Source organism: Mastigoproctus giganteus, chromosome 3 (assembly GCF_048544385.1).
Source record: "Mastigoproctus giganteus isolate SK-2022 chromosome 3, ASM4854438v1, whole genome shotgun sequence".
Lineage (NCBI taxonomy): Eukaryota > Metazoa > Arthropoda > Arachnida > Uropygi > Thelyphonidae > Mastigoproctus > Mastigoproctus giganteus.
Window position 1 is genome coordinate 196853566 of NC_143577.1, and position 72089 is coordinate 196925654.

Sequence of the window (72089 nt, forward strand, 5' to 3'; positions counted from 1 at the left end):
AAATAATTTGCATTTCTCTCCATAATGCAATAAATTGGGGAGCTGAAAAATGGTCTTGCAATGCAGAACAACTGGAAGAATTTTGTTCTTTAAAATCACGTGGAGAAATTTCCATTCATCCACACGATTTTAAGATTTCGTTTAGCATGCACATTTAGTATTTCGGAATTTTAGGAAGTCACGATTTCGATGCCCACACACCTCGAATGTATTTTTGTATAGTGAGATGCTAGTTCCGTAGCCGAGTGGTCAAACGCGAAGTCCCATAAGTAAACGTAACTTGAGTGACTTTGACTGCTAAATACGGTGCAGATTCTTGTATTTTCTCTATTTTGTGAACTCCTCTGACCGTGTGGATCGCCTTGAAGTATAAACAGTAAATTTATTTTTTTTATTTAAACATCTAATCCAATGTTATCGCTTTCTCATCTCCTGGAAAATCTCGTCTGCTTTGATAGCTTCGCAGATGGCAATACCTCAAACTTGAAGGGCAAATGAATAGTTTGATAGATGAACAATGCTAGCTGTAGGTTTATACTCCTGTTTGTCACGATTTGCAAAGAGAGTGTGGGTTGTTTGATTTCCTCAGAATACAAGGTGATGCGCATGTCAAGGTCTTTTGTGCAGATCCGCTTGAGAATGTATTAACAGCATGTCGCATTTAATTGTTTGCTTATTGTAAACAGTTATGAAATAGAAATGAATAGGACTGGGTATAAGATACAGAAATCGGTTCCTTAAGGTCAACTAGAGGGTAGCGATTCCGAAACATCACTCCTTGGTAGGAGCCGCCCTGGGACCAGGGGCGGCTCCTTGGTAGGCATTGCGGAACTGCAGTACCCCCCAGCTTTTTAAATCTAAATATACAGTCAACGGAGTTATATGGAAATTTTGTGAAGAACAATGCAACGCAATGAATATTTTTATTAACAGGTTTCGCATATAGTAAGTATACTCATCCTCTATTTCCAATAATCATTTCATTAATAAACGAATAAAAACGCGAGATCATTTTCAATTTTGAAGTTTAACCGTAGGTGGAACTGCGCCCTACGCAGTTCACATTTAGGCCCCAGTGGTTGAGTCAATGCTTAGTTAGCAGGTGATAAAACGAGTCAAAGGAACTGCGGAGCGAGCAGTGCCACTTTGAACAGTGCACCAAACTTGAATGAAAAAGTTAAATCTATTTTCAACAGATAAAAACCAAAGAATGGATTTTATTTTTAAATAAAATTTCGAGATTACCCACGTCTGTTAATGGTAAGTGTCCAGTTAATATTTTGTTAACTCGATATAAAGAAGTAAGACAGTTTCTATAATTTGATCTACCCAAACAAGATTTCAGCAAAGGTACTAAACATTATTGAACAAACTTACAAAAAAAAAAAAAAAAAAAAAAAAAAAAATCTTTGCTTGAGAATAAATCAGGCATTTTGTTTCTATTTTCTCTGCTATGGTCTCGTTTTTTCGTCAGCTTGTTTCGCCCTCTAAATGGTGCTACATTCTCTCTTTTTAAAAATTTTCATTTGCATTGCATAGATAACAATTTTATTTTATTTTATTTTATTTTATTTTTTTGACTTTTCCACTCTTCATCATCAAAATATATAGTGTCAATATAATTTACCTCCTTTGAAATAGCAGAAGCCCGGATTAATGAAATCCGGGCTTCTGCCATGCCAAACTGTGCACACTCTGGAAAGAATACTTCATTAAACCAATCCCAAAAAATAACTACTAACTCACCAAATTACTTCAGACCAATCTCAACACGCTGCATCCTTCTCAAAATATTTGGAAAATCAGTACTTAAATAAACGACGATTGTTTTAGCCATAGACCCGGCACCTGCACAGTCATTCCAAAGAGATCAACAGTCGCAAACCAACTAAAAACAACCTTCAGGATTCAAAAAGTCTTAGACGACAAAACTAAAATGGATGTAATTTTTCTCGATATAAAATATGCTTGCTACATAATCTCCATCTCGAATGCTCAAAGCAATACTCATACAGCGTCATCTGTTTGTTTCCTACTAGCAATATGCCAAGAAATATATTATTAACCAAGGGTGCGTTTTATCTGCTACTCGCTGTGAATCAAAATTTCTTGTCGAACGAAGACGATCTTAAGCTGTCCATCTATTCAGACAGACAAGACAGCATCGTTTCAAGAAAAATTCAGCCACAAATAACTAATGTCATCATATTTTAATAGTTTTGGCTTCAAACTAAATGACTCGATAACAACACAAATCTCATTCACCAATAAATAAGAGCATTTGGGATAAAAATATTTCTGTACATTCCGTCATCTGGGTATCAGAACCACAGTCATATTTCAATAATTACTTCGTCATCCTTGAATACTGAATTCTACCCTGGATAAACAAAGCAGCAAGAAATCCCTTCACTGTTTCCAGAGGTATCTTTTACACACTACTTCAGGTTACACCTTAGAAGTTTACTACTGCTACAAGAAATATCCCGACGCTTGCAAAAGGTGTATCCAATTTTTTCTTTATTATTTTTATTTTATTCAATGTCAGGTTTTACCAGTTTCCCTGCCTACTGAGGAAACTGGATACAACCGACATCAACGCAGTGGTGTCACACAATAAAAGGCGACAACCGAGCTCTTCTTTTCTTTTGGGCCTTTTCCATCATCAGTCCCGATGCGTACAAGATTTGATCAAGATTACATCCAGACAATATCCTCAATTTCTTCAACAACATGGAAATTAATAATGTGATGCTATGTGAAGATAAAACCTTGAGAATTTTCGAAGATTTAGCAGTATATACTCGAGTGCAGCTGTAAATGAACTGGAATCTTCGTTCCACACTCATCTGTCATGATGTTATTATCTTATTATAAGGCCGCAGTAGCCGAGGGCTTTAAGTGACTGTAGTTCGAGCCCACATGATTACTAAATACGGTGTATTCGCTCTATTTGTGAACTCCTCTGACCGTGTGGTCGTCACAGAGTAGAAAAATTATTTATATATAGACCCTTGAATTTTAAAATACTCCGTTTGCTCAATAATTATTCATGAGTTTGTTTACGTATTCCCCAGCACCACCCTGTACCAAGAATTTGAAAATTTCAAATTCATTAAAATAAAAATAGATATTTTTTTTATTTTTTATTTTATTTTATTTATTTATTTGTTTTTTTGTTTAGCAACCGGAGTATAAGTTGGTAAAAGGCAAGCCCGATCCACTTCTCTAGGACTCGTCCCCCTACAATCACGTTCAATAGTTTTACTCTATACTTTTTTTACTTTTCGTGCAAAAGGGAAGGAATTTGTTCATGATTACTCACGATTCTGAAAATCAAAATATACTACACACCAATTTACAATTAGAGTTAAAAGCCAAATATAATAAATGCCAAATGTAATAATAAATAAAATAAAAAAAAAAATACAGTTACCCTGTTGGAATTAATAGCCTGTTTACAATAATCGCGAAATGCTATGGTATAAAGGAAACTAAAATCCAGCACGTCTTATAACTTAATTAAAACCATTATTTTAGAACCCGAGAATACAGTCAACTTTGTAAAATACAGTTTCTACAATACAGTACTTTTTGTATTTTATAATCTCTTTTCTTTCCTAGAATCGGGGAAAACTAGGATTGATTATTACTTTATCCTTACTATTACGGATATTTACTTTTTTTTTTTTTTTTTTTTACATTGTTGCTTACTTTTTTTGAACTCAAAACTTTGTTCGTCTTTTTCATCAGACGAAATCAGAATAAACTTCAATTAAAGACACATGCTGAGGGTTTGACAGCCATCAATATGACATAACCAATTTATCTATAATTTCTTACTTTTATTTACACCAATACAACTGGATGCACTTCTTTTAATTAAGAAAAACATAAAATCAAAAGATGTGCATCCAGTTGATATAGATGAACAGTGCACTGTTGAGTCAGTTTGGTGTGACATAAGCACTGCGAAAGCAAAAATAAGAGGAGGAATGTGTTATAGGCCTAATGACTCGAATGAGTACAATGAACAATTGTACAGAGAAATAGAGTGGGCTAGTAAATCAGAATGTCTTATAATGGGGGATTTTAACTTCCCAGATATTGACTGGAATTTGTGGGTTGGTCACTCACACACTAGTCAGACTTTTGTGGATTTATTGGATGATTGTTTTCTGCAGCAGCATGTTCGAGAGGCAACCAGAGAGAGAGAGAGAGAGAGAGAGAGAGAGTAATACTCTTGATCTGGTTATTAGCAGTGATCATTGTGATAAGGGAACCACTGGGTGGCAGTGATCACAGTGTACTGACGTGGGATTTACTTAAAGATTTAATTACCATCAGGGGTAAAGGAAAGGGTTTTTGCTTCCGTAAGGGTGAGTACAGTGGTCTCCGACAGTGGGATCAACTGACGACGTTACCAACAGTAAATTCTAAGTGGGAAGCATTCAAGGAATTAATCGTGGATACTACTAAAAGTTTCATACCTATTAAGAAATATTGTTCAAGGTTTAGGCCAAAATGGTTATCTAATGAACTAATGAGACTCGTAACAGAGAAGAAAAATGCATGGGATACATATAAATTATCAAGCGACTCAGAAGCCTATGGCAGATATAAGCTAGTCTGTAATCAGGTCACAAAGGAGATTAGGCAGGCGAAGGCAGATTACGAGAAATCCTTGGCAAAAGATGCTAAGAAAAACAGCAAGGATTTCTTTACTTATATAAACTCTAAAATGAAGGGGTTGAATGTGATTGGTCCACTTGACATCGATGGTTCGACTGTTGATGGAGTCACTGGTCAGATAGCAAACAAACTGAATGAGTATTTTGCATCTACATTCACACATGAGGAATTACTAAGGTTTGAAAATGGCAGAAGGTTATCAAATTGTAGCAGGATACTTAATGATTTTGTAATAACTGAGAGCAAAGTGGAGGAGAAATTGTTGAAGTTAAACATAAGAAAGGGACCTGGGGTGGATGGGATCTATCCAGTTATATTAAAGGAGACGGTAAAGCAACTAAGCAAACCCTTAGCCATAATTATGAGAGCATCCTTGGACTCAGGGGAGGTCTCCACGACTGAAGATATGCAAATGTATCCCCAATTCACAAAGGGGGATCGAAGGCTGACACGAGTAATTACAGACCAGTTAGTTTAACTTCTGTTCCGGGTAAAATAATGGAGTCACTGGTTAAAGATGCATTGCAGGATCATCTAAACAAGACTGCAGCAATAATTCAGACACAGCATGGGTTTGTTAAGGGAAAGTCTTGTCTGACAAATTTGATAGGATATTATGATGTGGTTACAAAGGAACTGGATGCAAAAAATAATTCTGATATCATATATTTGGATTTCAGGAAAGCTTTTGACACTGTTGCGCATGGAAGACTACGGTACAAATTGGAGCAGAATGGTATTAAGGATATGTTGCTACAATGGATAAAAGGATGGTTAAGTGGGAGAAGACAGAGGGTAGTAATCAATGGGTGCTGCTCTTCGTGGACTAATGTTATTAGTGGAGTCCCACAGGGTTCGGTGTTGGGTCCACTGTTGTTTTGTATATTTATCAATGATATTGATGAAGGTATATCAGGCTTAATGTCGAAGTTTGCAGATGATACAAAGGTTCCCAGGGTTGTTAATGACAGTAATGGCAGTGTGCTACTGCAACAGGATCTAGAAAATTTGGGCAGATGGGCTAAAAAGTGACAACTGAAGTTTAACCTTGACAAATGCAAAGTACTGCATATGGGTAGAAGTAACCCCAGAGAAACGTACCAACTGTGTGGTACTACACTTAAGGTGGTAGAAAATGAAAAAGACCTGGGAGTAATTGTGCAGTCAGATATGAAGTTTTCTGAGCAATGCAGACAAGCTGCCAGGTCATGGGGTTTTGTCAATGATATATAGGAATTTTGCTAGCAGGGAGAAGGAGGTGATTGTCCCTCTGTATAAGACAATTGTCAGGCCACGCCTTGAGTACTGCGTACAGGTCTGGAGGCCTCATTTTAGGAAGGATGTAGATTTACTTGAGCGTGTACAGAGAAGGGCAACAAGATTGGTGAGGGGAATGAAGGGATCCTCTTACCAAGAGAGGCTTAAGTTCTGCAAATTTCAGTGGCTGGAGACTAGACACTTGCCCGGTGATCTGATTGTGGTGTATAAGGCCTTGAATGGGTTGAGCACGCTGAATTCTGATGGGATCCTTCCACTTGTTCAGATTACGAACCTAAGGGGGCATAAATTCAAATTAAGAAAAGACAGATGTAGAATAGATGTGCGGAAATTTGCCTTTAGCCAGTGGGTGGTTAATTGCTGGAACAAACTTCCATCTGTCGTTGTGGAAGTTGATAGTTTGAATAAATTTAAGGAGGAACTGGACAGGCATTTGGAGGGAATGGTGTGATTTTTTTTTTTTTTTTTTTTTTTTTTTTTTTGGCTGATGCCACTACTAACACTACATTGTTTCTCATCTTTTAAAATTCACGAATTTGTTCGTCTTCAGATGAAAATAGTTCATGGAATTCGTTGGACTTATGTTTTGGGTTTATCTTTTTTTGAGTTCTCAAAAGTGAATTTTCGGGATTGTCAGTTTCTTAGCGTAATGGGTGCTTCCACTGTTCAGAGAAAACTCAATTTGTAGTATAGCACTAAATTGACAGCAGGGAAGATCGGTTACATAATCAAAGTCTCCCATGTACACATCAGCATTGATTATAGCGATGACACATAGTGATCTGTCTCTGTAGGTCTCGTTTTTGTCACTTCCTACATGGACTACTGAGCAGCGAAATAAAAGGTCACAATATAAACTTTTAAAAGTAAGAGCAGAAATAATTTAAAGTACTTAACTGTTCTTAAGGCAAGTCGTCCAAAATCTCTCAGCTAATCGCCAGTCAAGAAATTAACAAAAAACCGTTATCATGGTAAGAGTGATGTTTGTGAAAAGCATTATTTGTATAACGAGGTTTGTGAATTTTCTTTCTCACTTCAGAAGGAACCTGGATACTATTATCATCATTATTAGCCATATGGTGCAAGGAAACCTGAGGCTTTTGCTGCACCAGGCAAAAAAAAAAAAAAAAAAAAAAAATCTGAGTTACCCTGAAAGAGAGAAGGGAATCACCAAGAAAGAGAAGAATGACGATATCCAACTCAGGACCCTGGGTGTGCCAAGCCCATACTCACCCCTGGATACGAAAAGAAAAGAATCCTCATAACACTTCTAACTCAGCAGAGGTTTTTAAACAAGACTGAATTACTTCTAGCATAGAATTAAAATAATAAATAAAAGCATCGCACGGCTACCAAACAATTTTTCATTAATTCTCTCTTCAATTTATCCGGTCCAAAGTTCCGGGATTCGTGTAATTATAGACAGCGTATTTATTCAAATAATTAAGTCGTTACCACCAAAGGTGGGCCAAGAGGTCACTGAAACTAGAGGTCATGAAACTAGCGATCAACGATCGCTAGTTTCAGTCAGTGTCGATCCACCGGTGATATTCTGGCTTATGTTACCCATCTGGGAACAAATTCAATGGAAAAGTTTGATGAAACTCATGCAGTTGCTTTTGACATTTCAAAGACTTTTGATCGTGTTTGGCATAAAGGTATTATATAAGCTTTTATCTTATGGTTTGCCAACTGTTCTTTGTAACTGGATATCGTTTTCTTTCTGACCGCTCACTACGGATGATGGTAGATGGCTCTGTCTTCTAACTTCTCCAAAAAATAGCCTAGCTCACCAAATGACTTCAGACGAATCTTCCAGCAGTAGTAACCGCAGGAAGTATGATTGTGACGTCATACTAAGGAAGTATGATTGTCCACTAATGTTGGTTTTCCCTAAGGTTCAGTTCTTAGGCCTGACGTAGTCGAGTGGTCAGGAGCGAGAGTGCATAGCACGCGTTCCTTGAGTGGACCGGGGTTCAAGCCCGTGACTATTAAATACGATAAATATTTGTATTGATGATTTATTGTAAACGCTACTAATTTGGTTGTCGTGCCGGAGTATAAACAGAAAATTTATTTCTTTCTCCCATTATTTTCCTCTTGTATATTAATGACCTTCTTGATCGGAAATGCTATCCATAGTTTTGCTGATGATAGTACATGGCACCCCACCTTCCAAGTTTGAGAAACCTTGTCCTGCACAAAAAAGCCTCAACTTTTCGAATATCCACTGCCAATTCTTGAAATACTGGTCTCCAGATAATTCTCCAATGGGAAAAAGATAACTTAGTTGATTTCAATCCTTCTAAAACTAAGTCCTGTCTTATATCTCGCAGAAATCATTCTTCTGGTCATCTTCGAAGACATTCTATTTTCTAGGCAAGATCATATATTTCTATTGAGGATTGCCCTGACTTATAATCTCTCTTGGCATAAGCACATTACAAATATTGCTTCCCCTTTCCCTCTTGGCGCTACTTTTCTTCTAAATAGCTGTTTACTCTTACAAATCGGAAATCAGTCCTACTGTGGAATATTGTTTCGAGATCTGGGGGGTAGCCCCCAAAACCTCTCTCAGCCTTCTAGATTCCATTCAAAAGAGGGCAGTTAGGTTAATTAATGACTCATCTATAACAGTGTCTCTCCACTCTCTCTCATAGACTTTCTGTTTCTGCTGCATGCCTTTTCTATAGATACTTCCATGGGCACTGTTCTTCAGAATTGGCTTTTTATAGTTCCCACTCTCCCCTCCAAAGCAGTTCAAACAAGTGCCACAACTGGTCAACATCCTTTTACTGTCCAACAGGAGAGGATTAAGGTCGGTTGAGACCCCGGGCGCAGAAGAAAATATTGTGCCCCTTAAAAAAAAGAGAGACAGGGAAAATAAAAATAAAGTACATGTTAACCATTTTTTAAATAAATAAAAAATATTATGTACTATTAATGTTTTATTTCCAATAAAATTTGAATATAATATATGTATAATATAATTAATAATAGCATAATAATAATCACAAAGTTTTGAACTAATATGTTCAACTAATTTGTTGGGGTTCTGCGTGGACCCTTCAGAAGTCGGGGCCCAGGGCGCGCGCCCCCCGTGCGCCCGCCGTTAAATCCGCCTCTGCTGTCCAACTTCAAACTCACAGAACCAACTTTTCTCCTTCCTCATTTATTTATTCAATTTCCGTTTTCTGAAACAACCTTCATATGTATTTCCTGAAAATTATGATCTACAGAAATTCAAGTTTAATGTCAACACGCATCTTCTTTCATCTTCTCAACCTTCAGCCCATGCACGGTACTAAGTATTACAGGTTCTAATACCTCTCGTATTTGGGGCTTTCATATATAAAAAAAAAAAAAAAAAAAAAACAATGTTCTGATGTTATTTTCTCCATTATCATTTATTGTGTGTTGATAACGTGGAGCATAGTTGTACTGGAAGGTGTAAGATAATTCTGTATTACCACAATATAGTGGACTTAGTCTACTATCATGAGAATTACCTCTAGAGGCTAGGCCATGCCACATTTTTCCAGCTTCATTTAATATTTGAAAAAACGGATTGATGGTCACAAGGAATCCTGGGAAATTCAGGGGCCTCCTCAAATTTTTTTTCACGTATCCCTCGCCGATCGCGGGGGTTAGAAACCGTAAGCCTCGCCATCGGCCAATCCACGAATGGAAAATACTTTAAAATAATTGAACAAGATTATGCTCCCAGCTAATTGGAAAATACAGAAACGCAATTTTCAAACAAAAATAGAAAAAATTAGTAATGTAAATTGTATGCACGTGTTTAACTAATTAATAATCCAAAGACCGTATAATATATATTATGAATGAGTTGTTGGAATTGATAAAATGTAAGCAGAAACCAGGATCAAAAAACTACATGATTGATAGCCAATTATCTATTTAATTCATTTATAAGGTAATAAAACAGTTACGGGTTTTTCACTGCCCACACCATGCAAATAAACTTGTAAGTGCACATTTGCTCGATAAGGCAAATGAACTAGCACACTGTGACCAAAACGATGAAGTCACCAAAAAGCCCAGATATATTGTATAAAAACTGAAATACAAATGTAAATATATATTTTACCACAAGCAATTTCTTTGTAAATTTAGGAATAAGTTCCAAGTTCAAAAAAAATTGTGCGATTAACAGGGTTGACCATATGTCAATTTACCTAGATATATAAAAAATTAATATTATTTAATACAAATATTAAGATTATACTTACACGATGTTATTTACAGCATTTAAAGCAAACTATTTTCGTCAATTTAGATTCAATAAAGTGCATCCCTTCTCAGTAAACTGACATATTGCTAAAGTGACCAGATCCTTACTATCCCAATGCGAAACATCGATTTTACAACCCCACATATATTTTGTATAAAAACAATATACATATTTTTATTTATAAAAAATATTCACATACGAAATTTAAATTAAATACATATACTTATTTGAACTAAACTTATAAAATAAAATATCCCAACTGTTACAAAAAATAAATAAATAAAAATAAATAAAGAACAATGAGGAAGATAATCGCTCAACTTTGTACCGATATTAGCAGCGAGTAATCATTATACGGTGCTTTTAATGCTTCCTGCCTTAATTGCAGTATCTGAAACTCTCTCCTCCGATCCTCTGGACTAGTATTCCCTCGAGACATCCAACTTCCAGGTAATTTATGTTTCGACATAAAGTGGATTCACGGAAACTGAACGGAGGCGAATCGTTTTCAACAGCAAGTTGACAGGCTGTGTGTTTTTCATGGGGTGGAGAAGCCGTGACCTGCTGTTATGGTGAGGAATACTTGGAAAGTTTTATCTTCCCGACAAGAGAGGTTTCCAAGACGCTTGTTTATTGACGCAACTGCGTAAACCTGTTCCAAACGCTAGGAGAATGGATAAATTAAACGTTGCAACTCTACCTGCCGCATTATTAAGTCACTCACTCTACAGGAAACTGGGTTTTCAGGTACGTTGTTTCGTTTTCGACCCTTTATTTCTTTAGGTATCTTTTAAGGTAACATTCGTTTCTAAAACAAAGTTAACCGCGTCGACTTTTATCTATACTTCCTCTTCATTGGCTTAATAATTACGAAAATTTGGACTTGTACAAGACTGTTATTTAAAAATTTATTTAAAATTTACTTCCTAATGTAAGTGATGGCAAGACAATAAATTAGTAAAGTTTGCTATTATGTTTCAATACTAAGTGTTTACTTCTCCTGGTAACTTAAGAGTCAAAAAGCTTTTTTGATTTTTGGTCTGAATTGATAGTTAACCTATTCTGCAAGTTTAAATTTTATTTAAAAGAATTTCCCTTAAAAAAAGTTATTCTTAACATGCTGAACGATGTGGTAATTAATACCGGAATTGTCAGCGGTAATTCTTGAATTACGGTCTTTTTGTTAGCACTCATTATTCCATATAAAGCTTTTGCTAACGATGGAAAGTATTTCTTTGTGCAAAATGCCAGGAGAGCAACGAAGTTAATTCAAAACTCGACATACTGTTAAGCGTAACTGAGTCTCTGAGGAAAAGAACTGATGCTCTGCAGCAAATTCAATCTGGGGGTTTTCAGAGACTCAAGTATCTGATAATAAATATTTCGGAATGCGGAAGAAATGAGTCAACCGGTGCAAAAAGCAGTCTTAAATGGGGACTCAGCTACAAGGGAAGCATATATTCTCTAAGAAATATATATGGCACCAGAGTATATCAACCTGGTGGAGGTTATACATGTAGGACTAATTATTTGATGCTTAAAGAAATGCTGCAAGGAAACAAACTTATAAAGCATCAGCAAAAAAAAAAAATTCTTCTCACATTACCTGCCCATCCTCTAATAATTTGTCTAATTCTTAAATTTATTCAAATTACCCCGCTTTCACAACTGATTTGTTCCAACAATCAAAGCTGAAAGCAAACTTTCACACATCTATGCTGCAACCATCCTTCCTCGGTTTGAATTCGTGCCCCCTCAAGTGTGTAGCCTGAGCAGGAGGAAGTATTCCATTAAAATCAAGCTTGCTTACTCAATCCATTAAAAGCTTTAAACATCTCAATCATCTCAGGGGTACCTAGTTTCCAGACACTGCAGTTTGAAAACTGAAGCCTTTCTTGGTAAGGGCACCCTTTTGTTCCTCTCACTAATCTCGCTGCTCTTTTCTGAATCTTACAACTGATCCTCATCCTTCCTCAAATGAAGCTGCCAGACTGTATGAAGTACTCAAGATGTAGTCTTACCATTTTATTGTACAATGGAATAACCATCTCCTTAACCCCGTTATATATCATTGATAAAACCCAATGAGATGTCCTGGTAGACTCTCTGCGCTGCTCAGAGAACTTCATATCTGACTGTACAATTATCTCCACGTGTTTTTCATTCTACACTACTCTGAGTGCGGTAACGCGCAACTGGTGTGTTATTCTGGGATTACTGCTACCCATATGCAGCAATTTTTATTTGTCAATATTAAATTTCCATTCCCACTTCTCAGCCCATCTGTATAATTTTTCTAGGTGTTTCTGCAGTAACATAATGGTTAACTCTCATTAACCAACCTGCCAACCTTCGTATCATCCGAAAACAGACATTAAGCCTAATACGCCCTCATCAGCATAGTTAATAAATATTATAAACAGTAAGGGGCCCGGCACTGAATACTGACTTCACTACTAACATTAGCCCAAGAAGCAGAACAGTGGCCACTGATTACCACTCTGTCTTCTTCCATTCAGCCATCCCTTTTAGATAGCAGTAACTCGCCCTTAATGCCACACTGCTCCAGTCTTATACTGTACATTCAACAGCATATCAAACTTTCCTGAAATTTAAGTATATGATATCAAAATTATTTTTGAATTAATTCCTTTGTTACTGCATCATAGTATCCAAACGAGTGACGATGATTTTATACTACCGACTACTGAAAGTTCAATAAATTCATATACTGTATATTGCTTTTTGGTCGCTACGAATGAAAGTTCGTTGGTTTTCAGCTGTTTTAAAGGTGTTTGAGAAGAGCTTTGACTGAGTTAATGACCAAGTATTACGTCTAAAACCGAATACTCTATTGTTTCCCTAGGGCCTAGGTACTGATATCAGTTGGCCGTCCGGTTTCAATTCGGGATCTGGCTAATTCAAACCGTAAAACTATTAAATTAACCAGACAGTTTAAATCTTTCTGGCTGCAAACAAATAAGACACGCAAGACAATCCTCCTAACTTCATATAATTTCCATAAGGACAACTAAAATTCTAACTTTGTATAGTTAATTTAAAAAAATAATGGTTATATCTTTATCGATTTATGTACTTTTTATTGATCGCATAAAATAATATTCAGAAGAAATACAAAATAAAAGCTAATATCAAAAATTTCGGGTTACTTAAAGTGATCAGACATCCTGGATTTAAGTCTTTTGCCCCGCATTGCAAACTGTCCAGGACTGAACATGTAGCCTGTACTTATACCAAAGATCTAATTTTTTTTAATTTTATTCTGCATCCTTGCGACATCTTTTGTCTCATAGATGGGACAAGTGCAATTTTTCTAATTCTTGTGAAGAATTTTAAGAAATAGCAAATAATGAGAAATTATTAATTCTTTTTTTACAAACCTATATAATATAGGTATTTCTGTGAAATAAAACAAATATGTGTAAAAATAAATAAATAAATAAATATATATATATATAAGAAGAAATGTACAAAGCATAATTTCTTATGGATTTAGGTAACACCATAATTTTCCCATAAATTTGAACTACGTATGTAGTGCAAAAGGCATTGTTTTAATTGTATCTCATACTGTGGGTGCCTTCGCAACGAGATAGCTGGTATTGCACTACTTCAAATAAATAACGCTTCTCTAGTAGAGAAGACTACAGTAATACCCCGACTTACGCGAACTCGGAGTTACGCGGTTCTTGATTTTTTTCGTTTGGCAACGCTGCCGCCCACTATCTTCAAGGTCGTTTTTCATATGTTATCGATATACGGTGCGACGGCGGAGAATGAGAGCGAAAGATGAACAAAATTCAACTTTGCTGCTTTTATGTTTTTTATATCAGTGAAGGGGAAACACATTTCACCATAATAACGTAAAAACCAACACAATTCCAGCTATCGGTATAATCGCAAATGCAATTAGATCGAGTTTACTACCAGTTTATAACAGATTTCACTAGCAGAAACGCAACTGGATTTTTATTGTTTTATGGTAGTAACCCCTAGAAATGTGAGGTGTTAATAGTGTATCTCTGCCTTTATGGTGTTGTTTATTCAGTTGCTACATGCGCGCAGCTTTGTTTATGCGTATCAAGCGTGCCTCCTCGTTTTGTAATTGTGCTTTATTCCCTAAAAATGAGTAAAATACTTAATTAAAAGGTGTGAAAAGGAAGCGTCCTGGTGAAGACACTGCAGATTCAGAGAGAAAAAGAAAAGCAATTATCGATAAACAGAGGCGGACTGGGTCAAAAATTCTTACCCGGGAAAATTTATAGTGGCGTCATACTATGGTTTATGGCCAAAATCACACTGGCCCACAGGGGATTCCCCGGTAAGGCTTATGGCCAGTCCACTTCTGTCGATAGAGAAAAAATATGAAATTGTGAAACGCTTTGAGCGAAATGAAAGACCATGTGATATTGCACGTGCTACAGGCCTAAATGAAGCAAAGGCGAAAAGCACATGACAATTGCAAACTTGACAGGTTGAAAATTGAAAAGGGCTCAATTGTAAAGGGCTTAAAAATTTTAGAAAACATAGACTCCAACGAAGGACGCGTTATAGCTACAAAGCAAGGAATAAAAAAATTATTAGCTTGCTACGAAGAAATTCTGTGTGAAAAAAAGAACGCGCTGTGTCGTCAGACGAATTTGTTAGATTTTATGAAGCCATCGACATCGAAATAACTTTTTTACGTAAGTCATTTGTTTTTTTTAATACATATTTTGTATTAATATGTATAAAGAACTGCAATTTTATTAATATTTTTCTTCTAAACTAGTGTTTTTGTTAGTCCTTGGTCCCAATTAAGCAAAATTTATATGTATTTATATGCAAAGTTGTACCCCGACTTACGCGAATTCGACTTACGCGATTTTCGTCGGACCCACCTATCGCGTAACTTCGGGGTATTACTGTACTGTTATTTATTTTCAGTGGATACCACCACCCAGACGATCGTTTCGAAGCTAGTTGGCTTTGTCATCTACTTCAAATGTTGGCTTACGTCATCAGTGACTTCGTCACTGATGACGTAAGCCAACATTTGAAGTAAGCTCTTTTATTTCTTTCACCAATTCCAAAATTTCCTATAGTTCCTCTTTCTGCGCTGTTTTGCCTTTTTCCAACCTTAGCATTGAAGTCCCCCATAATAATAGTGTAGTGGGTTTTCTGCTCATCTAGAAGACTCAATTTCGGTGTACATTTCTTCAACCTCTTCATCATCATGGCTAGATGTTGGTGCATAAATCATTATAACCTTTAGCTTGTACCTCTTAGAAATCTTGAGTATTAGTCTTGACACCCTTGGTGATGTATTTTTGAATTCCAAAATGTTGTTTTTAAAATCTTTATGGACCAGAAACCAAACTCCACCTTCACTCCTTTCACTGTTTCCGTTGGTGTACAGCAGATTTCCACTTGATAAACTTATAAGTGATTCATTTCTTCTTCTTGTTTCAGCCAAACCGATGATATTCCAATTCACATTTTCTAATTCCTTTTCCAGCTCTAATATCCTGTCTTCACCGATGAGTGATCTTACGTTATAACAGGCCAAGTTCAGTTTCCGTGCATGGCAGCCTGGTCGTACCCAGAGTACCCTGGTCGTACTTCTCACTTACCAGATATCAATGTTTCTCTTTCCGCAGATTCTGTTTCTCCCCCCCCCCCCACCAAATTAAAGTTGAGGAAATAAACAGCAAGGAAGAGTTCTCCTTGCCTGGATTGCTGATGTGGGCCCTTTTCAGTTCAGACTAGTTCATCACATCTGCTGCACTCCTAAAAAAACCGGCTATGCCCCTTAATCATCTAAGAACTGATGGAGACCGTTATCAATTGACTTCAGCCTCTTGAAAGTGTTGTTAAGCGCCGCTAATAACTTCTGGGAATTGCCTTCTTCTAGGTATCTCCCCCGTGAAAACTGACTCTTCTAGATAAATCCCTTAATTAGTTTATTCTTACTGACTAAATGTTTAGTTTATGCTCACTGACTAACTTTTCTCTTTTTTTTTTTTTTTTTTGTTGCAGTATTTAAACAACTGCAGACATGCTTTTCAAGCTATTGGTGCTCATTGGGAGTCTATCTACTTGCTTCAATCAGGTAGCCCTCGCTGACGAAGCCTGCACATGCTATCATACTGAGGAAGCATGTGGCTGCGCATGCGCCAAAGAGATGGACTGGGAGGACTTCAAAGGTCTTTCGGAAAAGTTTTCTTCGTGCCATGCTTTTTCTTTCTATCTGAATGGAGGCTCCTACAAAAAAATTCCTAGCGACTTCTTCGCCAAGGTCGGTAAAGTATCAGAATTTACCCTCGACTTCACCGATGTCACGTTTGAGGATTTTCTTGACTTATCCTCTCCATTTAAGGACGTCAGTTTTGATGACACTGCTTTAATTAATTTGAGAAACATCAAGGTTGATAAAGACTGGAACTGGTCCTCCCTAAAGGCACTGAAGACAGACTCGGGCAGTTTGCAAATCCGAATTTACGATAGTTACATCCCACGCTTAACCTCTGATTTCTCCGACATCGCTGATGGTCATGTGTCCATTGCACGCATATCCGGAAGTAAAGTCAAGGAAGTAGAAGATGGAGCGTTTGCTAGCTTTAAGGATGCCTCACGTATCCTATTTGTAGAGAATGAAGTCGAGGAACTGAAGAGAGCAGCTTTTCCTCGCCCGGCTACAGGTCTTGAAGAATTAGCTTTGTCGTAAGTAATCAGACAAAATTATTACTAATAATTTTTTTATATCCTGTTAGGAGCATTTATATTATCTTTTTTAAAGGTGTGCGTATTTCTAATTTATTCTAATCCTGGCATAACCTCACCAGCTGCAAGTTACTTTTGATGTTTCTGTTATATTGTTTTGGCTTTCCCAACTGTGGAGACACGATGAGTCCAGAAGCGTAACCCTGGAACATCTATGTAAACGTTTAAACCCTATATGCGTAAATAGGATGGAGTTTTCTACAGGTGATGTAACACGTCTTTCAGCAAATCCAGTATTCCTTAGAATTCGGTTTTCTTGAAATATTCAATTCACGCGCTAATGTTGTAGTCCGTTGAGCTAGGATTGTCCTCTCAGGGCCGGCCTTAGGCCGATTCAGACGACTGAATCCAGTTGGTCCACCTAATGGTGGTGTAGCAAAGACCTTGGAATTTATATAAAGCAAAGCAAGCAAGATTATGATTTGACAAAAGCCATGACTGTGAACAGACTTGTGTGTGATTAACAATTACTATCTATTGCAAAATAGTCCTTTGTCAGGCCTCCGTAGCCGAGTGGGCAGGAGCGGGAGTGCAGTAAATAAATAAATTTTCTGTTTATACTCCGGGACGACCAAACGGTCAGAGGAGTTCACAAGATAGACAGAATACTAGAAACAGCACCGTATTCAGTAGTCACGCTCTTTGAGTAGACCGGGGTTCAAGCCCCTGACTACTGAATACGGTCGATCTGCCAACCCGCACTGGACCAGCGTGGCAGATTATGGTCCATTTCCCTCAGCATGAATTGTTGAGGAGGCGTCATCCTGCAGTGGGTTGATAATGGCTGCACTTAACTTTTAACTTAACATACACAATGTATAAAAAATATGACACAAACTGCACACATTTTCAATAATAAAAAAAAATGTCCATAGGAGGCCCAGAGAACTACCGTAAATAGGAGACCTGCACTTCCAAGAGCCGATTCTGCGTACTCTTGTTTCCATAGTGCTATCAAAGATATACATTTGTTCTTCCGCCTCTTGGCCAATCAGACAAGTCATTTACGGACTCAAACCTTTCAAATCCACATCACAGCCTGGGTGCAATTATTTTATTCTTATAAACAACCCTTGTAAAGCACTGCCCTTCTTGTTAAGCCATTAAAAATTCTTTGTTAAAAAAAATATATATATATATTTCTTCTTTATTAATGAGCTTAGACGTTTACCAATTTTTAAACGGCGGCCTTCTGTAACTTCGGTAATTTGTATTATTAAATATTAAAAAAACAAAAGCATTAATCGAAGAGAAGCACATCAAATTTACATTTTATAGATTCGATGTAGTTTTAAGCATCAATACGCCTCATTAAAATCAGGACTAATTTCCTTTCAAATTACCTAGGTTACAGAAGGCCGCCGTAGCCGAGTGGTCAGGCGTGGTGTGCATACGTACCTTGAGTGACCGGGTTTCAAGCCCGTGACTGCTAAATACGGTGCTGTTTCTTGTATTCTCTCCATCTTGTGAACTCCTCTGACCGTGTGGTCGTCCAGGAGTATAAACAGAAAATTTATTTATTTAAATTGTTGAGAGGTGATGGATTACAATTCCCCCAAGCCAGGAATTGTAATCAGTCGCCTCTTAATTTATAATCAGCTTAATTTATAATCTTAATCAGCTATGATACTTCCTTGTTGTAGAGTTTTAGGCGCATCAGCAACTTAGGCTACATTTCCCCCAGTATAATATGTGTGTAAATTGCGTGTGTTCTGTGGTCGACTGGCTGTTTGAGTTTCCGGGAGGAAAAAAAAAAATACTATCCTCTCCTGAGACCGACTAACTTTGCCAAGTTGTGGAAAAGGCCCATAAAAATTCCTCGCGTCACTGACGGGACTCGAACTCATGTCTTTTCCACCCCGTGTGGGGAAGATGATTATTCTACCAACTGTGCTACCCACGAGAGCAAGAAAGTTAGGATTACCAGCAAATCCCAATGCTAGTTCAGTGGAAAATAAAAGAAATCTTCAAGAAAAAACAGATATCGCATAGAAGTAGCGAGATATGGGGGCGATAACAGATTCTGAAAAGTACAAGAGAGAAATTGCAACTTTACTCAAATTTAAAGCACGGCACCAGCTCATCAGCTCGCAGAATAGAATGTCTAGGAGAGTAATCTGGCATGGACGGAAGGCTTTTCCTACAGGGGATCGATATGTCATTTAGCCAACAGAACAGTCCCCATATAATGCCAGTCCTACTTAATGGAATCCTAAGAAACAACTCATTAATGGATTACAAAAGTTAGTCTTCCTATTAGGATCTTATGGTCCCCCCCCCAGCAATAAAAAAAAGTGTTTCAGAGTAGAACTGCTATTGTTGTAGTAGGGTGGTTTTAGAATCATCAGCGAATAAGGCCATATTGCTCCGTGTATATTGTCCGTAAATCGCGTGTTCTGAGATCAATTTTCTGTTTTCTGGGCGAAAAACCCGAGTTTCCGTTAGAAAAACCCGAGTTTCCGTTAGAAAAACCATACTACCTTCTCCTGAGACTGACTAATTCGGTCACGTTGTGAAAAAAGTCCATAAATTCCTCCTGCCATCGATGGGACTCGAACTTGGGTCCTTTCCACTCTGTGTGGGGAGGATGACAATCCTACCAACTGTGCTGCACTCGAGGGCTATAACTACTATTATAAATCTTTTCAAACTGGTATCATCCTGTCACTATGGCGAAGCTACTATGCGAAACCCATACCTAAAATTAGTTACCACAAAGTAGCCAAAGATTTTCATTCCATCTCCATTGGCTGCTCCATTATGAAAATCTTATACACTGGGGAATATCTGAACATTGTTTTCACCATCGTCCTCCACGTCCATATAATTCTACAACAGAGATCCACTACTTTAAATCTAGATACTCTCTTTTGGATCCCAATTAGATATTACTTTCACTGACATCAAAACCACCATTTGATAATGTATCGATTCCAGCTCTTATAAAAAATTACTTCAAAGTATCTGATTCCTTAATCCACATACTGGAAACTTACTTCAACTGCAACAACTGGTATTCTCCTATGCAATCTACCAGACAACTATTCGTGTCAGAAAAGGTGTACCTGAAGTTTTGGGCAGTATTATCATCCACCCCCTTGGCTGTGATTTTCGAACCCTTCCTAGCAACATATCCTGATTTCAGCTCATAAGCTAATGATTGAAGCTCTTTGTGACTTCGAAGGATCATCAGCAATAATAAACCAACGAGTGATAACACAAGAATCTAACTAAGATACTTAACAAAGGAAGTCGCCCCGCTCAGATCTAGATCTTATTTGGGATGAAGATCCCCTCCACTTTCCAGGAAAAATTCATGTACATCAAGAAGGAAACATACATTACCTGCTAATTCTGGGACATACACCAAGGATTAACGAGTTATTAGTACTTGATGACAACTCAGTATATGGAGGGATATCTTAAGCTTATATACTGTATGCTCCTGACGTTTGTTCTTAGCACCAATATCCTATCAGAACAAATACCTAGCCATCGAATAACATATCCTACGATGCTGAAACGCAGGATTAGGTTGGGTGTGTGTTAAGCGCCAAAGCTACTGTCTGTGAGGTGTTAATATATTGTCTGTAATTGCGTGTGTTCTTTGGGCGGTTTGCTATTTTCCGGACGACTTTCCAGAAGAAAACCATGCGAACTTCGCCTGAGACCGACTAACTCAGCTACGCTTGAAGAAAGCCCATAAAACTTCCTCGCGTGCGACATTGACGGAATTGCAATGCGGCCTTTTCCACCCTACGTGGGAGGAAGGTGATTATAACCACTTGCTACCCGCGAGGGCAGGATCCTGCTCTACAGCTCCGATTGAAGAGGTTTTAAAGAATTCTCTGGCCTCCGATAGGATGCGAACCCAGATATCATTTGTCAAGACAAAATTACTAAACCTGCTGAAATTTATGGCGAGTTGATAAACGTTTATGCTGAGAACATATGATGTGTCAAGTGTTTAAGTGGTGGGAAGAGTGCGGTGATTCGAACATCAAACGTTGAGAAGCATCTAAAGAAAATGCAACGGACCTCAGTTACATTGCAAACTTCAAAACTATTACGAAATCAAACAATTTTCCACTTTGCTGGTAAAAGACCTGAAAATTACCAGTGACCCTGCTTAAAAGTAACAATCATGTTTCTGTAATATGCTACTCTATTACAATTAATGAAAGATTTGGAAAATAACTTGAGTAAATTATAGTTACTCTTAATGATCCTCGTATTTATATCAATGCTTATTATAATACTACAGGAAGGAAACCATTCTCGCCAAATATAAGACACGCATTCAGCTGACTTACAGTACTTTTGCCTTTCTTTTAGAAAAAACAAATTAACCAGTCTACCACCCGATATGTTTACTGATATGCCAGCCCTCAAACACGTCTTTCTCGAAGGAAACCCTATAACAACATTGGATGAAGCTACTTTTCAGCCTCTCAAACAGATCGAAGGCGGCGTGTGGGGTGTTGAAGGTATGTGTTTTTTAAATAAATGAATCAGTAATTATTTTATAATGTCTTCTGAAATATCCTAGTTTACTTTTGAATTAATGTTAAAAAAATTTGATTTAATTTGCAAGAATTAAAGATTCTCTGAATACATATAGTAAATTTAGTTTAAAATGGACCATAAACACAGAAGTTATTGGTTGAGATCGACAAACAAACATGATAATCTCACCAATAACTTTGTGTTTATGATCCAATTCAAATTGGAAAGCAGGTTAAGAATTGTTTTAAAAAAAATATATATCACTAGGCAAAGCGTAGCTGTTATTAAAGTGACTGAAAGCATTCAGGCAAACCGTGCATAAACACATGGTAAGCCAGCAAAATATTACGGGCAACTGAAACCTCTGAAAGCAAAATTTAACTTCACTAGGTAATTTACATTAAAATATTAAACACGTGAAAGCGACCTAAGCAGTTAAAATAAAACATACTATGAATTATGCATAAAAAAACATAAATATATATTTATTTATTATTATTATTTTTTTTGCAGTAATTTCAGTTCCAAACAATATTTTACTGGCTTACTGGGAAGCGCCTTTACTAGGAATATTTCTAGGAACAAAGAAAAGTATAAAAAAAAAAAAAAAAAAATCACTGCCAGAGGACCAGGATAATCACATATATAAATAACTGTAGAAGATAAAGGAAGGCCTCTGCTTAATAGACTGGGGCATGAAAGAGGTCAAGACCATGTACGCGACTAGTTTTCTGTGAATACGTCAATCGCTGAACTTCTACAGCTTCATGCAGCTTGTTTGTTTTAAGACGCATTAGCAGCTTTGGCCATTAGTGCACCCTCACGTTTCTTTGATCTTTGCCATCATTTTCCTCTGGTTACACAGAGGTTATACAGAAAACCAGATTTCTGTTTAATTAATTCTGATTTACACAGAAAACCGGAGGAAAATGGTTACACAATTTCTTACTGGTGTGTGTGCACACACCATTAAGAAACTGTGGCACGAGGAGCACGCCGAGGTGGATGAATAAAGAACTATTTCATAGAGCTAACGAAGATAGTATGGGACACTTACGGAGCGTAGTGTCCTTGGTCAGCGTCACAAGTGTCTAAAATTCCTTTCCCTCTTTCTTTGCTTCTTTGGTCTGTGACAGACCAAGGAAGCAAAGAAAGAGGGACTTAAATGAAAATAATTTATTTTTTAAATATATTTTATGTTTACACTCCTGGATGACCACAGAAGGTCACAGGATTTCGCAAGATAGAAAGAATACAAGAACAGCACCGTATGCGACAGCCGGCGCTGTTCCTTGGTCTGCGACAGACCAAAGAAGAAAAGAAAATGAATTTTTGAGGCATGTAAATAGAAAAAAAGAAAAGAGAAAATCGATTGAACTCTTACATGATGTGAGAAATTAATTCATAACAGAGCTGACGAACTGAATGGTTACTTTTCATTGATCATTACGTTAATGAATCAAGAAGTGAAAGTGGGAAGCATTCAAAGAACTAATCGTGGAAGCTACTAGGCTTTTTGTACCAACTAAGAAATACTGTTCAATGTTTAAGCCTAAATGGATGTCAGATGGACTAATGAGACTCGTGGCAGAGAAGATAAATGCATGGGATGCATTAAATTATCAGGTGACACAGAAGTCTATGGCAGATATAAGCTAGTCACAAAGGAGGTTAGGCAAGTGAAGGCAGATTACGAGAAATCATTGCCAAAGATGCTAAGAAAAACAGCAAAGACTTCTTCACTTATATAAATTCTAGAAGGAAGGGGATGAATCAGATTGGTCCATTTCATATCGATGGTTTGACTGTTGATGATCCTATTCAGATAGCTGATAATCTGAATGGGGATTTTGCATCTACATTCACACATAAGGAGCTATTAAGGAAAGAAAATGCCAGTTTATCAAACTGTAACAGGGTGCTTAATGATTTTGTAATAACTGAAAGCAAAGTGGAGGAGAAATTGAAGTTAAACATAAGAAAGATCCCATCCACCCCCATGAGTTAAACATAAGAAAGGTGCCTTTCTTATGTTTAACTTCAAGGGGTGGATTGGATCTATCCGGTTATATTAAAGGAGGCGGCAAAGGAAGTAAGCAAACCCTTAGCCATAACTATGAGAGCATCCTTGGACTCAGGGGAGATGTGCAAATGTATCCCTAATTCACAAAGGGGAACCAACCGTGGTACGAGTAATTACAGACCAGTTAGTTTAACTTCTGTTCAGGGGAAAATAATGGAGTCACTGGTTAAAGATGCATTGCAGGATCATCTAGACAAGACCGCAGTAATAATTCAGACGCAGAATGGGTTTGTTAAGGGGCTTGTCTGACAAATGTGATTGGATACTGTAATGGGGTAAGTTGCTACAATGGATAAAGTATATTTATCAGTGATACTGATGAAGATATATCAGGCTTAATGTCGAAGTTTTCAGATGATACAAAGGTTGGCAGGGTTGTTAATAACAGTAATGGCAGTGTGTTACTGCAACAGGATCTAGAAAATTTGCGCAGATAAGCTGAGAAGTGGGAACTGAAGTTTAACATTGACAAATGAAAAGTACTGCATATGGGTAGAAGTAACCCCAGAGAAAAGTACCAACTGTGTGGTGCTACACTTAGGGTGGTAGAAACGAAAAAGATCTGGGAGTAATTGTGCAGTCAGATATGAAGTTTTCTGAGCAATGCAGACAGGATGCCAGAGCAGGTCATGGAGTTTTGCCAATGATATACAGGAATTTTGCTAGTAGGGTGATTATCCCTTTGTATAAGGCAATGGTTAGGCCACGCCTTGAGTACTGCTTACAGGTCTGGAGGCCTCATTTTAGGAAGGATGAGGAGTTCAGAGCGTGTACTGAGTAGGGCAACAAGATTGGTGAGGGGAACGAAGGGGGTCTTCTTATCAAGAAAGGCTTAAGTTCTGAAAATTGTAGCGGCTGGAGACTAGGCACCTGCGAGCGAGGTGATCTGATTGAAGTGTATAAGGACTTGAATGGGTTGAGTACACTGAATTCTGATGGGATTTTTCAGCTTGCTCAGATTACGAACCTGAAGGGGCATAAATTCATATTGAGGAAAGACAGTTGTAAAATAGGTGTGCGGAAATTTGCCTTTTAGCCAGCGGTGGTTAATTGCTGGAACAAACTTCCTTCTATCGTTGTGGAAGTTGATAGCTTAAGTAAATTGAAGGAGGAACTGGACAAAAGTTTAGAAAGAATGGATGTGTGAAAGTGTTTTTTTTTTTTGGCTGATGCTTCATAAGCTCATACGCTTGCTCTCTCGCATCACACGCCTCCATTACTACTACGAATGGATAAAGGAAGCCAAGTCAACATTAGAGATCAACAAAGACAGGGAGGGAAATTAATGACTAGTGTCAAGAAGCGTTCCTTTAAGGACGACCTGGGCAGGCTCCATGGATGGTCAAATAAGTTGTAGCCATGTTTTAATGCTGCTTTAATGTTTTAAGATCTTACGCTTAGGAAATAAACAACCCCACAATAACTTATGCACTTGGAGGGGTCGAATTAAAAATGGCAGAGGAAGAAAGGCATTTTGCGATTATCATAAAGGCGAATGTGACATTCTCTATTTCAGGGACAGATCGAAAGGTGGTCTCAGTGTGTTGTCGATGATTTATGGAGCACATGCTTGTAGGTAGGTAGGTGCGTGTGTGTCACACGAGAAAAAAAAAAAAAAATAATAAAACGATGAACATCGTGAAAGATCCCAAGAGAGTAACATGTCTGGTGAAATCCGCGAAAAGGTGCTCATTACCATGTGCTATTGTGAATATTTGGGATACAGAACTTAGTAACCAGACCTTAGAAAGAGAACATGACTAAACTTTAGTAGGCTCCAAGTAGAGATAATAAAATTTATGTATTAATGACACTTGAACCATGGCCAAAAATCTTAGTTGCGCCTCTGTTTTTCTGCCACCATTGAGAAACGTTGAGACTAATCACAAGCATGCCAACTCATGAAAATTAATTCCTCTTTTGTATTGTTATTATCTGGAACTATTTTTTGCATAATTTCACAGTGTGAACTCGTTGTAGAAATTAACAAATACGCACAATTTATGTAAATCAAATTCTTCCTGAATATGCGTCAGAAAAGATTAATATTAAAGTTAATTAGAAGTAAATTAATGGCAAGGTCGCAGCCGAGTGATCAGCAAACAAGTACTGTTACTATCCAAATTCGCGTGGTACCACAAAAACAGTAATGTCTGTCCGGAAAATAACATCGAATATCTGTTTATATTATCCTTTGGTAATTATTTTAAATTAAGTGCCGTTTAATTTTCGCTTTTTCAAGCAGGGATCACTACTGTAAGGAACTCAATTTTTTTCCAACAGGTGTGATAAATAGCGATATATCATTCAACTATGGAAACCAATTAAACCAGGGTTTCAAACAATCAAATGTATTTAGCTGACCATTCTTAAAGAATTTAGGGCAAAATCCTCATGCATCCCCAGGGGCTCAACATCTGGTGAGTATGGGCTTGGCACACCCAGGGTCCTGAGCTGGATATAATCATTCTTCTCTTTCTTGGTGATTTCCTTCTACTTTTGTCTCTCTCTCTCTCTCTCTCTCTCTCTCTCTCTCTCTCTCTCTCTCTCAGGGTAACTCGGGAATTTTTTTTTTGGCTAGTGCAGCATAAGCCTCAGTCTTCCTTGCACCGTATAGCTAATAATAATGCTAAGACAGCTTTAAAACATTGTACATGCAGAACATAGCCTCGGTCTGATGCAGTCTTAATCCAAATGAGATTCATGTCGATTGCGGTTCGAGACTAATCTATAGAGTATAATACTTCTGAAATTCATGTCCGAAGTTTATCATTACAAGGATAATCCGTCACGTGGACTTCCCTTTCCTGCTAAAAATCAGGTTTACGCATTTGTTCACATGCTCTTCACTATCATTGTGTTTTAACATTCTTTTTTTCTGATTTATCGTTGTAGAATTGCCACTTCATTGCGATTGCAAACTGCTGTGGATGAAAGATCCCTCCAAGACACCGGAATGGTTAAACGATGCGAAATGTGCGACACCCGCCCATCTGAACGGTAAGAATGTGGTAAAGGAAGTCGAAAAGAAAGATCTTAAGTGCTAAAAAAAGGCACGGAAAGGGAAAAAAAAAAAAAAAAAAAAAAATGCTGAAACTGTTCCTCCGTAAGACTGCAATTATTTTTCTGTATCTCTAAATAAATGTTAATAGCTACCAATGATATGTGGCGCCAATAAAGTTCATTTCAATTGCACTAATTAAAATTTCTACACAGTAATAGAAATCTAACCTCGATAATACGATTTTAAATGCGTGCCTAACGAAAAAGGGGCACAATTTTATATTGTATTCTGAAAAAAAAAAAAACATTTTCAATATGGGATATATCTGCTACTGTATGAAAGGGAGTTCACTTTTGTAAATAATTCTTCATTTATATCTTAATTCATGATGGTGTTATCCCTCTAAGGGCAAACCCATCCTTCCCTCCGCATCCCCCCCCCTCGATAAACCAAAAGAGAAATTATAATGGCTGTAAAAAAAAAAAAAAAAAAAAAACCGGAACGAGAAGGAAAAAATAAAAAGATCAGAACAAACTCCCAGAGTATTTGGTTCATTTGAACTGCTTCTTGAATTTGTTAAAAATAATTGCCATCACTTTGCTTAATTTTAGTAAGCAGTATTTTATGTAGTAATGTGTTCTAACAGAAGTTAATGTTGTATATATGGCTCAGTGCTCATGTTTTGTTTATCTTCAAGTTTTAATAAGAATTTTTATTCATTTTTTTTATCTCAGCAGCGGTGGTACCTGGTCTGACAGACCACTCAAACTACTGCGCATTAATCGCTGATTCAAGATTATTGGCTATAACTTTGTCTGCTTCCTAACAAACTCTTATTTGAGTGGGTTTGAAGTGACATATTATTGTTCTAAGAAATAAAAAAAAAATCCAAAATAAAATTGTCAACAGAGACACACACATGAAGGGGATATGGCAGACTAGGTGACATCATTAGGAATGCAAATGGTGGTGCCTGGTCTGTCAGATCCTATTTTTAATTAAGCAATGGATATGCAATCTTTCAATAAACTTTTAACGTTATTATTTTTTAAATTGTTTTTCATAATTACCAATTTTATAAAACAAAACTCCTCTGATTGCTACTGGCCTCAAGGACCCCTCAGCATAGCATTAATTGCTGATTCAAAATTAGTGGATATGTGCCTGTCTGCCTTTCTAGTTATTCGTATAAGCTTATCTGACTAGTTTCATTTTCAAAAAAAAGCACTGATTCTCAGACAACTCTGCCTGAGAATCAGTGCTCTTTCTTGAACTGAAAAATCGTTTCTTTCACAGACTCAAACCCAACAGGCCATAAGCATGAGCAGAACCCGCTTAAAGGGTTGTGGTGCCCTTAACAAACTTTGGATTAGCTCAGGGGGCGCCACAACCGACAGAAAATATTTGGATCATATCAATCCAGTCTAAATCCTCGGCGATGATATGCTCCATTTATAAGATTGCCACTGGCCAACTGATCTTGTGTCATCGTGGAAGGGAGATGGGTTTTGATAAACTTCATCTTTGAAAAAGCTTCCTTCACCGCTGGTCACTGATACTGGTAATGTTATAAGAATTCTCAGCACTAGGAAAATATCTGCTGACGATGTCATCAAATTGTTTTTGAGCACATGAATTACGAGATTTTCAATGAGAATACCTGTCTTCGAAATGGTTTCGCAAATATTTTAATCCTTTATATAAATAAATCGATTTATATAAATCGATGTCGTAGATAACTATCTATACGTAGAATTTCTAAATCCGTACTGAAATTAATTTTTTTATGTTTTGCAAGCAGCAGCTCAAACCTGCATTTCAACGACTGGATTGCGCTGTCTAAAAATATTAAAAAAAGTGGTTCCCAAAAATTTCCTTCTTTATAATTCCAACTTCGTCTTGGTGTTCATTATCAAACATGCTCTTTTGAGGCGAAGTCTTTTCTCAAATTCAGGTTCTATTTCCAATTAAACTGCCAACTATTTTGCATCGTCTAGAACAGCGTTTCCCACTCTTTTTAGATACGGACCACTTTTACATTTGAAGTACTATTTATAAATCCATAGTTTCCAAAGGTCACGAACCACAAAAAAGATTAAACTAACATCCAAATATATTAACCATTTTTAAATACAACAATATGTAGTCGAACTTAATACATTTAATGCACATTAGTTTATTTTACGCATATCTGTATTTCTCATCATATCAAGCCTAAAAATGATCCACAAACCACAGGTTGGGGAACGCTGATCCAGAAGGCATTTAAATATATCATCTGTTCTGAAAAATTTAAGGTACTGTTATTCGATTGATTCTGAAAGCAGGGAGACAGCTTGTGACATTCAAATTAACGACTTAGAGGGCTTTGCTTGTAATGCATATTTGGCTGAAAATGTCGTATCAAACAATTATGCAGCAGATAAATTTGCTTTAATAGTTTTTTTTTTTCTTTTCTCAACTGTAAAATATTCTAACCCTAATTTCCTATACAAAATCGCTTTTCTAAACTATTCATTTGTTTGTTGTTGATTCAGAATGATATTTTTTTCTGTTGCTCTTTCCAATTTTGGCACATCCTTCAACTTCGGCGCCCTGAGCCAATGCCACATCCTTTAAGCTGGCTCTGGACATGAGAAACGTAGTTCCCATTGAGCTGAACGTCAAAATACACGAAACGGCATACCCAACTACAATCCTTCTAATAATTCACTTTAATCAAGTAACAGTAACCAAGCTATCATCTTACAGAATCCAGAGAACTTCAGGAGGGCGGGGTTTAGTTCACCCAAGGTAGTCAAGCAACGAGTCTGGTGATATGCTGGTAGAGGCTACTAATCACATACACTCCAAGCACTTAATGAAAGTTATCTGTTTTGAGGGCCCTCAATAACAGTAACCCCATAAATCAGGGTAATTTCAAACTGGGATCTCCTTGATGTTTCTCAAGATGACATGCTACATCCTTTAAGCAAGGATGTAGCATATCATTTAAATTTATGTACCTTAATCTCAGCTACCTTAATTTAATTTAGTAATTGCAGCTACCCCTTGCTCTGGAGCAAGGGGTAGCTGAGATTAAGGGAATCTCTACAGACGAGATTGCAACCTCATTCCTACTCGCAATCTAATAATACTCACTTTCAGTACATTTTCTTCCATTAAAGCAGGATCTTAGTATGCAATGTCAAACCAAACATCCCAAACACCCTGCGGTGTTGTTATAGATGTCAGAAATTTGGACACACCGGAACAGCTTGTCGTCGAAGATAGACAAATGGGGATCTAGTGATTCACAGTAACACTAATTCGGATTACAAATAGCAAGGATGCAACGCCTACCAACTGCAATGTCCGAACAGTAAAAAAAAAAAAAAAAAAAAGGCTTCCCTACCTAATTCATAATATGTGATTGCTGAATAAAATGAAACAGAAGTCCAAAAATAATAGATTGAGTGATTTACGAGTTCTTGGTGCAAGAAGTCCGAAAATATGTAATAGAACACAACGTCACTTACCAGGAAACAAAAAAGAACTCTGCCGTCGATTTGAACAAGCCCTCTTATACTCAATTGACATGCAAATACCTGGTATCTTTATTTTCATTCTGAAAGGAATAATTTATTTTAATATTAAATACAGAATATTTAAATAAAAGTCTCGCAATACACAACAGTTTTATTTTCATTCTTAAAAAAGAAATAATTAACAGCTTTATTTTCGCTCTCAAATAATTAATTTGAATAATATTTAAACAGTTACAAAAAAGGAGAACATACACTAATTAGATACAGTTTATGTTCCAAGGTGTGATGCTTAAGACTATATATATAGTCAATTGAATTAAGCAGATCTTTTTCAGTGGTCATCAACAAACTCCAAGATGATCTTGAACTAGATTTTTAATTATTATTAAAGTAATTTAATCCAGAACTATAACGCTTCACGTAACAATGAAGGCTATGTTAAGAATGAACTGAAATATCAAAACCGACAGAAAGAGAATTACCAACTATTTAACAGAATGGCAATTGGAAACAGAACGAAAGTACGGAGTGGACAGAAATCATGGGATACCTACTAGTAACGAGTAGGCTCACCTTTCGCCCGGATAAGGGCAGTCACAGGGCGAGACTGAGTCCGCTAGTTCACGAAAGCGTTCTACAGATATTTATTTCTATCCATGCTTGTTGCACCGCTGTCCATAATTCTGTCGTATTCCTGGGTGGAGGATCCAAAGCTCGAATGGACCTTTCCACAGCATCCCAAAGATGCTCCACAGGGTTTATATCGGGTAAATGGGGAGGCCATTCCATGGTGGTAAAATCTGCGGAATGCTTTTCGAACCATGTTCTAGTCACCAGGACTCTGTGGGAAGGCGTACTGTCCTGCTGGAAGAGTCCATTGCCCTGTGGGTGCACGATGACCATGAAGGGATGCAGATGGCCTGCAAGGATGGACACAACCTGGACCGTTCAGAGATGCGTCTAGTCGTACCAGAGGTCCCAACTTGTGCCAGTTGAACAAGTCCGAGACCATTACCGACCATCCACCTGCCTGAACAGTTCTCCTTTTTGACATGACGGGTGCATAGCTTCGTGCGGTTGCCTCCAGTTACGAACCTCCCGTCCGCTCGAAATAACTGGAAACGGGACTCATCGAACCAGTAGACCAATCTCCAATCATCCAAGGTCCAGTGCCGATGTTCTTTGGCCCAGTTGAGGCGTAGAATCCTGTGTCGTGGTGTTAGCAATGGGGCTCTGGTCGATCGGCGACTCCCATAACCTACTACGGCTAATGATCGCCTGATAGTCTTGGTGGAGACGTTTCTGGCACCCACCCTCGTTGAAGTCGGCGGTGATTTGTGCCACTGTAGCTCTTCGGTTGGCTGAAACAATACGAGACAGACGTCGATGGCCACGTTCATCCACTATCTATCTCCGCCCACAGCGCTGTCCACAATTAGATGTTATTCAGGAAATGGTGTATCCCTGATACACTCTTGATACTGTCGAACAGGTATAGTGCAATTTCTGTACTATCTCCGCTATAGAGTAACCTATGCATCGGGCGCCATTATCATCACTCTTTCAAAGTCGGTTAACTCACAACGTTTATCCATACTGACATCGAATTATCGTCTACGTGAATGCAATGTACCTATTTATATGCATGTAACAGTAAAACCCAAACAAAATTAAAACATGCAAATATATAACGGTAAAATCCAAATCAAAATTAAATAAAAAAATATATATTAAACCCTCGCAATGAAAGAGAGGATCTTTTAAAGATGAAATTATCAGCAACAACTGAATAAGCTGCATCACATAGACAAAATGTCTAAAATTTCTACTTCTTGTACGGCGTAAAAATATTATTTCTAATTACTTGGAATGGGGGTCAACTTGATTGTTCATTATTAAGATAAGGAATTAATAGACACTAAACTATTATATCAATTGGTAGATTAAATAATTTATATTATCAAAATGATACAATTTTAAGCTAATTGAACCACCTTGGCGCAAAACGCTTAAACTATTTCTGGCCACGCTTCGGGAAACTCAATGTTTCCCGTCTTCAGGCCTAAGGGGGGGGTATGAACATTGAGGAGTGGTACAGCAAGTTTTAAATTTGATAATGATATTTGATTATTTGCAATACAATGTATCGTAATTATATTGTGTTCCTTTATGTACAATTGGCAGTAAATGAAAGAGCAACAAGGCTCGGTACGTCCTATGTTAAAGAGAGGAATTACCTCAATATATGCATGTAGGAAGTTTCTTCACTAACACTCCTTGAATTTAAACGAATATTAAAATACCGAAATGACTTTATCCCCGGAGGCAACCCATTAACGATCCAATGAACAGGTCGGTAGTCCGAGAGCTCCAAACCCGCCACCAAAATACATTAGACCTCCAACGAACGACAACGAGTGGGAGAAGACATTGTGTCTATAAATTAAAAATGAATAAAATAACTTCCAAAAATCTTAAAATTCTAAAACCTTATTTACTTTCCTTAAGTGGGCGATACTTTTCGAACTTAGTTGTGATCACAGGATATTAAACTTAAAATGAATTGTTAAATTTATATATGAGAGATTATTTGCTATCATGGAGCATGCGCATAAACGACCAGGAATCGGAAATAGGATAATAATTTCTGAGGATAGGATAAGTCATTTCTGTTAGTATAGTTATGTTGGACGGTCATAATTTTTGCGTCATTAAATAAGAACGTATGGTCCTCGCTAATAGAGAGGACCTTAAGAGTCGCACTGAATCTGTAATCTCCCAGACAAGTGGACTGCGCTGGATAGTTAGTCAACATCTCCTTCACGTCAAGGAAGCAAAAAAAAAAAAAAAAAAAAAAATTACATTTCAAACCTTTTGGTTGGATCAACAGTGTTCATCTGATGAAGTTTCATAGGTAAACTCGAGCTTTTTTCTAGAAACTCGCACTTCTGGTAACACTGACTGTACTTCCAACTCAGCTGCACCGTCAATACATCAATACATAATTTAAATACTGATGTTCTTAATTCGTTTAGTTGACTAAGAGCACCCTCTATCAATATAATTGCAGTGATCATATGAATTGTACTACTTTGCATGGCTTTACTTACTTTATTCATAATACTCAATATTTCATACCAAACAACTACACTTATAATAAATTTAAAAGAAGTTATTTCTGTTAGCAAACCTATTTAAGACTGCAGTTTTGTATCTTTCTTTGGCCTGTTCCTTGATTTCATTTAATGCAGTTGTAATATCATTAACTGATATCGTACTGCTTCAACAGCTTTTATCTTTCCTTCCCATCTAGTTTCTCGTAGAGATTTCACTGTAATTTTTAAGTGCCTTTTTAAAATATCCCACATACTTGGCGAAGCAGCGCAAATCTCGTATAATCTTTGTAATGTTCCAAAAAAATAATTCTGCTGTTGTTGAAGAATGTGCTGCATCAAATACAACGCGTTGACAATGCTAGATTCAGACATTTTTGGCTAGGTACAATGCTACGGGTACTGCAAGTCAAAGTTATGCAGCAAAGAGCGCAATAACTGCTTATTCTCAACGAATAAAAAATAAATAAATAAAATGAAGAAAGAAAAGAGAGGAGGAGAGAAAGAGAAGAGGAAAAAAAAAAAAAAAAAAAATACGCCCGAACAGGGACTTGAACCCTGGACCCTTAGGTTAAAAGCCTAATGCTCTACCGACTGAGCTATCCGGGCACCTGAAAATATTTTTATTATCAGCAGTCATAGTGCTCATAATATGACGGTAGGTTTTATGGCGCATTTGCAATTCTAGTCGTAATGCACCAAGTCAAAAAAAAAAAAAATATCCTAAACAGGTTACCACATCAAAATATGAAAAAACATATCACAGTATAAATTCAGATAAGTATGTATAAATTGACAGACTAAAAAGTTAGACATATTGTCTGTGATTTAAAATCTGGCTGAGTGTAAGGTTGTCAGATTAAAAAAAAAAAAAAAAAAAAATCTGTAAAATATAAACGAAGTGCACTGGTAAAAAGCAGACATTCAATAAAAAAAAAAGTTTTACAGTTCTCACATACAGGTGGGCCATTCAGCCTAAGCAAATAAGAGTGTCTCAGATGAGTGTGACCCTATGCGGAGCCAAGCAAGAACAAATTCCTCTCTCCGGACTCTGCGTAGACTGGACCAGTGGTGGGATTCAGCCGGTTCGGCAGAACCGATACCTAATTTTTTGTTGAGTTCGGCGAACCGGTTGTTAAAATGGCACTTGTGATCAGGGTTCTCTCTAAGGTGGGCGCCTGGTATTCTATCGTATCTGCATAGCCTATGCCATTTATTAATTCAGCAAGAAATTTCGTTTAGTATCGATAAAATGAAGAAAATGTATGTTCTGACTGATGTTTATCAATGGTATAAGCATAGTGCTTTGTTTATAAAAGTTTATGATATGACCACACGTGGCCAGAACCAGTAAAATATTCAAATATATAGGCACATATCCGCATATCCTGCTCTATAATATATTAAAATAAAACATTTTAAAATTTTTTGCAGTAGCCCTTAAAAGGATGAAAAGGCAACAGAGTTTGACAGATTTTTTCAATAAGAAACCAAAATCAGAATTTGTTGTATTAGAATTGGCCTTGGATTCAGTTACATCACCAACAATTTTCGTTGAACTAGTTGAATTGGAAAAACGAGATGCAGAGACAATATGTTCTTCAGTTAGGGAAAAAAACTAAGAACTACCTAGAAAAAAATTTAATAGGATTTTGCTCCGATGGTGCCAGCGTTATGCTTGAGAGAAAATCTGGAGTGAGCACTAGGATTGCAAAAGAGTTTCCAAACATAATAATATGGCACTGTTTAAATCATCGCCTCCATCTTGTTTTAGATGATTCGATAAAGGAAATAAAGCGAGTAAATCATTTTAAAATATTTATTGATAAGATATATACTATTTTTCATCAATCCAATAAGAACCAAATTGAACTTTCCAAAATATCGGAACAACTTGGGATTGAAATTATAAAGATTGGTAGAGTTTTGGACCAAGATGGCCGCCTGTAGTTTCAGGTCAAATAAGAAGTACTTAGGTATGGCTGCCCGTCTTGAAAATATATATTTTATAACATTAGTAAATAAATAAGAGGAGTTAACCTCAATATAGTACGTGGAACACTTCCGTATGATACCCTCCAGAAATTAAAACGGAAAAAACGAAAAAATCGACAACTTACCGGAACATTAAAGTAAAATATAAATAATCAATTTAACACAATTCAAAATCAATTTAAAACAATTAAAATTCAAATTAACGCAATTAAAAGAATCTAACGAAAATATTCAAAACGATTTTCCTTCCTTTTTTTACTTTATCGCGAAGCTTCCTATCCTGGGAAAGGTATTTTTGTTTATTCGAATATCTAGATTTTAAGGCAAGCTTAACAATATTACGTGATGTCGCCAGTGTTAGTTGTTTTATGCCTGAAATTTTTTGATTTAAATTCACCCTGGCAAACTTCGGAACGATGTTGTTTTGAAGGCAATATTTTAGGAAAGAAATATGGTAATTTTGGGCTGAGTACTTTAGTGTAGATTTAATGTAATTTTGTACCAACCCATTCAAAAAATCTCCCATAATTGTGTGTATCGATTGTATACTACTGGAGAGACAGGAAGTGAATGAAATAGTCAATAAGAGTTTTAAAATAATTAGATAGTATGAATCAGAGCTGTAATAATGCACTGCAAGCAAGAAATATAGACATAATAAACGATTTTCCTTCCTAAAAATAGGAAGGAAAATCGTTTTGAATATTTTCGTTAGATTCTTTTAATTGCGTTAATTTGAATTTTAATTGTTTTAAATTGATTTTGAATTGTGTTAAATTGATTATTTATATTTTACTTTAATGTTCCTGTAAGTTGTCGATTTTTTCGTTTTTTCCGTTTTAATTTCTGGAGGGTATCATACGGAAGTGTTCCACGTACTATATTGAGGTTAACTCCTCTTATTTATTTACTAATATTATTATCAACGTAGAACATATTGAGTTATTACAGCTCTGATTCATACTATCTAAATATTTTATAACTGATTTGGCATTGATGATTGATATTTTAAACGAAATTTCTCTTCTTTCAAATGCACTGCAAGTAAGAAATATAGACATAATAAAGGCTGAAGAACTCGTGATAAGATCTATTAAAGCATTTCAAATGCTTGGAAAGGAAAAGGATCCATACGAAAAAAAAAGTTGATGAATTAATTACTTCAGAAACCTTCAAAAATATAAAATTTGTAGAAAATCATCGCTTTGTTGGGCTTCCTCGGGGAAGACTTTTAGAAAACATCGTAACGAATTTGAAAAAAAAAAAAAAAAAAAAAAAAAGACTAATGGATTGTGAACATTTAAGACTAATGGAATGTGAGCATTTAAGAGCATTTGTAGCCAATTTAAAGATAGGAATAAATTACAATTTCTCAATTTTTTGGAGCCAGATTACTGGAATATTGAAGAAGTGCTAGTTCCATGGAAAGCAGCTGAAGAACAATTGCTCGTATTTAATGACATTTTTAATTACCAAATTGATATTAATGATTATCGAGATTTCGTGGAAAACGTTTTAAAAAATTCCCAGAATTATGCAATTCCTGAAAGTGTTCAAAGAGCTAAAAATATTGTCAGAACAATTGCTGTAAGTTCAGCAGAAGCGGAAAGGGGTTTTTCAAAGATGAACATAATATGTTCAGAGAAGAGAAGTCGCGTAACTGTTTCTAATATATCAAACAAAATGACTATTAGTCTAATCGGCCTACCTCTAAAGGAATGGGATCCTACTCCTACAGTGAAAAGATGGTTAAGGATAAATCACTCAGCCAATGATACATACTCGGATAAAAGTGAAGAAAATTGCAAGTGAGGACGCCAATCAAGAAGCAATATGGAAATATCTTAAATAACAGTTTTATTGTTTTTTGTCAGGTATTATTTAATATTTTTTCATTAATATTTTAAAAAACTCTTTCTTATAACATAATCTAGTTTTGTGGACCTCTTTTATTGTTCTTATTTAAGTATTAACTGCATGAAATAATAAACTACCTTTCGGTATATAGTTTTTTTATACTTAGAAAGGTCATTAGAGCAGCGAACCGGTTGTTAAATTATTTGAATCCTACCACTGGACTGGACTGCTTGTTTGTTTGAGAATTTTTTAGGCGCATGGGCGTCTATGGCCATAGTGAACCAGTAGACTGGACTGCCATAGCGTGATTACCGGCTTAACCTGATATACTGTATATATCTGTGCCAATGATACTATGATAGTATATGGGTGGTTTCGAATTAAAAAGGGAAAAAAGAACGGACTGTACTGGCGACTTAGATAACCCAATGCATGAATTGCACTAGTCGCAGCTACTTCGAGACTTCATATACTATGGAGGAATGAGGAGGAAGAACGATTTTTATAACTAGACGGAAAAAATGCCTGAAAGAATTTACAGTACGTTCAGTGCGGAGGGGTAAGGAAAACGTTAGAACTCGTTCATAAGCCTCACATCTGGTGACTATGGGCTTGGCACACCCAAGGTCTGGAGCTGGATATCATCATTCTTCTCTTTCTTGGTGATTCTCTTCTATTTTTGACTATCCCTCTCTCAGGGTAATTCGGGAATTTTTTTTTTTTTTTTTTTTTTTTGGCTGGTGTTGCACATAAGCCTCAAGCTTCCTTGCACCATGTAGCTAATAATAATAAATCACAAATGCAAGACCCACGCACTGCACCAAGGAAAATTAGTCGGCCGGAACTACCAGCTGCTGACTAGTAAAAAGATAGAAGCTACGACAGAAGGAGAGACCTACAAATACCCAGGAATGATGCAGGCTCAGCAGTTACAGCACAAGGAAATCAAGAAGTGCCTGACCGAAAAATATCATCAGACTCAAAAGAATGCTGAAAGCAAAATTGAACGGAAGGAACACAGTTAAAGTCATAAACACCTATGCAGCTCCAGTACTAACATACTCCTTTGGGGTCATAGATTGGACTAACACCGAGCTAGAGGATATCATGTGAAAGACAAAGACAATGATGACCAAGAGCCGCCAACACCGCCCGAAGTCAGCAGTGGAGAGACTAACAATAGCTCGGAAAGAGGGAGGAAGGGGCCTGAGAGATCTGATAGAGTAACAGAAAACAGCGATAGTTAATCTGAAGGATTATTTCGAGAACAACACAGCACCACTCAACTTAACTCAACCTAAGCGAGGAGCCCCCTACCGCCCAGACGGCACAAGAAACGAAGCTAGAAAGATGGGCAGAGAAGACACTACGTGGCAGACACTACAATGACCTCCATCAAGATCACATCGAAAACATTGCTTACAATGCATGGCTCACAAGCAGGACGCTCTTCCCCGAGACTGAATCCTTCAGTCTCGGGGAAGAGCGGCCATCATGCTGGCCATCCAAGACCAGGTAATCAACACCAGAAACTATAGAAAATACATCGCAAAGGAGCCCGGAATGTCAGATGACACAGGTCGACGATGCCACATGGCCTCAGAAACGATCAAACACATCACAGCGGGGTGCAAGGTGATCACTCAGACTGAGTACACTCATAGACACGACCAGGTAGCCAGGATGATACATAAGAAGCTAGCGAGGAAATACCAGTTGACCAAAGAAAGTGTACCATACTACAAGTGGGGATTACATCCCTTACAAGGGGGGTGTCAAGTGATTCTTCAACAAGCGATAAGGAGTGTAACGAACAAAAAATTCCAGCTGTTAACTTAAAAGATATTGGTCTTTGGCCAAGTAAGATTAACGATGACACACGGATCTTACTGGTACGTCAAGGTGCGTCTGTGGTTCAACCTCTAGATTCTGATTTTGGTGAAGTGATTCGTGAGGGTGCGTCAATCAAAGGGCGAAACAGAAAACTTATACGCGAGTGGTTTTTTCGAACTCTGCCAAATAATGAAAAAATGTTGAAGTCGTGGTTGTGTACTCTCCTTCCAAGAAAGCTCTTTACTGCTTTTGTTGCAGACAGAAGTCATTCAAATTTTGATTCTGTGGGTGGATTCAACATGTGGTGGAAGCTTAATCCTAAAATATTCGACCATGAATTTAGTGTGGCCCATGTTCGATCTTTCACACAATGGAAGGAGTTGGAAATTAGAATCCGACGTGGAGCAACAATTGATAAAAAGGAACAAGAACAAGTTGAAAACGAAGTGAAGAAGTGTAGGGAGATATTTTCAAGATTGTTGGATAGCATTAGATTCCTAACTAAACAAAATTTGGCTTTACGGGTTCACCGAGAAGGAATTTATTACGAAACTGATGACGAACCTGAATCAACGGGAAATAGAAGAAATTTTTTTAAAATTAGTTCATTTGTTGGCGAAATACGATCCAGTGCTACGTGAACATATTCTAGGAATCAAGCTGGGAAAAAAGTTTGCTAAATCCTATATGTCGCCTACTATTCAGAACACGAGTTCATACAAATTTTGGGAGAAAAGTAAGAAGCAAAGTTATCGAGCAAGTAAAAGAAGTGTTTTTCTATGATATTTCTCAGATAGTATGAATCAGAGCTGTAATACTCAATATGTTCTACGTTGATAATAATATTAGTAAATTAATAAGAGGAGTTTACCTCAATATAGTACGTAGAACACTTCCGTATGATACCCTCCAGAAATTAAAACGGAAAAAACGAAAAAATCGACAACTTACCGGTACATTAAAGTAAAATATAAATAATTAAATAATCAATTTAACACAATTCAAAATCAATTTAAAACAATTATCATTGAAAAGCATTGTCAGCTTCAGGAAGGAAAAATCTTTTGAATATTTTCGTTAGATTCTTTTAATTGCGTTAATTTGAATTTTAATTGTTTTAAATTGATTTTGAATTGTGTTAAATTGATTATTTAATTATTTATATTTTACTTTAATGTACCGGTAAGTTGTCGATTTTTTCGTTTTAATTTCTGGAGGGTATCATACGGAAGTGTTCTAAGTACTATATTGAGGTAAACTCCTCTTATTAATTTACTAATATGATATTTCTCATAAGGATCAAACGAGCCAAGTTTTACGCTACGTTATGATCGATGGAAATAAAGTGAAGGTTGTGGAATCATTTGTTGATTTCATTGAAACAAAAGGTAAAACCGCCGAGAATATTTCAACTATGATTTTTCAAAAATTAGAAAACAACGGAATTGAAATTCAAAATTGTAGAGGACAAGCATATGATAATGCTGCTTTGATGGCTGGTCAACATACTGGCGTTCAGAGACACATCAAGGAAATTAATGGAAAAGCAGAATTTGTCGCATGTACAAATCACTCGCTGCATTTGGCGGGTGTACATGCAGCTTTTGTTGCTGTGAATTCTGTTTTCTTTTTTGGAACTGTGGAGCGTTTGTTCACGTTTTTTAATTCCTCAACCCATGGCTGGGATATTCTGACTTCAGTCACTGGTCAAAGTGCCAAGCGTGTAGTAGAAACTCGGTGGAGTGCACGGGAAGATGCTGCGAGTGTTGTAAAAAAAAATTACTCGAAAATCTTAAGTGCTGTAGAACATTTAACTGGTGAAGAAGAAAACAGAGTTACCAGGTTAGATGCTGGCGTGCTGCTTGTTGCGATACAATCGTTTTCCTTCCTGTGCTTTCTTGGCCTGTGGGAATCCGTCTTTCTAGAATTAACGACACACAGGTCTACCTCCAAACCAAAGGATTGAATATACAACAATGCGACATAAAACTCGAGGCTTTAAACGCATTTTTAACTGAAAATACAGACGAATTGGTTAACAATTCAGTAGCTTACCCAAAGAAATTTGTGATGATCTGGGGATAGTCATGGATCGTCGGTGTAGAAAGAAGAAACTGATGGCAGGTGAAGAATCACGAGATGCTGAATTGTCATACGAAACTGAGTTGAGGAGAGAAATGTTTTTTTCACTGGACAGCGTGATCCAAGAAATCACCACGAGATTAACAGCTTCATGTTATTGCTGAAAAATATGCCTTCCTTACTCCATCGAATCTTTTGAATGACAAATACGAATGTCAACTAAATCATGATGACATTAATAAGGAAGAGTTCCTCGTTGAGAAAAAAAGATTTCAGAGTTTTATTTCTGTTGCTGCTACGCAAGACGAAACAGAGACGTGGAAGGACGGTCCCCTTGAACTTTTGCAATTTATTCTAAAATACAGTCTCGAAAACTCAGTTCCAAATATTGTAATACTACTGCGAATTTTCCTCACAATTGCTGTAAGTGTTGCTAGTTGTGAGAGGAGTTTCTCTAAATTAAAATTGATTAAGAATTACCTAAGATCTACAATGAGTACCTTGCGTTTAAGAAATCTTGCCATACTGTCTATAGAACAGCAACTGAGTGATGAAATAGACTTCGACAATGTCATCGACGATTTTGCTAAAAGAAAAGCAAGAAAAATAACATTTTAGAATGTTGGAATTAAAGTTTTACTTCAAAAATAAACATAGTATTTTAATTTATTTCCCTATACGTCGTTTTGACTTTTTGTAGTATTTTTGGTGCGTATTGAGAGGGGCCGCAAAAGCTTTAGCTACAGTACTGTGAAAGAATTAACACCTTTCACCTTTCTGTAACTCTTATCTGCAGAATGACCATCAACACCTTTGATTTTCCACTCATCCCCAATGAGTGGAAACTTTCAAAGTTTCCACCCATTGGGAATGAAATATTGAAAGCCGTATCCATATCTTTTATATAATTTTCTTCATTTGATAATTAAAATTAATAATTAAAATTTGATAATTAAAAATTGTGTTCCATCAACTAGACGGGAGTAATTTTTTCTTTTTCTTTCCAAGTACAAGATTCATGCGAAGGGAGCAAATCTTAGTTTTGTAATGAATAATTTTGGCTCCACTGTCTCATTCGCACAAAAAGCAACAATATTTTGTATAGCCAGTTGTATACCTGTAAGGTTCCAAACAACGTTGAAATCTCAGCAGATGTTACAGTTGCACTCTACTGTACTTTAAAAGAAGCTCCATGTTCTCAAAGGATTCTTTCATGTGGACAGCATGACCAAATGGAATAGGATGGATGTTTGCCTCCACTGTTCAGTGCCATAGCTTCTAAACTTAATTTCAAAGTCAATAAAAGTCTCTATTCTGGTTTATGTTCTCTTCCAAGGGCAACAAACAGTCCATCAGCTGCAGCCGAGCTCAGGCGTGAGGATGCATAAGTACACATGCCTTGAGTTCAAGCCCGTGACTGCTAAATACGGTGCTGTTCTTATTTTTCTCTCTATCTTGTGAACTCCCCTGATTGTGTGTCGTCCTGGAGTATAAACAGAAAATTTATTTATCATTACAGTAGCAAAGTGAATCTTTCATAGCGAACTATAAATAAAGCTCTTTTTGCCTTTTACAAAATACAGATATAGTTGTATCTTTTTGCAGTAACTTCCATTCCTTCATCCCGGATTCCAGAAGTTCTACCTGTGCGTTAGATTTAAATCGCGTACAAAACCCTTTAATTAATTTTGAGTTATAAGCTGAGGTTTGTTTGAATCTTCACACGTATTTTGTATAGTCAGTTGTATACTTGATTCATTGGTATTTTTCTCTTTCAATGACCAGATTTCTGGAGCAGAGGCGTAACTAGGTATTGTGACCGTAGCCTTGTTGCATGATTACAGCAGCTTTATGAATATAATTTAGTTAAAACTAAATCATATTCATAAAGCTACTATAATCATGCAAAGGCTCGACATAACACGATGTATAATAGCAAAGCATTCCATGAGCTACTGAGTTTTCTACAAGCGTTCTTTCACCCAGCCAAACTCTATGGATGTGATGACGTCATATGCCTAGCATTTGCGAGGCATGAAAATACCACTAAACACAGGTCTCCATGCTCGGTTGCTGGCTGATTGCAGTTACATTATTAAGCGAGTCACATCAGTGTATTTCTTGTAACAGTAAATAACACTGCATGTTATAGAATACTGAGTAATTACATTAATTTATATGTCAGCTTCATTTGATATAAATAAATTTGAAAATAAATATGCCTGCTTCGTATGCTTTAATTTTTTAAAATTGTGCTTACAGAAATATGAGCTTAATAGAATTTAATACTGTATCTTCATAAATGAAAACCGAAATTTATATTAATATTTTACAAAATAAACATAGTATTATCATTTGTGCAATATATATACTGTATATTAATTCTTTAAATGGTATTTGTGGTTATTTGTTTCCCCACTTTCCGCTTCCCAAAACTGAGCTACTTAAAAAAAAAAAAAAATTAGAGATAGAGAGAGAGAAAAAAAAAAAAAGAAGAAAAAAAAAAAAAGGCGGTTGCACCAGCTTCCTACAAGCAAAAGGTAGCACGCAGAACAATCTACTGTGGCGCCATCTATGAAGGAATATGGACATTCACGCTCAAAGTACTTATCATTCGTAGATTTGTAATTATTAAACGGAAAATTTCAAGCGGAAGTCAAAAATAGAAAGAGTTTTAAAAAATTAAACAGTATTGTTTTAGTTTAAAGGAAAACAAAAATTATTCCATGTTAAAGTGTCCATTAATCATTAATTATCATTATTCACTTCAGCCTTAGTGAATATTTCAGGTTAAACAATAATATAATTACAGTAGGTGCTAATTTAGTCACAGAGTTTTAAAATCAATATTTAAACTGCAACAAAAACAAAATTAAAGAATTTTTAATGCGTTTATAATTGAATATTCCAGGAGGCTCGTCGTAATTATCGTGGTAATGCGGGACTGGGAATCAACTTCTTGGGTATTAGTATATCGTGCGCAGTCTGCGAATCGTAACTTACTGAGCCAATGTCAGTTGTTGTTGTTGTTATTGGGTTTAAAGACACAAGGGCAACTGAGGCCAAATTGTGTCTATTTATCGTTTAATTTCATGACCCTATCTTTATTGTTGTTAAATTATATACTTTTGTATAGGCCAATACATTTTAAGTATATTAAAAGTTCTTCAATATTTGCATTGTTTCCTAGGATATGAGATAAATCAGGTGATACGTTAAGCCTGGAAACTGATTGAAAAGTGTTTGACCAGATGGTTGAATGCAAGGGACAATCAAGCAGAAAATGGCGGACCGTAAGCCGACTCTTACAGGATGAACACTGAGGTGGGCTTTCTCCCAATAGCAAGTAGAGATGGGTATGATGTGTATGTCCAATTCTTAGCCTTGCCAACACCACTTCCTCACGTCTGTTTGGTCTGAAGCAAGAGAGCCACAGCTTTGGTTCTTGTTTTATTTGGTAAAGTTTGTTGTTAGTACTCCTTTTCCATATCTGTGACCAGTTATTATAACATGCTTTACGAATTACAGACTTGTAATCAGTGTATGGAACCTGAGGATGTTGTGAGAGAGTGGGTTGAGGATGTTTAGCTGCAAAGTCTGCACTTTCATTTCCCGGAATGCCAGAATGGCCAGGGATCCAGCAAAAGCTGATTGACTGATTGGACGCACCACAGGAAAATAGTTGGGAATGAATTTCTTTCAATGTAGGATGAGAAGAGGAGAAATTCTTCCTTATAGCATAGATAGCACTGAGGGAATCAGTGTAAATTATTGCGGGTGAGATGCAAAGTTCAATAATCTTATTAAGTGCTAACTTGATGGCATAAAGTTCAGTAGTGAAGACACTGCATGATAAAGGTAGTGTGGCTGAAATTGTACATGTAGGAAAAACAGCTGCAGCACCTACCTTACTATCAGTTTTCGACCCATCGGTATATATTTTACAGGCATCGGAGTTAAGGGTAGCATGAGCTGAGTGCAACTGTCTCATGTTATTGGGAGGTATGACATTCTTCCCCCACTGGAGAAAATGTGTATCATGTGAGGCACAAACATACGTCCAGGGTGGAACAGGTGCAGTTGTGTTCTGACAAATATCAGCTAAATTAATATTCCAACTCTGAATAAGATCTTTGATCCTGAGTGAAGCAGGACGATTTTCATGTGGCTTATTCTCATAAAAAGAATCCCACTGAGTGTGATAAAGATACTCCCAACTGGGGTGCGATGGAAGACTCTGGATCTTAGAAGCATAGAGAAGCAATAATGTTTTCCTACGAAGATGTAATGGCGGTTCGTGGGCTTCAACATAAAGACTTTGCACGGGAGAAGTCCTGAATGCGCCCAGAGCAGTCCTCAGGGCACTGTGCTGGATGACATTTAGCCGATCTAATGTGCTTTTCCTAGCTGAGTCATACACGGGAGAACCATAATCTAAGCGTGAACGGATCAGAGATTTGTAGAGGTGAAGTAAGGAGTACCGATCAGCTCCCCACGACATGGATGAGACCGATCGAAGCATGTTCAACTGTTTTAGACAAATGGTTCGTAGATATGTGATATGTGCTTGGAAGTTAAGCTTACTATCTAATATCAGACCGAGAAATCTGATGCTGTTTACTACTGGTATTGGACAATTGTTTAGCCGTAATTCAGGATGGTGGTGGACAGCACGTTTCTTACAAAAGTGAGTGGTGGTAGACTTTTGTTCAGCTAGTCGATATCCGTTGCGTGACATCCAGGATTCAATTCTGTTAATGGCAAGTTGGAGTTGATGCTCAATGGTGTTCATGCTTTGAGATTGGCAGGAGATGGCGAGGTCATCCGCGTACATATAAGCCTCCACAGTTTTGGGGATGACTCTACTTATGCTGTTGACTCGAATTGCAAATAATGTTGCGCTGAGTATAGATCCCTGTGGTACTCCTTCTTCCTGAATATGGGGTGTAGAGAGTACGTTCTGATAACGGACCTGAAAAGAGCGGTGGCGCAGGAAATTCTGAATTATCTGAGGGAGATGACCCCTTAGTCCTAGGTGATAAAGGTCCATAATAATACCATGTCGCCAGGTAGTATCAAATGCCTTTTGAATATCTAAATTGACCATGACTAGATGTTGCCTCATGACAAAGGCATTCCGAATATTCGATTCAGCTTTGATAAGGACATCAAGAGTGGATCTGTTCTTACGAAAGCCGCTCTGATGATCTGTTAAAAGGTTCTCTGCTTCTAAGATCCAGGTAAGCCTCGTATGTATCATTCTTTCAAAAATTTTCCCCATGCAGCTTGTGAGGGATATTGGCCTATAATTGTCAACCAAAGAAGGGTCTTTGCCTGGTTTTGGTATGGCAAGTATGTGAGAATGACACCACGGAAGTGGATAATCATTTTCTGAGAAGATTCGATTATAGAAGATCAATAGGGTACGTAAGTCCTCTTCAAGTAAATGTTTTAGCATGATGTAATGTACGTCGTCTGGGCCGACAGCACTATTTGAAGATTTATTTAAGGATTCTTTGAGTTCTGTTATATTAAATGGTTGATTGTATGGAAGTGAGAGCCGTGTGGAAAAGTTAATTTTGCGGCGTTCTGCATCTGCCTTGATGCGCTGAAAGGAGATGGAGTAGGAAGCAGAAGCAGATATTGAAGAAAATGATTCTGCTAGCGCATTGGCGATTTCCTTAGGTGCCGAGAGATCTTTTCCATTCCAACAGAGTATTGGAGAGGGTGGTCGAGTGAATTTTCCATTTAGCGCTTTAATTCTTCTCCAAATGAATCGTGGGTCAGTGTCTTTGGTGATAGTTGAGGCAAATGAGATCCAGGAGTCACGCTTGGCTTTTCTCCTAATCTGCCTTGCTTTGGCTTTAAGTCTTTTGTATTCTATCAGATTACTGGTTGTAGGAAACTTACGGAATTTGTTCCAAGCACGGTTTTTCTCACGCTTGGCATTAGAACAATCTGTGTTCCACCAGTTGTTATGGTGGGAGCACTTGTGGGGTCGTGACTTCGGAATTGAATTTTTTGCTGCATTTAGTATCTGATTGGTAATGTAGTTAGTTACGTCTTCAATTGGATGTTGCTGAACATAACTCCTGTCTAACTGGACCTGGGTACAGTAGCTCTCCCAGTTTGCCTTCTTGAACTTCCAGGTGGATCGGTGTTCTAGATTTGCAGTTACTCGTGTTTGTAATGAGCAAAGGATTGGGAAGTGATCACTATTTAGAGGATAGTTTAGCACTGACCATGTCATACTTGGGAAAATTGCTGGTGAGCAGATTGACAAGTCTATTGCAGAAGTAGATCCTGTAGATAGGTGAATATAAGTGGGAGATCCAGAATTTAGAATAGTTAGGTTGTTATTATTCATGAATGTTTCTATTAATTTGCCTCTTGTGTCAATCGCAGGCGACCCCCATAATGGATGGTGGCCATTGAAATCACCAAAAAGGCAGATTGGAGATGGTAGTTGCATAACCAAATTATCAAGTTCTGTATTTGACAATGGTTGAGAAGGGGATATATATATAGAAGTTAGGGTAATTGATATACCGATTGAAATACGTGCTGCCACAGCTTCTAGACTAGTTTGTAATTGAATTTGCCTGGACGGTATGTTTGATTTTATAAGCACAGCTACTCCTCCGCGAGCAGGAGACTCCGAAATCCTGTCTTTTCTATATATTGTATAGTTTGTAAATTTTGGTGAAGCTTGAGATGATAAGAAAGTTTCTTGTAGACATACTCCTATCGGATTATATTTAATCAGTAAATCTTTTATGTCGTCAGAATTGCTTCTTAGTCCTCTGCAGTTCCACTGTATGATATTAGACATTATTTGAGTTTAGTTGTGCTCGATTGGTCTGACTGTTTTTTAGAAGTGGAGCATTTCGGTCTGTCTTGTTTTATTTTATCTTTTTTCGGAAAATAGGGGCGTACTGAATCCATGGTGTCATTTGCATGGAGTTCCAAAATGGGTTCCCCATTATCTAAACGCTCATCTACTTCCCTACTGTTGGTAGGAGTTTCCATTTGTTTTGAACCTGTGTCAGATTTCCTTTGCTCTGTGTCATATGGGACCGATGAAGTATCACTAGGGATACTGATTGGGGTATTTGTAGCTTCGCTAGTTTTATTTTGAGGATTTTCTTTTTTTGAATTTGAAAGGGTAGATTTAAGCCAATTAGCCATTGAGGTATTAGGCGGGATTGATACATCTGTTTGTGCTCCAGTAGATACATAGTTTCTAGTGCGAACAGCGTAGGATCGACTGCTAGGCATGTTCAACATTACTTGCCTACGTGCTTCAGGAAACGTAACTTTATTTTCTACTTTATATTTTTGAATTTTTTTCCCTGTAATCCATAATTCGCAAGATTTCGAAAAGGCAGGGTGACTTCCCTTGCAGTTTGGACACGCAGGGGTTGCCACTGAGCAATCAGCTTGAGTATGGTCTTTAGATCCGCATATGGGACAGATGGAGTCACCTCTACATGCCTGCTGTGAATGACCATATTTCTGGCATTTGAAGCAACGAACGGGATTCGGAATATATGGTCTAATACGGCAATTCAAATAGCCAGCTTTGATTGAGGATGGTAAGTCTGGAGTACTGAATGTTAAAATGATGGTTCTAGTTGGAGTTAGATTCCCATCTTTTTTAGTCATGATTCTTTTTACACTTGTTACCTTTTGACTACTAAGTTCTTGGAGTAGTTCTTCTTCGGAGACTGAAGTTAGGTCCCACTCACTGATCACACCTCTTGATGAATTTAAGGTTCTGTGGGGAGTAACGGATACTGTTAGCCCCCCCAAAAGACGTTGTATTTAACAGCCGCTCAGAATGTTTTGAGGTGGCTGTTTCGATCAGGAGGTCTCCGGATTGTAGTCGCTTCACCATTTTTGGTGACCCTGCAATAGACTCTAAACACTTCTGTATCAAGAATGGTGATAACTTGCCTACAGGTTGGGCAGATAACGAATGTACCACCAAGAAATTCGGTATCTCATTTGGACATTTTGCTTCTGTTCGAAGCCTTTTTGGGTGAACAGAGTCATGGTCAATATCGGGAGTCTCTTGTCTTGAGCTCAATGGCTCTAAAGGGGGATAATTATTTGTATCCATGTTAGCTCCTTTTGGCCCTGGGGGGGTTTACCTTTACCACCCAGGTTACCGGCCCCGCCACGGGGAGGCAGGAGCAGTGCCGCTTGTGGCCAAGCGTATAGGTTAATATAGTTAGTAGGAGTACTAAATTAAAGAAAAAGGTTCTTTCCTTCTTCTGGGCTCACCTCTTAGTACTTTTAAGAAAATGAAGCTACTTAACGAAAAGATTTAATAAGTAAGGGAGAAAGCAAAATAGAACCTAGTCGCTTACCAAAAAACGCTCTTTAAACGCACGAGAATCGCTTGGCCACGGAAACGCTTGGCACCCGGGGCCACCAATGTCAGTAGTGGCTCAATTGCTTTATTGTAGAGATTGGGCCGGAACATCGCTCCTGTTGATAAAATTTCCAATTTGAGCACCTAGTTGGGGGGTATTTAAACTGTGGGGTATTTAAAAAGTTTATAGTGACTTGAACCTGTATATCATCATACCTCGTATATAAAGGATCCTTTAACCCCAGGGTCCCGAGCTGGATATCATCCTCTCTCTCTCTCTCTCTCTCTCTCTCTCTCTCTCTCTCTCTCTCTCTCTCTCTGGGTAACTCAGGAATATTTTTATTTTATTATTATTGTTTTGGCTGGTGCAGCAAAAGCCTCAGGCTTCCTTGCACCATATAGCTAATGACGATAATAAAATGCAACAAGTTCGTAATACAACAAAATTTTATTAAATGAGCGCAGAATTAATTGAAACGGAAAATGCTAATCCTGCTCACGTACACATATATCCATTTGTTTTAGCTTATTTAATGCGACTTGATGAAGAATATGTTCATCAACAACGCGAATGTATTTCTTAGTGTTTTGATTTAATCTTACTTGGGTATAAGCCTGTCTGTATATTTATTACTGGATGTCTGCTGGTACTACAAAAATGATTTAGGTGCAAGGTAATATTTTCAAAATAAACTTCTTTGGAAAAACCCATATTACACACTGCAGTAATAAATCTTGTACTACTCCTCATATATCAGTTGAAACACACCATTTGTACAAATTGGAGTGGTGTAACAATGAGGTTTCACGATAAATCCTGCATTATTTATTTTTAGTCAGAATATTAATAATAAATTAAATTAATTAATCATATTCAGAGACCCATTAGAAATAAATAACAGTTATTGATACAACAGGTTACCAAGAGATGCGATTATACTGAGGGGCCATTTTATTAAGTATCCTACCTTTTCATTAAATGGAGCGTTCTTTCAGTAACGGTATCACATCTTCGTATCATACAATTTAAAACAAGAAAGTAAATACGTTTGGATGTTGTACGTATGCGACTACATATTAATTTAATTGGTGGTCGGCACCACACGCGCTGATATGCTTAGCTCGGAAATACAACCTGGCTGAGATTTTCACGTACGACCGTGACTCGGATGTATCGAAATTGGTCCAGAAACCAAAAAACATCCAGCACAACGGCGATCCTGTGATCGAAAATATCTCGTTGATGCGAGTGGACAACTGACGCTGACAAGACTTGTGCAGGGTGACACAAAGACCAGCCATATATACCCAGTACATATGGTAACCACAGAGGAATTTCGAAAGGCACAACTCGTTGTATCTTGTCACTGAACCGAGTTCCACTCCTGTTAGGAAAAAACAAGGAGGTACGGTTACAGAACATGGGACAGCGGAGGATTTAGAAAACGTGTTGCCCAGTCGAACGAATCTCGGTTCCTGCTGTTTCACGCTGATCGGAGGACCAAAATATATCATAAATAGCATAATTCCATGGTGTCCTGCAACAACTGTGGGAAGCAGTTGAGTCAACAAAGGCAAACTTAGCTTCCCTGTTGCACACTTTCGACACCTCATTGAGTCCATGCCGCGCGACGAATCTAGGATGTTCTGAGGGCTAAAGGAAGTCTGCTCGTTATTAGGTAGATGTACCTAATAAAACAGCCACTAAGTGTATAAATGGCCACATGGCCAGGGATTACAAAGAAAACAAAATACGGTCCATAGTTTACCCATAATCGTTACTTAAGGGTTAAAAAGAATTTTCCACTAAGTAATACCAATTAGACTCCTAGACCGGCGATATTGGCTGAAACTCATAATCCAGTGCTTTATCCGTTAGGCGATAACCTAAGCCACCTTCAATAGACACAATCTGCACGTTCTGTGCAACTTCGGAATACTTCGCATATAGGATAAAAAAATTAAAGGCTGTGAAATCTGTTTCGAAAAATAGGCACAGAAATTTTTTTTATAAAGCGGTACGAGCATTGTACCAGCCGGCATTGCTTCAACTGCACAGTGTACGGAGTGAACACTTATATTTCACGGCCCCCCAATCTGCTTCTGATTGGATGAAGAATATACAGTATACACAATGCTATTCTTTTTGTGTATTTAATAGTTTTTTTTTTTTTTTTTTTTTTTTAATCACGGAACTACACGTGTTATATCTCTCCTATTCACAGTGAGAGATCAATAGGCGAAGTGAGGATCTGAAAGCTTGACTTCTACAGAAAATGATGAAGTCAATGTTTAAAGAAATAATGCAGGATCATCTTGACAGGAATGTAGTTATACGGTAGTCACGGATTTGTTAAGGAGAGATCTTGTCTGGCCAATCTCATTAGCTACTATCACACAGGAGCTGAATGAAAAAAAATCAATTCTGAGATACTTAGAAGACCTCAGTAAAGCTTATGAAACTGTTCCGCTTGAAAAACTGGTGTAAAAATTGGAGTGGTGTGGCAAAGCGGTGGGTGTGGAATTGCTTCTATACTTAGCACGAGCTCTGAGTATGTGATCTCGTTGTTGTGAGTCTAAAGTTGCTTATTATGAAATTCCAGGCTAAGCTATTGGTCCAGCTACAGATTAAGACAATTCTTCGAATGGCAGTTTTAATGATAAAATTCAGCCACTACGTTAATAAGTGAAGGTTTCCCAGGGTAAAATGGATGCTGCATAGCAACATCTCTCAGGATTGAGGAGTGAAAGGCTAATCACAGTTTTCTTCGATGGTTCCTGACGTTGCAGTATCGTGGGATGTACTATGGTACCTTATTTCTTCATAATCCTGTTTGTTCCATTATTTGTACCACATCAAAATATTCTTATTTTTTTAAATATAAAAATAATTATAAGAAAAATGTTTAAGAATAAAAAGGTATCATAAACCATTCGTGATATTTCTATCTGCAAACCATCACTTCGGTTGGAATGTAGCAGCGCAAGTAATATTCACGTCGTTTTACCAAGAAATTGCTGAAAACTTAAATTTTAAATAACCTCGGAGATTTAAATGAAATTTTTACCAAAATGTATATGTATTTCGTGTGAAAAAAAAAAAAAAAAAAAAAAAAAAGACTACGAGAATCGATTGTTAAATTTTTTTTTAGGGCTGAGGTTTAGACCGTTTACAAAAAAAAAAAAAAAAAAGTGGAGTGCCTCTTTCCCATGGAATTTTTCGGTACATTGAAGTTGGGATAAAATTTTATTTCCTTTGGTCGTAAATTTTAATAGAGACTTTTATAGTCTTCTTTCTCCAGAACTTTTCAATTATTGCACTTGAGTAATTTAACTAGGAACTGTTAGCTACGCCTGATCGGGCTGGGGTGGCTAATAGTTGCTCACATCTCCTCCGTTTCTCTTTTTATTTTCTTTATATAGCTTCCATACTAACTGCAGGCGAGTAACAAAATACTAACTCCTCTAATATCAACAAAACCCCAAGTTTGACAAGAGTAGCGATTAGCAGAACACTGAAATTTCAACCACTCAACACTTTATGAGAACAAAGTATTTAAATAATACTGTATACACTTAATAGCTTGTTTATATACTTGACTGGTTGGACAATTAATACATCTAAGATGGATGTTAATTTTGGTCACAGTTAAAGTTCACATTCCCATCATTTCCTAATTGCAAATATAATTGTTCTAATACTTAGAATAATACCCTTAGGGTACGAATAGCTCTTGATAACTCTCTCCACAACTCGAACTTACTTTACCACATACGACACTCTATCATACACATATAACTTCAATTATACGACACTCCATGTACCTTCAATACTCTAGTAATTAACAAGTAACAATAAGCCCTATCAACCTAAAGATTCAGTTCGTCTAAAGATTATTTGAACGTGCTCTTGCCCTCAAAACACACTATAATGCTTCATAATTATATGCACGTCTAAATTCTGCACTTCATTTAGTTACTTTGTACCAATTATATATGCCTTCATCAAAATTTCAAACATTATTAATGTGTTATATCACTATATTACCAGTCTTAGACCTTAGTTCCTTTCCAGTTGCGTTAGTATATATGCATAATGCGCTGTGCTCTCACCATGCCCCTCCGCATGTAACAACTCTGCATCCAATGGAGAGATTTTTGTGAAATTTTATATTTGAGCTTTTTAGAAAGATTTGTCCAGCCATTCCAAATTTCATTGAAATCGGACCAATAGAAACTCGACTTCCAATGGATGGATGTTAATAAAATTTTACATTTAGATCTTTCGGAAAGATTTGTTGAGCTTTCCCAAATTTAATTAAAATTACACTAATAAAAATCCAGCAATTATTATTTTATACATAGGCAATCCAGATACCGCATATTGTAGCTGAAGCACTGGATATACTACATTTGCTGCCATGTGCTGGTTGGGGGAATGAATGAACAAATGGACAAAGTGGCCAAGTGCAGATAGGAAATGTTCTCTAACTCGTCTGAAATGTAACGTACGTTGTACTGTACATGAACTAACTTGTTTCCTTTGAGCTTCAAACTATGCATACATTAACATTCTTAGGCAAACGATCTCATGTATCATATATAAGTACAAATTGCTGTCCACCTAGTGCCTCATGTCTTGGTTACACAGCTGTGAATTATTTGGTCCAACTATTTGCTGTGAATGTAGTCTTTCGTTAGGAATTGTTCGATCGCGTGAGTTTTATGGTCCGGCTTCTATATTTTCAAACAGCTCGCCTGAACTCCGATGGCAAAGTAAAAAAATAGGTTCCCAGATGTGAGAGTTTATCTTCTGCCCCCCAAATAAAATAAACCCTCATCACAGCAGTTTAAATGTCAACCATTACATTCGCCTTCGACCTACAATAATTCCGTAGTATTAACACTGCAATTTATTCCACATGTCCGAATCGTTTGTTTTATATGGCAAGCTCCTGCCAATAGCGCTGTTCCACTTTTAATGCTCTTCTCTTTTAGTACCATGGTCAATCCTATTAAGCGCCATGCATCTTTTTTAAAGGGCATAGCGCTCCCGTTTTAATGTGGGTGTTTTTTTTTTTTTTTGTCAGGTTATATAAGAAATAAAACCGGAGATAACCACCATTCTTGATTTTTAGCTTTCAGAAAGGGATGAAAGAGACTAAATTATGGGGATCATCAATCGTGCAGTTCTGTTTATTTGATAGAATTCGTTCCGGTGCACGTAGCGTTTATTCTTATTTAAATCGAACCTTTGAAGGTAGAGGCCAATCATTACATCTGTGTCTAGCTGTTCATTATATCAATAGGCTTTCCTGAGCTGAATTATTATTTTTTTTAAATCCAACATAGTATTATGTATTCTTCCTTTGCTGAAAGAGTAACTAGTGTCATCTAAGTGCACGTGGCAACATGGCACCAATTTTTAAAAATTGTATAAATTTTAAATAGGGAACACTCGTCCAGAGTCGAAACTGACTTAAAGGGCCATAACTGAATCAAATTGATTGAACATGACTATCCATTCAAATTCAAAGTTATGTCCAATCAATTTGATTGGACATGACTGACTCAAAGGGGACAGGGTTGAATGCAAATCAAAATGCATGACTGGTAAAAAGGAAACTTTATAGTAGAACGATGTTTAATTTACTATAAGTAAGCAAGTAATACAACCATTTCGTGACAACGTTTCTGAACCTGTCATCAGACCTAATTATAGGATATTAGCTTCCGTTCTGCAAATTGCAGCGTCTGGAGACCAGACACCTGCGAGGTGATCTGATTGAGGTGTTTAAGGCTTTGAATGGATTGAGCAAGCTCAGTCCATTCAAATGGGATTCTTTCTCTTGCTCAGATTACGGCCATGGGCTCACATCTGGTGACTACGGGCTTGGAACACCCAGTGTCCTGAGCTGGATATCATCATTCTTCTCTTTTTTGGTGATTCCCTTCTACTTCTGACTCTTGTTCTTTTTGTCTCTCTCTCTCTCTCTCTCTCTCTCTCTCTCTCTCAGGGTAATTCAGAAATTTTTTTTTTTTGGCTGGTGCAGCATAAGCCTCAGGCTTCCTTGCACCATATGGCTAATAATAATAATAATAAATTCAAATTGAGGAAAGGCAGTTGCAGAAGAGACGTGCGGAAGTTCGTCTTTAGCTAGCGGGTGGTTCAATTGTTGGAACAACCTTCCATCTGTCGTTGTGGAAGTTGATAGTTTAAATAAATTAAGGAAGAACTAGGCAAACTACTGGAGGGAATGAATAGGCTAAATGGAAGATGTCGGTTTTTTTTGCTCATGCTGTGTAAGCTTGCTTTCTTGCATCATTTATCACTGCTAATGACAATGAAACCAGATAAAAAAACAGAGGAAATATTGTCGTATGGAAGACAATGTATTATCATGCACGATCATGCATTATGAAAGGTTACATGACAGCTGATGGGAATAAAATGAAACCAAATACAAAAACAAATATATACAATTAAAAAAATGAATCGGCTAATAGAAAAAAAAAAATAGCCATATGCTTCCTAATGGACAGACATAGCACTTGTTTTTTTTTTTTTTTTTTTTTTTAATACATGTGATGGCATCAGATAGTTTTATTTGCCATTTATTTTAACTGCGAATATGCTTAAAGACGTTAAAATACGTGATTTTCTCAATGCAAAAGAAATCAAAAACACTCAGAGAGCTGCAGGAGCATTAATCCTGTTTGGTACCATAAGATTTCCCAAAAATACATGCAGAACCTTATCCAGTCAATGCCACGACGAGGTGCAGTATTCATCAAAGCAAGGGGTAGGTCAACGAAATATCAGTGTGTATTTTGTTGTGTTTTTTGGTTATATAGCTGTCGTTCTAGAATTAGCAAAGTAATGAAATAAAAAAAAATATATCACTGCTTTCATAGAATTTTTGTTATTATAGGAAACCATAAGTAACACACTGTATTTTGGAGAAAAGTGCTTATTTTAATGTATTAGCCCATATAAGGCATAAAAGGAAAGTTTTCTGCAATTTGAATATAGTTATTACTTATGTTCTTTAAGCTATTTGTAAAAGTTAGCTGCCAGTATAAGGACAAACAACCTAAGAAATGAGGTGATGCAATTTTAACTATTACTGTCGATAGCAGCTTACTTAAGACATATTTGGAAAGCAAAGTTGTAACTATCTGATGAATGTCGATATGAAGTGGAAAATTGGTAAGCAGTGTTTCAAAGGTAATTTAAAAGTACGACGCCTGTGGTTTATTATTTGTATTATAGACATTTTTTTTTTTTTTTTCAAAAATTGTTTTAAAGTTACAAAATAACATTTATCGTATATTCCGGCGTAAAAGTCAGCTTCCATTCTTCCGTAGCGGCGTATTAGAATAAAATCTACACTGAGCCAATGTCTACTTTTTAATTCAATTATTTCTACTCTTAATAAACATTAATTTCTACTCTTAATAAGGGAACTGGAAGATGAATCTGTGGTAATCAAAGATGAAGAAAATATAACAATGGCAGAACTAGAGTTAATATTACAAAAATCAAAAAACCGAAAAAGCCCAGGTATAGACAATTTGAATGTAGAACTATTTAAATATGGGGGCACCTTACTAAAAAAACGCACTACTAAAATTATTTAACATCATATGGCATAAGCAACAGATACCCAAAGATTGGGAAACAGGAATAGCAATCGATTTACACAAAAAAGCTCCAGAAATAACCCTAACAACTACAGAGGGATAACACTGCTGCAACTACTGCAAAGCTATACTCTAATATACTAAAGAATAAACTTAATAAACACAGTGAACAATTCTCAGAATAAGAACAATGTGGGTTCAGTAAAGGGAGAAGCACAATAGATGCCATTTTCTCACTACAACAAATTTTGGAGAAAAGAGGAGAATTCAATCTACCAACATTTCTGCTCTTTATTGATTATGAAAAAGCACATGACAATGTAAACCGGGAAAAACTTTGGCAGATTCTATGTGAAGAAAATATCCCAACCCAACTCCGGAAAACGATGCAAAGCCTATATAAAAACTCAAAAGTCTGTATAAAATATTCTAATGGCCAACTATCAGACCCAATTAACACCAATAAAGGAGTCAAACGAGGATGTGGACTATCACCAAATTTATTCAATATCTACATCAATAAAATTCTTAAAGAATGCAAACAAACAATTAACAACAGAATACAGTTGAACAACAGGAATAAAATCCAAACTATATTATATGCTGATGATCAAGTTATAATTGCAAAATCCGAAGATGAACTACAGATAGCAGCAAATGAATTTAATAAAATAGGTAGAAAGTACGAGATGAACATCTCCACCTCAAAAACAAAATCAATGGGATTATGTGGAAAAAACATACAAAGAGTCAAAATTGTTATCGATGATAAAATAATACAACAAATATCTGACTTCACCTATTTGAGAAATTTAATATCAAATGAAGGGAAAGACATCCACACTAAACTACAAAAATATAATAAAATGAATGGAACGATTAAACGCCACTTCGGAAAACAAAAGACAACTGAAACAAAATTACGACTACCAGACCTCTTCTACAGCTGTGAGACTTGGGTCATAAATAAGAAAGATGCACACAAACTAGAAGCAGCACAAATGATATTTTTAAGACCATTATTGGGCTTTACAACTAGACCACCAAAGAAATTTAGATATCCGCGAGAAATTAAAAGTAGATAACATAGTAAATGACATAAAACGGTATCAGGAAAAATGGATCAGCCACACAGAAAGAATGAACCCAGACCGGATCCCAAAATTAGCCTTTAATTACAAACTTACAGGCAAGAGAGATGTTGGTCGACCAAGACAACGATGGCGAGATCAAGACCACCTCCAAGAGCTACAACGGAACAGGTCTTAAGAGACCTAAGCCGGACCAAGTTCATGATGACGATAAACATTAATATTTTGCAATTTTATTAAACTGCACTGTAAATTATAAAGAAACCGGTAAGCGTATGCAGTAGTTCAACATGCACAGGAATAGGTGACGAAAATGACATTGCTCATATAGATGTCATGGGGGGGTATTTTATTTATTTAATTTTTTTTTTTTATATATATATATATATATATATATATATATAAAAAAAAAAAAAAAAAAAACGATAGTTGCTTAAAGGTCAACGGATACTCCGGAATATGCAATATTTTACAATTCAATTTTAATCATGGCGGTTTTAATATCGCAATTTTTTTTATTATAATAGATTTGGAGGTTTATTTACTTGTTCTGTTCTCACTGCGAGAGACAATCAAGTGAGCATGGGGGGGGGGGGTACGTCTTTTAATGAAATGTCGCAAGTATCGTAATATGCTCGAGTAATATGCAGTTAGTGTAACTGGAATATCGAGTTTTGTAAAAAAAAAAAAAAAGAATCTAGTTAATTAGCCACAATAATTGTTGCAAGTTGTGAAAGTTTGGCTTCGAGAAAAAAAATTATGTGTTCATTACTGGCTAATTATAATATTTAATCCATAAAAGATCTTTCTAAAAAATTAGAAGAGCAATAATAGGTGCTGACGGAAATATTTGTATATCAAGCACTTTCCTGGTTATGGATGCATCCGCTTTTTTTTTGCTTTTTTTCTGTAATAGCAATGTAGGAAATTATTATCATCAAATAATATATGGGATGTTAAGGTACGGTACGTCATGTGTTGTCATCAATACTAATTGTTTGCTGCAACCACAAGGTTGGCGTAATTGCGTATCCAACGTATGACAGCGGAAAGAGAGAGAGAGAAAGAGGAAGGGAAAAAAAATTAAGCATAAACGATTAATACCATTCAAGTTTCTAGTATTCTATTGTATTTAAATCGGATAGCGCGTGGGATAAAAGCCGAAAGAGTTAAAGAAACGACAGCGGATTTTAATTAATGGTTGTAGTATGAGTTCCGTGATTTTTATCGAAGGGGAAGGTTAATTGCAAGGTTAAGGAAATGCTAACGATTATTGACTCCAACGTTTGGGCATAAAAGGTCCGCTGTAACTATCTATTCTTTCCCCCCACATATTAGTGTCACATACTGGGTGTTCTCATTAAATACGATTTCGAAATTCTAGTAACATAACCTTCGGAGAAGCTACAATCATCTACCACCTCCACATACTCTTAGATGTCCTCTGACCAAGATGCCACCGGAGGCTCGACTAAAATTTGATTTATAATAGCGGTAAAAGGAATTTAACTACGAGGATTTCGCTGAAAAGAATTGAGCTCGCACTTGTTCTCCATTGTAAGTAGGCAAATCAAGTGGCAATGCTGGCTGACGTCAGTGTTTCGATGCGCGGTGGTTATAATTAAAGTTTATATACTGCGACATGTGTGCAGAAAGTTAACTCACTGGAAGCTTTCCTGTTTGCTAGATACATCATGGAGAAGATTCAAAGAAGAATTAAAAAACAAATAAAAAAATAGTTCAAAATTTACCACTAGGAGAAGTGCGAAGATGATGTTGGGGATGTTAGGACAGCCACATATAGTAGAATTGTTCGATGTGTTGTCCTGTATGGACCATACAGGACAACACATCGAACAATATCGAATATGCTTAACTACTGTTGTCCTGTATGGACCATACAGGACAGCTTAAAGGAAATACTGCAAGGGACTTTACAGTGGGGCATACGCGCAATTGTCATCTATTCCCACATTGTTTTTCACAGTGTGGGAATAGATGACAATTGCGTGTATATACGCCTCACTTTCCGCTTCAAAACATCCCACAGTTGTTCAATCAGACTGAGGTCAAGCAAATTTGGAGGCTAATCAAGATGGGTGATGGGTGGCTACCCGCGCGCAGACCACTGGTGATGTCTACCGGCAGCTCTTAGGAAACCATGCGCACCCTGCCACATTGCATTTTTTTCCCGAACAGAAATGAGATCTCCCAAGACAATGTGCCGTGCGATCGGGCCCTCACTGTGTTCCTCGAACTACTTGTGCACAGTGAGGGCCCGATCGCACGGCATATTGTCTCGGGAGATCTCATTTCTGTTCGGGAAAAAAATGCAATGTGGCAGGGTGCGCATGGTTTCCTAAGAGCTGCCGGTAGACATCACCAGTGGTCTGCGCGCGGTAGCACAGTGGTATCGTCACCGTACTTCACACACCGGGCGGAAAAGGCCCAAATTTGAATCTCGTCAATGGCGCCAGGAACTTCTATGGGCTTGCTTCACTCCGTGGTTGAGTTAGTTGGTCTCAGATGTAGATAGTAAGTTTTTTTACACGGAAAAACTAAAAACTAAGGTTTTTCGTCCAGCAAAGCAGGAAAATCGACCAAAGACCACACGCAATGTACAGACACAATATCTTTATCAATATCTTTTCAGGTGACCCTAATATATGAGGTTTTCTTTCTTTTTTTTTTTTAGTTCTAGACCCCACCAGTGAAACGTTGATCCAAACGCATCAGGAGTCCCAGTTTTTGCCAGCGAGCAAAACATGCCCCATATTAAGCAACCACCTGCACGGATAGTGGGCACCATGCATGAAGGGTCAACGGACTCGTGTTGTTTGCGCCACACACGAAGACGTCCGTCGGCGTGTTGCACCAGGTATTTAAACTCATCCGACCAAACACTTGTTTCCAGTCCTTCAGTGTCCAACCAACGTGTTGTTAACACCAAAGCGTGTTGGTGACACCACAGGTGAGGGGAGGGTGCCTCTTGGGTCGTCCGATATCGAATCCCATACGTCTGAGCGTATCGTCATTTGGGATATTGTTCTTGTATTCCCCATATTGTACTGCTATGTCAGCTGTCGCACAGTGACCTACCGTTCAGCCCGTACAACGTAATGCACAGTCGCTCACCACCTTGGTAATCCTTTGCAGTTCTGTTGGCAAAGGTGGTTTGACCCGGTCGACACCATTCTTTGTAGACCTTAATCACAGTGCGCCTTGAGCAACCGAAAAGACGTGCAGTTTCCGATATGGAAGCATCCGATGCACGAGCTCCCACAATCATGCCTTTTGAAACTTCATGATATTTTTACTGCATCACATAACTACTCTACAAGGTGGGCCGCTTTCCGGGAACCAGCCCGTACTCGCAGCTTAAATAAGAAGCTATAATTCCAAAGATTTGTGTAAGACGCGCACTACGAGACAAACTACATTCACAGGAATTCCGTGGAGAAAAGTTGACAAATAAAAAATTGTTAACACTATTTATTTTATGTTTGTTTGTTATTTGGTTTTTAGGAGCATTAGCAACTAAGGCCATATTGCTCCGGGAATATGCGGTGGTCATTCCCTGACCTTTCCGCATCCTCCGTATTTGGTGGTTATTTATTTTATTGTTTCAGAGTGTCTTTGGCTGTTTATGCCAATTAATCGATGTTCAGTCTTTTTAAAAATATAATTAACAGATTCTGGATTCAATGTAATAAAGTTTATTGAAAAAAATCGTTATTCAAGTTCTTTTAGTGATTGCACTTCATTAATAATCGCCAAAATTTTGCCAATTAAAATTTACAGGGTATAACACCAGGTGTTTTTTTTTTTTTTTTTTTTCTTTCTTCATTACAGAAAAATTTTTCATTAGCATTAATTTCTCATCTCAAGAATCGGAAATGGAAGACTTGATTTAGAACGTAGTGTTGCCACCTGGCTTCCTTTAAATATACAAAGTGCTTCAAAAATGATGGTCAATAATTTAAATGTGAAAAGTACAAACTAAAATAAGTAAAAAACTCCCAGCGAACATCGGGCCGCAAATGAACCGTTTTCGAGATAATGCGCACTTTCTGTTAAGATCCGCTACTGACTATGGGAGCACTGGTTTAGCAAAAAGCTGTAAATCCTTTGCTAAGGGTGGTTTTATTAAACATAAGATAATACATTTTAAATTTTTGGTTTCAACACCACAGGATTTTACAGATGTTACAAAAAGGTGTTCAAAAATGCTGCCCTTGCATCCTTACGCAGCTTTATAGTCTTTTCTGCATTGAGTTGCGAATCCTCTCAGGCATTTCTGGGTCATTTCTGAGTTGCTGAAAGGCTCCTTCAACCTGATGCTGCAATTCCTCAACTGTATTAATGTCAGAAGTGTACACCAAGCTTTTTACACGACCCTAGATACAAAAATCCACAGGATTTAAGTCTGGTGATCTGGGAGTCCACATTACAGGTCTAACTATCCACCGTTGACCATACCTCTAGTTAGATACCGAGTCGCAACTCGAGCAAAATGTGCCGGTGCACCATCATGCATAAACCACATGTTCTAGCGTTGCTGAAGTGGAATATCATCATCATCATCAAGGAGGTCTGGAAGAACATTCTGCAGGAACTGAAGGTACAGCTCTCCTGTTAGCCTGTTTGGCAGAAAGTGTGGTCCAATTAACCGGTCTCCTAGTAGTCCTGCCCAGTCATTCAATGAGAAACGTTGCTATGTCGTGACTAGTGAATTGCATTAGGATTTTCGTCGGACCAAAAGCGACAGTTATGAAAATTAAAAATACCATCACGAGTAAACCCTGCTTCGTCAGTGAACAAAATGTTGTTTAAATATTGGGAGTTCAGGACACTGGCAGAGGTTCACTCTGGGAGGGTAGTCTGTATTGCTGAGACCTTGTACACGCTGGATATGGTAGGGGTATAGCAATTGACAATGTAAAATTCGCCACACACTGCTGATTCAGTACACGCTCTTGCAGAGCAACCCTCCTTCTCGAAATTCTTGGATTTTGTTCTTTTCTTTCTAACACTCTTTCCTCAACATCAGGTGTTATGCTTCTGGGCCTACCTGCTCGTACTCCATGTGCGAAGCGCCCTTGTTTTCTAAGGCGTTGATGTACCCTGATAAATGAACACCTGTTGGGCTGCCTTCGGCGGAGAAATGCTTCTTGGTACAAACGTGCAGCCTCGAGTGCACTGCCGTTGGCTTTACTAAACATGAAGTGCATGTCCGCATACTCTTCGTTGCTGTAACCTCTTTCCATGTTGACTATCCCTTGACAAGTACTCGTATGGTTGCTATGTCTCAGGGCATTGAGAAAGGGGAAAGGGAGAGAATGAGCATGCGTGTAAACAAACAAGTCAGTGGTGGATCCCAACCAGAAACGTGCAATATCTCGAAAATGATTCACTTAAGGACCCATGTTTACCAGGCGTTTATTGTAGTTCACTTTTAAATCATTGACCATAATTCTTTATTGACCATAAAGTATTTTGAAAAGTTGGCAACATCTACTGATGTGTACATATCCTTCAGTTCACACATACAGACTGACATATTTGACGGCTTTTTGTAAGGCCAGTTCCCGACGTTGACAAAAGGCGCTGGTCAGCCTGCATTCTGTGTATCCATAGTCAGCGGACAAGTTAACGTGGGTGGGTTCCTGGGGAAGACAACAGGCCCTCATTCCAACCTGCTTCCTTCAGTAAATGGGCGATTAATTTTTCCTTATTGAATGGAGCAAAGAGGGAAACTTACCATGGAGAACAAAATTTTTAAATAAATTAGATGACTTATTTGCATCAGCATGTTAGAGAAAATACTAGGGGTAGAATATTTTAGAATTGATCACCACCCACGAAAGAGACGACCTCATAGGCCTGACAATGCAAGAACCATTATCAGGAAGTGATCACACAGTCCTTAGTTGTAAGATGAAGATGCTGCAGTTATTAAAGGTAAATGCATGAGGTTTAGTTTCAAGAAAATAGTTTAAAACACTGCACGTCCTCTTTCAACCAGTTAGTTCGGGAGGGTGTTAATATTTTTTAACTAATAACTACAGAAATCATGGATGCATACATACTATTAAGAAAGTATAGTATGGGAAGGATGCTGAGAGGGTTTAATAATAAATTATCCAATCTAAGGAGAAGAAAAAAAGATGGCATAGAAAAGCTACATAGCGATGAAAATTATTTAATCATAGAACAGCTATAAATCGCGTAACAGTAATAAAAAAAAAAAAAAGGTTCAGCTGACAAAGGATAAGTAGATAAATTACCCGCACGGGAACAATCAGTTTTTCTTGTAGAACAAATTTTCTGTTTATACTTCGAAACCACCACATAAGATCAGTAGTTTACAAAACAGAGAGAATACAAATCACCATATTTAGTATCACGTGGGCTTTAACCAGGGTTACTCAAATACGTGTACTATGCATCAGCGCGCTTCACCCCTAAAGAAAGGAGAAAAAAAAACAAATCAGATCGTAGCGGGTGAGGAAAAACCTGAGATCTGTTTACACCATCAGCTGATGGTGTAAACAGATACTTCGCATCAATTTTAACAGAGGGATGGCCCTTCATAGTGAGGACAGGCTGTGCGAGTGAGGCTGAGTAGCATGAAATCTGCGTTATTGAAATTATCGAATGGTTATTAGAAAAACTTCACACCTGAAGGCTCTTAGAGATGATGGCATGTATCCAGTAATTTTGAGGGAGGGGACGAGAGAGTGCATTGAACCTTTAGGGTTAATTATGATGGCATCATTCGACTCGGGAATTTATTTACAGAAGTTCCAGTATAGACGGATCTAAGAGTGAAGTGGATAACCATATACCAGTTCGTCTGGCTTCAACGGTAGGGTAGGGAAATTGGAAGATCTGTTTTAATAACCTAAAAAGCCAATATTCAATGCTTAGGAAGATTTTGACGTAGGTTTCTGGAGCTGATGACCAAATGACCGAAGCGGCGTATAACTGGGGCAACACACCTAAAAATGTATTCTTTCACCAGTTGAGCATTATAGATCCCAATTAATTCCTGTCTTGAGCGCCTGGTGGCGACTAGCGTCTTCTTTGTGGTGGTGAAATGCTCCGTGAAGGATAACTTGTCCTCCCAGGTAATTTCCAGATTTTTGTGATATTCGACCATTTATGGGTTGACCACTTAAGAGTATGGTGATGTTATGTTTCTTATGCTTTCGGGAGAAGGACAACTGGGCCGTTTTGAGAGGATTTATTTCAAAACCAATCGAAGCCAGGAAGTTGACCAGGTTAGTTAACTGCTTTGTGACTTGTAGAGCAACTTTGTGCTCACTAACACTATTGCTGGATGGAAAGCGCATTTTCATGTCGTCGGCGTAGGTAATGGCAAACTAAATGGTTAAGTGTAACGTGTGTTTTGGGAAATTTAAGTCGAGTCAAAATGTTGCAGGTTGAGAGGAAGGGATCAAAGCCTGCAGCGAAAAGTGTCGCAGAGAGAAGTCTTTGAAAATGTTTCACACACGTTGTTGATACAGTGAAATCATACTTGAAAATGTTTTATCGCGCACACACACACGCGCAATTTTTTTAATTGCTAAACTGTTGCTGTTATTTTCTGACCTGTTAAGAAGCAGATGTCAACGTTAATATTGGTAATTTTAAGTTTTGAAGAAAAACAATGTTATTTGTTGGTCACTTAAGAAGCGCATGTCGGTTTTGCATACACACTTTAATTGATAGACAAAACTAAATGGTTAAGCGTAACGTGTGTTTTGGTTTGTTTTGGGAAATTTACGTCGAGTCAAAAATCACACTTGATAATGCTAAAATATACAGTTTTATTCTTGAGGTAACATCGAAAATAACCTAAAATGCTAACCTTAACGTTGGCAATTTTCACATTAAAATCTTGTGCTAACAACTAAAACGCCAAAATTACAATCTTAAGGAAAAACTAACTGCAGTCACTGAGGAATAGTTTTTGCAAAAATGAACACAAACGGACGTCAGAACCACTAGGGCTCCAGAAGAAAGGATTTTTACGTCATCTACCAACAATTTTTAATTGTTTGGGTTAAGTTTCAAAGATACAAACAGACAGATATTTTACACATCAAGTATATACAGAGGTTTGAGAAAATAACATAATCATTGCAGATAAACTTGATAAGACTCCAAACAAACACAGAGGTTTAACTTTTCAAGAACAGGTGGAACTTTGGCAAATAATTTTATTTTCAGGTCTCAACAACAGATGGAAACAGCGAGGAATTTTTTTTTTTATCTTTCAGGAGAAAAAAAAAATTTTTTTCATACCGCAAACAAACAAGGTGTCTCGTCTGCGACGCAGAGGCGGGGCAGCAGCAGCCCTCCCCCACAGCAAATAACCACTCCAAAATAAACTTCCCAGAATACACCTCACAATTAAGATCCACAATTCAAAACGCAAACCTAATTAAACATTCACAAACTTTTTTGACTTCACAAACCGCTACCTTCAACTACCACCTTTACTCCCAATCCTCAATCTCCCAATAAACAACGTTGTTTATTGGGAGATTGAGATACGCAGATAGACGCTAGACAGACAGACAGACCCGGGATGAAAACCCACCAAGAAAATAAGATCGAAAATAAAAATTATAATTCTGAAATTACAACTAACGCCATCTACCGAGAGAAAAACAAGCCTTTTTATTTCCAAATACCATATCCCGCAAATCGGTTCAAACCGTCCTCCAATACTACTATCGATCAATCATACGAAAGATAAAAATAAATCTCTGTTTATACTCCGGGACGACCAAACGGTCAGAGGAGTTCACAAGATAGACAGAATACGAGAAACAGCACCGTATTCAGCAGTCACGGGCTTGAACCCCGGTTCGGAATAATAAATGTTCCGAACGCTACCGAGGTACTGTATCTTAAAGTCAAATTGACCTAATTATCTCTGCACATATGTAAACACAGGCAAAAAAAAAAAAAAAAAAACTTTGATTAGTCATCTTGTACAGCCTAAAGACCAGTATGTGTACACGGGAAGTAATCGCAGTCATGAGATGCACTATTCCACCCAATTCTATTTATAGGATGGCTCTTGCGCCCTCACATGAGTTGCAAGTCCGTGATCTGCTAAATACGGTGCTGTTTTATGTATTCTCTCTATCTTGTGAACTCCTTGACCATGTGGTCGTCTCTGAGTAAATATAATTTATTTTTATATCTTGGTACATGAAAGAATGATTACGTGAGCTGTATTGAGAATAACAATGATATGAAGGTTCCTTGAATGACAGAGTCGTTCAAGGAACCTACATGTCATTGACAAAGCAGTTTTACAATACTAATTAATAATAGCTAATTTAACGTTGAGAAAAGCGTATTATAGTTGCGAAGCCTATGCATCCTCCTTTTAAAGACATTATAACTGAAATTATATTCATTATGAAAGAAAAAAGGAGGCGTACCGAACAGGTACATAAGTGTGGTACGTAAAGGTACGTCGTCTTCTCCATACGTTATTTCCACTAAGAGCTAACTTCAAATTAATCACACAAGTATACGTATTTCTAGGCCCCATTAAAGCATTAAGTGAATAATTTGAAGTTAGCTCTTAACGTGGTAAGAAATTAATTAGCAAGTCTCAAAGTGTAAAAGGCTTCTGAATAGGTTGATCTACGAAAATTTCATATTGGTATCCAGTATTAAGGGATAGGCATGAAACTTAAAATGCTTTGATGGGGCCTAGAAATACGTATACTTCATAACTAATTGTATTTATATGAGAAAGATACCACTTATGATCCTGATCGATGTATGCTCTGAAGACATGTTGAATAATAATATGATTCCCCCGTCAACTGCGAGGAATAATAATCAGCTCAGCTGCTATGGCGAATTTGTCAGCTTTTTGCTATGGATACTCAACAAAGAATATGTGGATTAAAACTTGGAGTGCCATTTTAAAATATATTTTTAAAAGTCCACTTTTGTAAAATTTGTTCAATTGTTAAGTTGATCGCAGAACCCAGCATACCTCTAGGTAAGAGTAAAATTACTGCCTTGCATATTGAAGGAATATCTGACGTAGTAGTATGTTTAATAGTAGTCAACGCAGGAGTTACATACAGTGGTACATGCGTTTATGTTGACCACAGTTCGCTAAATACGGTAATGTTCTTGTTTTCCCCATCGTGTAAACTCCTCTGATCCTAGGTGACTTGTACAGGAATATAAAGAGAAGTATTTTATTTTATATCACTAACCGTTAATAATGTCCTTCTAAAATCTTAAGTAAGTTTAAAATTAAGATTTTACTAAGGCGCATTTAGGGCTAGAGCCTCAAGCTGCGAACAAATTTAGACTATGTATATAAAGTGCTTAGCATCATAATACACAGCCATTTCTGAATAAACAGAAAATTTTTAAGGTGGCATCGTTTTAGGTTATATCTCATATTGTGAATACCTTCACAACGAGTTGCCATGATATTGCACTACTTCGAATAAGTAACGCTTCACCTAAGGAGAAGACTAGTGTTACTTATTCTCAGATAGGTACCACCACCCAGACAGCACTGTTTCAGGGCTATTTGGCCCTTCGTCAGTGAGTGGGTTGGTACCCAAGTGATGCAATGATGGCAAAAACAGTTATGAAGTATAACTCCACAATATGAGAGATGCCTGATGGTGTATGATGTATTAGACTAAGGCGCATTTAGGGCTAGAGCCTCAAGCTGCGAACAAATTTAGACTATGTATATAAAGTGCTTAGCATCATAATACACAGCCATTTCTGAATAAACAGAAAATTTTTAAGGTGGCATCGTTTTAGGTTATATCTCATATTGTGAATACCTTCACAACGAGTTGCCATGATATTGCACTACTTCGAATAAGTAACGCTTCACCTAAGGAGAAGACTAGTGTTACTTATTCTCAGATAGGTACCACCACCCAGACAGCACTAGTCTTCTCCTTAGGTGAAGCGTTACTTATTCGAAGTAGTGCAATATCATGGCAACTCGTTGTGAAGGTATTCACAATATGAGATATAACCTAAAACGATGCCACCTTAAAAATTTTCTGTTTATTCAGAAATGGCTGTGTATTATGATGCTAAGCACTTTATATACATAGTCTAAATTTGTTCGCAGCTTGAGGCTCTAGCCCTAAATGCGCCTTAGTCTAATACATCATACACCATCAGGCATCTCTCATATTGTGGAGTTATACTTCATAACTGTTTTTGCCATCATTGCATCACTTGGGTACCTACCCACTCACTGACGAAGGGCCAAATAGCCCTGAAACAGTGCTGTCTGGGTGGTGGTACCTATCTGAGAATAAGTAACACTAGTCTTCTCCTTAGGTGAAGCGTTACTTATTCGAAGTAGTGCAATATCATGGCAACTCGTTGTGAAGGTATTCACAATATGAGATATAACCTAAAACGATGCCACCTTAAATTTTCTGTTTATTCAGAAATGGCTGTGTATTATGATGCTAAGCACTTTATATACATAATTAAGATTTTAGAATTTAAAACTTCCTTTAAGTAAGTTTAAAATCTTAAGTTAAAGTTGGCTGTACCGTCGACTTTTTAAAAATATTTTATTACCAAATTAAAGCACAATATATTATTGCTGATCAATAAAAGATAGAGAACAGCTAATTATCTTAAATAAAAATATTAATAACAGCACCTTTGGGCGTAATACTGGAATTTTGATTTGTCTACTTTGTCTCGTACCTTCAATCAAAACTGTGATATCATTTCTTGAATTTATTCTAGAAAATGCAAAGTTTACCATGAGCAAACACTGGGTTGGGCAAATACATTCCAACTTTATTAAATAACTGATTCTGTAGTTTCCTAATTGTCATTACAAATGACGGACTTAGTGCCCTCACGAGAAGCACGGTGGATGGTGTAGTTGCCGTGTCACATCTAGAAGAAGTAGCCTGCTTAGGTTACAACCAAACTTGTGTGCAATCAGTGCATTCTAGTGCTGTTCAAATCAAATTCCACTAAAACTCAAGCATTAGTATTTAGTAACGGCCGCATGGTGCAAGAAAGCCTATGGCTTATGCTGCACCAGCAAAAAAAAAAAAAAAAAAAAAAATCCGAACAAAACAATGATAAAAACAAAAAAAAATAAATAAATAAATAAAATAAATAACTAAATAATAATAATTAATAAATAAAAAAAATAAAATAAAATATAAATAAAAAGGAAATTAAACCTATCATCCTATGCGCTTCCCTTATCCGAAAGTACTATCCAGATGACCTTTGAATTTCCCCAAACTGTCGGCCTCTACCACCCATGAAGGCAACTTATTCCAGTAATTTATAACTCGCTGGCTAAAATAAAACTTCCTGCAGTCCAATCTAAACATTTCCCCCGTAACTTGAATTTATGTCCCCTAGTTCTAGCATCATTTATAATCTTTAAAATTTTGTCCTCATTCATTTTACTGATGCCTCTCAGAGCCTTAAACACCTCAATCAAATCTCCTCTAAGGTGTCTAGTTTCCAAACTCTGCAACCCACATATTCGAAGTCTTTCTTCATAAGGACGCCCTTTTGCCGATCTCACCAGGCGAGTTACCCTTCTTTGCACCCTTTCAAGAAGCTCGATGTCTTTCTTTAGGTGCGGTCTCCATACTTGAACACAGTATTCCAAGTGTGGTCTAACATAAGCCTTATATAATGGGATTATCACGTCCCTATCTCTACTTGCAAAAGTTCGATAGATCATCGATAGAACACCATGGCCTTCCTTGCAACCTGTTTACAATGCTCAGAGAATTTCATGTCTGACCGTATCGTAAAACCCAAGTCCCTTTCCTCCAGTACTGGGTTTAGTTGAACTCCACCAAGTGAATAAGTTTTTTTGGGATTACTGTTTCCCAGGTGTAATACCTTACACCTTGTTGGATTAAAGCACAGCTGCCATTTTTCTGACCATTCTTGAAGTCTATCTAGGTCTCTCTGAAGAAACTCAGCTTGACAGTGATCATTAACTACTCTACCAATTTTAACATCATCTGCAAATTTAGACATCACGCCCTCTATCCCTTCATCAATGTCGTTTATGAAAATTAAAAACAACAGTGGTCCTAATACTCATCCTTGGGGAACCCCACTTCTTACATCAACCCAATCTGAGGAATAGCCATTTATCACAACCCTCTGCTTCCTGCCCTGAAGCCATCCTTCTATCCATCTAAGGATTTTCCCAGTGATTCCAACCTGTTCCAGCTTATAAAGCAACCGCTCATGTGGGACTGAATCAAAAGCTTTGCTGAAATCTAAATAAACAATGTCGAAATTATTCCCTAAATCCAGCTCGTGAGTGACCCTTTCGAAATAGCGAACCAGATTTGTAAAACATGATTTTCCCTTTACAAAACCATGCTGAGTATCCTTGAGAATTTCAATTCGATCCAAATGATCCTGAATTCCACCCTTGATCATTGCCTCCATGATTTTCCCTACTACTGAAGTCAGACTGACAGGTCGATAATTTCCAACTTCACTTTTAGAGCCACCCTTATGTATGGGAGATACATTTGCACTTTTCCAATCCAAGGGAATCTCCCCAGAGTCTAGTGATGCTCGCATAATTAGCCTCATGGTTCAATGCACTCGCTTGCCGCCTCTCTTAAGATTACAGGGTATATTCCATCAACTCCAGGAGCCTTACTGGTCTGTAGGCACGAAAGTTTTTTCATTAAATAATCTTGCGAAATTTCAATATCATTAATTACATATTTTTTAACTTCGCTCCCACAATTTCCCATTGCCACAAAAGGCTTTTCATTTGTAAATATCGATGCAAAATAACTGTTGAGTTCATCTGCAACGGCAGCTGGTGTATTTATTACTATCCCCTTTCCCTTACGTAATGGTCCGATCTGGTTTGTCCTGCTCTTCTTGGCATTTATGTATGTGAAGAATTCTTTAT

The 72089-nt window shown here is 37.3% G+C and overlaps 2 protein-coding genes and 1 non-coding gene across 3 annotated transcripts; 2 read left to right on the plus strand and 1 right to left on the minus strand.

Moving 5' to 3' along the window:
- The first annotated feature begins 10866 nt into the window (after window positions 1–10866).
- LOC150088550 (uncharacterized) lies at window positions 10867–26759 on the plus strand. Its single transcript, XM_090369558.1, has 4 exons — window positions 10867–10972; window positions 16265–16948; window positions 21344–21495; window positions 26493–26759. Exons 2-4 carry the CDS (start codon window positions 16284–16286, stop codon window positions 26642–26644), a joined length of 969 nt encoding a protein of 322 aa, XP_090225684.1. The 5' UTR covers window positions 10867–10972; window positions 16265–16283; the 3' UTR covers window positions 26645–26759.
- Window positions 26760–33777: 7018 nt separating this feature from the next.
- Window positions 33778–33850, minus strand: TRNAK-UUU (transfer RNA lysine (anticodon UUU)). The gene has a single exon. It is a non-coding gene; the product is annotated as a tRNA-Lys (tRNA).
- Window positions 33851–40253: 6403 nt separating this feature from the next.
- LOC150088552 (uncharacterized) lies at window positions 40254–40892 on the plus strand. The gene has a single exon (XM_090370229.1). It carries the CDS (start codon window positions 40254–40256, stop codon window positions 40890–40892), a length of 639 nt encoding a protein of 212 aa, XP_090226355.1.
- Window positions 40893–72089: the final 31197 nt, after the last annotated feature.

What these genes read in the sequence shown, in the direction of transcription:
- LOC150088552 (XM_090370229.1), top strand. Translation starts at nt 40,254, where the DNA reads ATGATCGATGGAAATAAAGTGAAGGTTGTGGAATCATTTGTTGATTTC.
- LOC150088550 (XM_090369558.1), top strand. Translation starts at nt 16,284, where the DNA reads ATGCTTTTCAAGCTATTGGTGCTCATTGGGAGTCTATCTACTTGCTTC. An exon ending in CTTGAAGAATTAGCTTTGTC is followed by an intron (nt 16,949 to 21,343) that starts GTAAGTAATCAG and finishes CCTTTCTTTTAG; the next exon opens with AAAAAACAAATTAACCAGTC. An exon ending in CGGCGTGTGGGGTGTTGAAG is followed by an intron (nt 21,496 to 26,492) that starts GTATGTGTTTTT and finishes TTATCGTTGTAG; the next exon opens with AATTGCCACTTCATTGCGAT.